Source organism: Salvia splendens, chromosome 1, assembly GCF_004379255.2.
Source record: "Salvia splendens isolate huo1 chromosome 1, SspV2, whole genome shotgun sequence".
Taxonomy (NCBI): Eukaryota; Viridiplantae; Streptophyta; class Magnoliopsida; order Lamiales; family Lamiaceae; genus Salvia; species Salvia splendens.
The window spans coordinates 39,469,010-39,541,098 of record NC_056032.1 but is presented as its reverse complement, the minus strand read 5'-3'; the positions used below and the strand labels follow the sequence as shown (position 1 = coordinate 39,541,098).

General features: G+C 39.1%; 6 protein-coding genes across 8 annotated transcripts in view; 5 read left to right on the top strand and 1 right to left on the bottom strand.

Moving 5' to 3' along the window:
* The window catches only part of LOC121750471 (ultraviolet-B receptor UVR8-like), a 5,539-nt gene extending 497 nt beyond the window's left edge, over window positions 1-5,042 (bottom strand). Inside the window, exons 1-10 of one of the 2 annotated variants that reach the window (XM_042145011.1) lie at window positions 4,616-5,042; window positions 3,732-3,805; window positions 3,557-3,641; window positions 3,295-3,426; window positions 2,946-3,137; window positions 2,493-2,732; window positions 2,375-2,418; window positions 1,513-1,701; window positions 904-994; window positions 60-103 (exon numbers count right to left, since the gene is read on the bottom strand). In XM_042145011.1, coding sequence (XP_042000945.1) covers window positions 60-103; window positions 904-994; window positions 1,513-1,701; window positions 2,375-2,418; window positions 2,493-2,732; window positions 2,946-3,137; window positions 3,295-3,426; window positions 3,557-3,641; window positions 3,732-3,805; window positions 4,616-4,826 — 1,302 coding nt within the window. In that variant the 5' untranslated portion in view covers window positions 4,827-5,042. Of the gene's footprint in view, window positions 1-59; window positions 104-903; window positions 995-1,401; window positions 1,702-2,374; window positions 2,419-2,492; window positions 2,733-2,945; window positions 3,138-3,294; window positions 3,427-3,556; window positions 3,642-3,731; window positions 3,806-4,615 lie in introns of those variants that run through there. The other variant, XR_006039883.1, reaches the window with a different exon arrangement.
* Window positions 5,043-11,972: 6,930 nt separating this feature from the next.
* On the top strand, window positions 11,973-12,799 carry LOC121751104 (transcriptional regulator TAC1-like). The gene has a single exon (XM_042145822.1). It carries the CDS (start codon window positions 11,994-11,996, stop codon window positions 12,396-12,398), a length of 405 nt encoding a protein of 134 aa, XP_042001756.1. The 5' UTR covers window positions 11,973-11,993; the 3' UTR covers window positions 12,399-12,799.
* A 3,009-nt stretch (window positions 12,800-15,808) lies between these two features.
* LOC121787830 lies at window positions 15,809-20,157 on the top strand. Its single transcript, XM_042186704.1, has 4 exons — window positions 15,809-16,720; window positions 17,610-18,152; window positions 19,118-19,223; window positions 19,736-20,157. Exons 1-4 carry the CDS (start codon window positions 15,809-15,811, stop codon window positions 19,795-19,797), a joined length of 1,623 nt encoding a protein of 540 aa, XP_042042638.1. The 3' UTR covers window positions 19,798-20,157.
* A 20,354-nt stretch (window positions 20,158-40,511) lies between these two features.
* LOC121787748 (protein PSK SIMULATOR 3-like) lies at window positions 40,512-41,822 on the top strand. Its single transcript, XM_042186609.1, has one exon. The coding sequence runs from the start codon at window positions 40,512-40,514 to the stop codon at window positions 41,820-41,822; it is 1,311 nt and encodes a 436-aa protein (XP_042042543.1).
* Window positions 41,823-57,932: 16,110 nt separating this feature from the next.
* Window positions 57,933-60,315, top strand: LOC121750367 (laccase-17-like). The gene is made up of 6 exons (XM_042144894.1): window positions 57,933-58,100; window positions 58,179-58,330; window positions 58,405-58,649; window positions 58,738-58,866; window positions 59,007-59,960; window positions 60,031-60,315. The coding sequence occupies exons 1-6, from the start codon at window positions 57,993-57,995 to the stop codon at window positions 60,159-60,161; spliced, it is 1,719 nt and encodes a 572-aa protein (XP_042000828.1). The 5' UTR covers window positions 57,933-57,992; the 3' UTR covers window positions 60,162-60,315.
* A 7,772-nt stretch (window positions 60,316-68,087) lies between these two features.
* LOC121750956 (protein FAR-RED ELONGATED HYPOCOTYL 1-like) lies at window positions 68,088-69,828 on the top strand. 2 transcript variants are annotated; one of them, XM_042145642.1, is made up of 3 exons: window positions 68,088-68,310; window positions 69,052-69,542; window positions 69,629-69,828. In XM_042145642.1, exons 1-3 carry the CDS (start codon window positions 68,291-68,293, stop codon window positions 69,727-69,729), a joined length of 612 nt encoding a protein of 203 aa, XP_042001576.1. In that variant the 5' UTR covers window positions 68,088-68,290; the 3' UTR covers window positions 69,730-69,828. The 2 variants fall into 2 exon arrangements, with proteins under 2 accessions (XP_042001576.1, XP_042001587.1); XM_042145653.1 differs by having other exon boundaries at window positions 68,090-68,310; window positions 69,644-69,828.
* Window positions 69,829-72,089: the final 2,261 nt, after the last annotated feature.

Here is a 72,089-nt window from a genome sequence, read left to right as displayed (position 1 = left end):
TGATATGAGAACTCCATAGCACAAGGAATGAAATCTCATTTGTGATGCATGTGGTGTACCTGACCGTATTTGTTCCACCCCCAGCAGAAGAGTTTACCATCCTCTGTGAAAATTTTTAAATGAGAATTAGTTCTGTCAAATCGGGTCCCACGGATACCCGTACCCGATCCGAAAATGATTTCGGGTACCCAGATACCCGACTCGGGTATCCAGTTCCAATTGTGGATTTTTTATATATTTTTTTAAGAAGATTAACTACAAAATTTTAGAAATACAAACTTGTAGTTCGAATTTGATATAAATTTGAAGTAATTCGAGTTTAAGACAAAAAAAAAACCTACAAATTATTAGAAATAAAAAATTCATATCATTCATCCATAATAAACTTCACAATTCATACCTTAACCCTAAATGTGACTTAAGAGTGAAGGATTTCGGGAGTACATTTGATTTTTTAAATAATAAAATAGATACATAATTTATTAAATTAAAAAAATTGGGTAATTAGGGTATACCCGATACCCAATAATCCAAAAATCCTATACCCGAACCCAATCCCGAAACCCGAAAAATCGGGTATTGGGTATCCAATTACCCGATATTTCGGGTTCGGATATCGGGTATCCAATTCCCGATATCCATTTTGACAGCCCTAATGAGAATTGTCGTGCTGCTTTATGAATATAATTACCACTAGATTATACATGCTCGTAAACTCAGCCACCAACAGCTCTGCTCTAGTTATCATAGGATTCTAGCTTCTTCTATATCACAGCTTACATTGTACATTGATGCTATGGTAATACTTCACACTTGGAAACTACTATGAACTACTGAAATATGAAAAGAAAATGTACTAAAAGTTAGTGACAGGTATCTCAACAAGTAGTAATCATGTTTTACCTGTCAGGATGGCATTGTGACGAGCCCCAGAGGATGCGATTTTGGCTTTCTTACTTTCCAGAACTGAAGCATCTAAAAGGCGAGGCACAACCTGTAACATTTTGGATCTTAAAGTCAAATAATTTGTACAATACTTGGCCTGTTCTAAACACCAAGTTTCAAGCAGCGCAGAGACAGATTTGCAGCAGGAGAGTCATGAACTCATGATACCATGGAGTTGGGAAGTATCTCAGTGGTTAATGTAGTTCATGACCTTTTCAGAGTTTTAACATTTATTAATATGAGGATGTCTATTTGTAGAAACAACTAAACACATATAATCGGGTCCCACAAGAACTTAAGCAGTTTGGGCCAAATGGTTAGCCAATTCAACGAGGCAAGAAATCTTTAAATTGCTTTTTTCTTTTCCCTGCCCCTATCTTGTCAGTTTCCATTCAGCCCTTGTGCAGATCTCATGGTCGATTTCGAATTTAGGCAGTGTATGATATTTTTTAATACCTGCTTATTCTCTTTTGCTTCACACCAGAGTACTTGAGATCAACTCTATAAAAAAGATCAGAGAGCAGCCAGGTTCAGAACACAATAATATACGACTCTGGCTTAACTTACCTCACATTGATCTTGATGTGTTCCCAACCCCAGTTGGCCGAACTGATTCCCACCAAAGACATAAACACGTCCATCAGAAGATATGCATATCGTATGCCAGAGTCCTGCAGCAACAGCTTTGATCTGAGAATCCCTTAGAAAAGGCACAAATGTTGGTCGCAGTATATCCTCGGTATTTCCTTGTCCACACTGCAATAAAAAGCTTTTAGAAAAGAACAATCTTTATAGCTTTACATCAGATAACATTTACGAAGCCTCAACATGCTTGAAAAAGTTTTGGACATGCATGTTGCAGACAAAGCAAGAGAGGAAGTCACAGGGTGTTTCTGGGTTGAAGTGTAGATGACCTCGAAACAATATATTTTGCTAAAACCAGCAGAATATAGTCAAGGAAAACAACTTTGATATGGTTCTTCATATTTCTCATCTGGTTCCTGTCTACTCCCCACATATTTTGGCTTGACTTGTATTTAAGCAGGCTATTTGCACAAGCATAGTCCTTTTCAATGAGAAAAAAAAATACTACTACAATCCTTCATCTCAGTACTAATTCACATCTATAACCGATTAACCGAAGATAATATTGAGCTCTTGGGAAGGTGTATGTATCATGTCTTCATCATCATAAGCATTTATTCATTTCCATAAGTAGAAAGCTTTTTGAGTCGATAACATCAAGAGTAGCACATCTCATATTGAAAGTGTCTGCCCAAAGTTGAAACTTCAGTGAAAGAAATCTTGCAATGAGTATTACAATCCAGTTTATTATACAGCAAAGCTATAATTTGTACCTATATCTGTAATGCTTTGTCACGAGATTCCAAGAAAAGCAAATGTGTATATCACGTAAAAAAAAACTCACCTGCCCATAAAGACCCCAGCCAAAGGCAAGAAGCACACCAGTATCTGATGCAAAAGAAAATAACTCTATCAGCAGGGGAATAAGGTTTCCACATATTAGTGAAGCACTTCCTAGTTACCTGTTATCACTGCACTGTGCCTGCCTCCACATGCAATACCCTTTACGTAATTTCCTATGGATTTTTTTGGTTCAGCTGCTGAGTCAACACTATTTTGATTATTTACTCCAGAGCTCCCTCCTCCATTCAATGATGGGTCAATACAAGGTATAAGATGAGGAGATGCCACCATTTTTATCCTAGATCCTAGACCAAGCTGGCCTTCTCCTCCATAGCCCCAACCCCATACCTGTCCCACATCTAAAATCCGGTAAAAGTATGATGCATCAGCTCTTGTTTATACATAAATATCTTCTTCCTTAACATTAAAGTCTTCTTGCTAAACATTAGATATCTTCCATAGCTTCATACGTCAAAATACCTACAAGACCTCCAAAACTATAATGTAACCACATGGATGTAGAAACTACACCAAAAGTGTAGTTTGCAGGCGGAAGCATAAAAGAACTTTACCTGACAATGCTAAAGTATGGCGCCCGCCTGCTGCAACTGAGGTGATCCTCACCCCAGGATCCAGGCTTACAGGACAAGGCGGCATTGAAAGTGTTTCATCTGCAGGCGTTAATGCCTCAGAGTCTTGCTGAGGAACAACTTTTCTCCGTTTTAGCATCTCATCTCCAGATAATTTGTCATTTGAACCCAAAACTGATCCAGTGGTAGAATTCAAACTATGAGACTGAGGAATCCCTCAAGCATTAACCTTTGTTATCCATTACTTATGTATCTTTGTGCAGTTCATATATCTATTCTAAAACAGTATTGGGAAAAAAGAATTCTTAAAATTAAATTATCACTAAGATACCTTGGTCAGTTATTGTTGAACTTTGTCTTTCGCCAGTTTGATCATCACTAGTTTTTAAAGTGTTCCAAGTACAGGTGATTTTTACAGATGGAACACACTCCTTCCAACCCCATGTGTACACTTCACCCTTGTCTGGAAACATGAAAAATTACTCTTATAAGTAACAATGCGGCGTGAGAATGAAAGGAAAAGAGGAACTCCATTCAGATGGAACTGCCATTCAAGAAAGGAATCAGATAAGAACAAGAATTTTTGGATATACCTGTTACTGAAACACAGTGTGCCCAGCTGGCAGCAGCTTCCATTATCGGATTAGGTGATGGAAGAGGATACACCTCTGGAGTCTCCTATATGAAGTAAAAAATGAAGATGTTGAATCAATTAGACAAATCAGGAAGTGTCTAAGGTTTTAAGTTAAAAAATGATAGCTGGATTACCCCATGTTTCCCTGAGGCAAAATAGCTCTGGCCTTGGTCATCAGAGGAACCCCAAGTAACAAGTTTCCCAGAGGCTGCAAGAAATGCTTAATTGAATATAGCAATGCATTTCATAGAGAATCAGAAAACAGAACCCAAGCGACCTATATCATGTTCTCCTAAAGAACCATGACATGAACACATTTAACTGTTACATCTTCTTACCCTAGGCCACAAGTTTACATCTTTTTCTCATGCAAGAGAAGACAAATCACGGAAAACTCTACATCCAAGACAATAGAAGATGGCCAGGTAAGCATTTTCATAATCCAAAGATCTACAATCTTTTCAAATTGTACAATCAATGAAACCGTTAATAATTTCAACTTCAAACAACCTAAAATCCTGGATATCAGCAGCTTCAATAGTAATCATCTCGTCCTTTCTCAACCTAACGTTTGTCACTCTGGAGTCGCACCTAACAAAATTTCAGTCTTTGCAAGAAACTCATACGATTTTGCGTACACATTCCTATAACTCTGTCCAAGACACAGACTTCAGCTTGGAACCTATTCACGATCAATCCCAACATACCACGGCGTTCAATATGTCTTGATTCAATAAAACTATTAGTTTTATAACGCACAAGTAAACTATTCTCACCAAAAACATCAATTTCTCAGAACTCCTCAATAACCATACGAAGATCATAACACCTAGACTGAAATCAACTATTCAGTGTACATAGCACATAGCTAAATTGCTTAGCCTATTCAACTCATAACTAATAAATTCGATAATTTAAATACTCTAGTTCAACAAAAAAAATCATATACAATTCAAATTATCACAGCCAATAATCCAAACAGACCGCAAATGCATAGGAGATTAAATACGAGAACTACCGGAAATCGCCATGCCAAAGCCGCATCCACCGGCGCAAATATCCTTCCACGAATCTCCGGGAGCCTCCGCCTCCGGAAACCGCACACTCGCCGGCGAATTCAATGGAGATCTTTGCGCAGTCACCCCTGGAAAATACCCGCACATTAACACCTCCAACTGCTGCTCACTCTCATCATTAGATCCATCTTCCTTCCTCTCATCTCCATTCATCACTCAAACAAATATCCAGAAAATAAGTTGAATTTCTACGTCGATCTGAATCTTGAGTCCACATATTTTCACGGTGTTTTTAATAATCAGCTCAAGCGCAGTGACGAGGGCAAAATGGTAAAGTCACGCGACGGGGTTTAATATTTTAAGCTTTGTTCGAATCAATTTCTAGCCCATTGTGGGTGCCACGTTGGACGCTATGATAGTATCGTGCCACGTTTCGACACACGGTTGATCGGAATTCTGCAGTTAGATTTATTAAAGTTCGTCCGGTTCGAATCGAGAAAATACTGGAAGTTTCTGGAAAGTGATGCGTGGGTTGGAATCTTCTTCGCTTCGAGATGGTTCTAGCATTTGAGCGACACGTGGTGGGCCACGCTTTAATCAGCTCGAGGTTTTATATGTATATGTATGTATAGTTTGACACTGTTTCAGTATAGATTCCGAACCTTTTTTACTTTTATTTTTTAGCTTAAAAGTAGAGACAACACATAATCCTTTAAAAAGAGAGCAAGTTCTAGAAATCGAATAATAAGACTTTTTTATTATTTTAATACTCCCTTCATTCCATAAAAATATGGATAATTGATATGACATGGGAATTAAGACAAATTGGTAAAGTAAGAAAGAAGATGAGAAGGGTAGTTAAAGTAGTGTTAGTGGATAGTGGATCTACATTATTAATAGTGTTTAATTGTGGTATAAGTTGTAAATAAGTTGATGTATAAGAGTAATAAATTGGGATAGCTTTCCAAAAATTGAATGCACATATTTTTGTGGGACAGATAAAAATGGAAAGTGCACATATTTTTAAGGGGCGTAGGGAGTATTTTTTACTTTGAAGCCATTGGTGGAATTTTGGAATTTGACAGTTCTGAGAATAACTCCAACCATTTACACTAAAAATTAAAAATTTAGAATTGGTTAATAAAATTTAATTTTCAACATTAAATAAATAATCAAATTACATTCAAAATAAAATTTAACTAAACATTATTTTGATAATTAAACTTATAATTTTAATTTTTATAATAATATATTTAAGAGTTTATAAAAGTTTAAGATAAAGATAGAAAAAAAGGATCTGATATAAAGTAATAGAAAAAATGATCAGACACTTAAACTATAAGAAAATATCATATCCAATACTAGAGAGATAGAAAAAATATCATATTCATTACCTAAATATGAAAGTCCAAAAATGTCCTACATACCTTGGAGCATTTTTGTTAGTATAAAATTGTGATGAATAGTGAAAAAATATCAAGAATGTGATTATACCTTGGTCCAGAGACTACACATGATATTTTTAAAGTTTAGGACCATTGGCATGCAAAACGCATAGTTCATGTAACATTTGCTTAATTCACTCTACTTTCTAAAACTAATCAATTTCTTAATTCTGTGTATCATGGAATTGAGTTTGCGAAAATTGTTATTACTCCTCGGTTAAATACTACACCATCCCCAAACAAGTATTTGTTTCGCAATTTTATGAATAATCAAGTTAATGCATATATTTGCTCAACATTACCCTCGACCTTCTGATCTAAGCTAAATTAAAGGATGAATATAACTTGTTTAGATACTTCATTTTCTCATCCTACAAATATATGCACTGGCCGACGCCAGAAATATGGAGTATTATAGTAAATCCTTTAAAGTTTAACATACACTCACTTCGTCCTTTAAGAATAGAGATTTTGGCGACGGCATGAGTTTGAAAATGAAATTGGTATATTATGAAGTAAAAATTAATAAATTAGTTGAAATAGTAATAGTCGATAATGGAAACCACATCAATAATAGTGTAATATCGGTGAAAAAGTTTTAAAAAATTTAAAATGGACTAATTTTTGGAATAAACTAAAATGATACAAATGGACTCTATATTAACAATGTATCATAAAAAATCACAATCACAACAATTATATAAAACATAAATATCTTATACACAATCACAACAATCAATAAAGTTAATGATGAGTAAAATATCTGTGTTTGTTTTGCTAAATTAATGACAAGTAAAATATAAGGATAAATAACATAAAAAAATATTATAGTACTTACGATAATTGATATGAGTTGACTCAGCTCTAATGATGAGTAAAATATCTGTGTTTGTTTTGCTAAAGTAATGACAAGTAAAATATAAGGATAAATAACATAAAAAAATATTATAGTACTTACGATAATTGATATGAGTTGACTCAGCTCAGATTTTAAAAAATGTGGTGAAAAATAGATGAAAAAGTTAGTAAATGTGAATCATATTTATATAAACTACTTAGTTTTATAATAAAATGTTTATGGAATGAGCTAGTAGAGCGGGAAGAAAGTAATAAAAAGTCAATGAGACAGTTAAAAATTTATACCAATTAATTGTCGATGAAAAGAATACTTTATAGAAAAAAATCTCTACAGTGTAATAATACTTCCTTCGTCCCATTCTAAGTGGAGCATTTCTATTCCGTCACTAGATTTTATTTAGTGTTGTTTTATGAGTTAAGTGAAGAGAATAAAGTAGTAAGAGTGAGGGAAAGAGTTTCTATTTTTATAAATGTACTCCGTCCGTTCCCTCGTAGTTGATGGCAAACTTTTCGGCACGGAGTTTAAGATAGGGATGTTGACTGTATTGAATAAATAGATAAAAAAAAGTACTAAGAGCGATAAAAAAGTAGTGAGAATAAAGTATAAAGTGAATAAAATAGAGAAAATAAAGTAAGAGTGAGTAAAGTAAAAAAGAGAAAAAATTTACTATATATGAAAATGATTCAACTATGAGGGAACAGAGAGAGTATCATTTAGAGCGGGACTTCCCAAGAAGAAAAATGGTTCATTTAGAGTGGGACTAAGGGAGTACTCTATTAAGGACTTAATTCCTTAACGGTGATCGGCGGCGTGTTGCTCGGCGATCAAGACAAACTTCTGGCTTCCTGAGATAGGATCGGCGGTGATTCTAGTTTCGTGCTGTGCGCGGAACTCCTCCGTCGGGCAGCGGCTAAACTAGGCGTCCAATTAGGATCGGCGGAGGGAATCCAAAATTAGGATTGGAAAACACACGTTATCTTTGGGAGAGAAAATATTTCATTAATTGATTGAATGAATAAAAAAGATAACAGTCTATCCTATTTATAATGCTACTGACTTAATGAACAAGAAAACAAAGATATAGAAAAAGATATGCTAAATCCCTATAATATCTAAACTAAATAATAATAATAGAGGTTCGTATCATACTCCCTCCGTCCCAAGTTACTTGAGTCGTATTCTATTTTAAGTTGTCTCAAGTTACTCGAGTCATTTTTTTTTGCTAAAAACAAAACATCTAACATCACCTAGGATGTGGTGATGTGCGGGCCGATGTCGGGGAGCTAGAGGAAGCTCTAACCTCAGCTTCGAAGGTGGTTGAGTCCATTGGTTCTCATATTCAGAGATTTACCCACAAGGCTGAAGGAATGGATATTTTGGTATCTGATGTAGCTAGGATGGTAGGGGGAGAGAAAGCTCTGACAGAGGAGTGTGGATTTCTGCTCTCCAAGATTTACTCATCACACGTGAATGAGTGCAGCCAGAGGGGTGCTCTAATGCATCTGAATTACTGCAACAATCGTCAACCCTTTAAGTCTCAAGAATTAGTTTCTTCATAATTTGTTTTCTTCTTCCAATAATAACTCAATAATATGTCCTGTATCTTTTCCCAAAAAATGTACTACTTTTATTATTTTTTGGAAAAAAAAACATCACCTACTTTATTCTTTCTTTTACTTTACTATCTTTTCTTTCTCTTATTTTATTTCTCTCCTCTATTTTATTTAACTCACTAACACAACTTTCTTAAATCTTATGCCAAAATGAAACGTCTCAAGTAACATGAAATGGAAGGAGTATTATTTTGTGATCCAACTCTATTAAAATAAAAGAAGATAATATTTCTACTAAAACTGAATAAATAAAGGCATCACAGAGCTGAATGACTTTTCCAATACAAATATTTGAACTTATTTAATAAGAGTAGTAAAAATATATATGTACATTTTAAAATTAAATTGCAACAATTACAAAATTTTACACTAAAAGTACTAATAGAAGTAGAACACGTAATATAGATATAGGCAAGCCTATAGGTAGGGGACTTGACAATGACATTAGCCAATTTTACTATTAATAATTAATTTAATTAATTTTTTTTATCTCATCTTCTTCGACAAGAGCAATCGGCAGCTATTAATTTAATTAATTTAACTAACACATTAAATTCTAACTCACTACCAAACGGGCCTAAATGTATAATCTAAGGGCTACTCATTTCTGTATTTCTAGATTTTGGGCCTGAAGCTTCATTATTGCTTGTGGGCCCAGTTAGAAGGCCTATAATCATAGCAGATCTACATGCAGCCCACATATACATGTACTACTACTTTCTCCCTTTGTTTTATTTATATTAATAATTAATTTATATAATCCCCTCCCATCTTACAATCTAAGGAAAAATATACTAATGCATTTCATCAATAATAATACTCCAATATTTTTATTCTCAAGTACATTTTATTTAATATAATAATTTAAAATATAACAATCACATATGGTAACACTTGGTGAATTATTTGTAGTAATGAAAGCGGCAACGCATTCATATTTTTTAAAATTGAAACTTAATCAAATAACATAGACCAATTCATTCAGTCCGGTGATTTCATGTCGGAATACGGCATATATGTTCCCTAACAGAGTTAAACACATTATTTAATTAGTGCATTTGACACTAAACAATTTCGTAATTGATACGATCATGGAAGCCGTGCATCAAAGCTTGTACCTGCAGCTGGCTTCAATCAGTATTATGCCTATTGATATGAATTCCAAAAGCTCTGAAACTACTACCAGTGTCTTCGTCTTCGAAAGAGCTTCGCGTGGGTACCTTGCACACCTCAATCGGAGTCCGGTGGAGGGAGTTATAACCGTTTTACGAAAGCCGCGCAGTGCAGAAAAGTTCCACCCGGCCGGGTGTCATTTTCGGACCCCAATTTGCCCTAGCGTGTCATCCAAGCCTTAAATAGTATTTTTCCTCATTTTTCATAGTTAGTTTTGATGAAATTAGATGCTTGAGTGATTTATTCCTCTTGAAGAATGTTTCCTATCTAATTCCTAGATTTAGGTTGCCTTGAAGATCTAGCCATGAATGCATGTTAGTTATGTTGTAAGTGTCTTAACTTACTTCATCAATGATTTTGTATTCCAATTTTCACCCTATCCAATGTTATTTCCTTTCTTGTTCTTCTTAGATTCCTTAGTTCTTGTTGGGTCTATAATTTTCCTCTTGTTTTTATTGATAAATTAAAAATCAATCTCACAAAAATATCTAGATCAAGCATCACAAATATAGGTAATTCCTTGGGAAATGGATCTTGAATGACATGGATCCACATCAATAATCTACCTCAATTAAAGTATATTTAATTTTCTACCTCATTTATAAAATTTATCATTTGTGCACTTTTCGCGAGCACAGCTAACATTATTATAAGTTCACGTCAATTTTGTTGATACCTCATTAGTTATTATGAAATTGTCAAATATACAAAAAATAAAGTTTTATTTATTGGTTTATTTTTCTTTTAACTATAAATGGAAGAGTTCGATGGATTGATAGTTGAATTTCAGCATTAGATGATGGTGGAGGGTAAATAATTTTATCATTGTTACATGGAAAATGAAGCACGCTTTTGCCTTTTGGTGCCGTCAAGTGCATTGTTATTGGCCATGCGTCTATGCCACCTAATATATATGCATAAACTACCAACCCAAACGACGTCATCTTGTCATGCGACGTGCTTTTATTTATTAAGTACTCCCTCCGTCCTCGAATAAGAGTCGCTAATTTCCTTTTTGGGCCGTCCCCCATTAAGAGTCACTCTTTATTTTTACCATAAATGGTAGTAGGTCTCACATTCCACTAACTCACTCCACTCACATTTTATTATAAAACCAATATGAAAAAAGTGGGTCCCACATTCCACTAACTTTTTCAACCAATTTTTTCTTTACATTTCTTAAAACTCGTGCCCGGTCAAACAACGACTCCTATTAGGGGGCGGAGGGAGTATTTATTTACCTTTCATACATTGCTACGTCAATTTTGACATTGGATTTTTGTTTATTATAATATGCCAAGTGTGATTAAATGAATAATGATGTATGTTGATCAAATAGGGCATAATAATAGAGTGCTTAATATAAGAGGTTCAAGTCTACGCGTGATGCGACTTTTAATTTTTTTTTTCTGTTCACATGTAAAAAAAAAGCTATGATAAGTTGGATATTATTTTGCATAATTTGAGAATTGATCATTTCGTAATGTTTGCTTGCCACTTGTCAAATAACTAAGTAGTATATATACGTTGAAATATACTGTATTAAAATGGTAGTTAAAGGATTTCATCCAAGTTCTTTATGCTCAAGTCTGTGCCGCCTTGTGTGACTTGTGATGCCACATCGGTAGATCAAACAAATTAATTAGAAAGTTATAATTATCAATTTATGTTGGTTTGATCTTGTGCATATATAATGACAAAAATAAAGAAGTAAAATGACCGAATAAAGTGGCACGCGTCGACACGTGTTTCCATTAATGTAATTTAGGTAGTTTAGGGTTTGGTTTGTTGATTGTTACACTTGGAGTAATTTTCAATAATGACAAAAACAAATCTTAGTAAAACACGAATAGAGCTGCAATTGAAAGACGCATTTAAGCTGCCAGTTTTAATGAATCATTCTCGTAGGTTCCAATGAATTTATGACGATAAGATGATGAATTAATTGGAATAAAATTAAAGGAACCAAGTATTCACTTGAATATATAACAATAGTAATAAAGAAATACACAAAATATAGGAACAAGTAAACAGATGTACAAGATAAATTATCCAAATTTATTAGCACGCTTGCTAATTTAATTTATATCAACAACCCTTTGACCATAGATTCTTACGCATTCATCATATAAAACACAAGTGATCAAATACACATATACAGTGCATGCCCATAAGAATAAATTAAAAGACAAAACACAATTCAAAATAAAGAAGACTATAAATTTAAAAACAACCTAATCTCATGTCCTTTATACACTTCCACCAACCTTCCCTCGACCTTGGTCTCCTCATGGCTTCCGGCCATACGATCAAGTCATTCCGATGCAGTTTCTGTGATCGGGGTTTCTCCAACGCGCAAGCCCTAGGTGGGCACATGAACATCCATAGGAAGGATCGAGCTAAGCTCAATGACTTCTTCGACGAGAACTTTCTTTCTTTGGACATCACCAAGGCCAATTATCCGGAGAATCCCTCAGCCAGCGAAGAGACAAAGAAGGCCGCGAATTCTAACGACGAGATTCAAGATTGTGTTCCAACTTCCACGCCCAATTCGGTACGTGGTTTGCCATTATTTTCAGTTAGTGAAGATGAAAAGAATTCAGAGGAGAATAAAGTGGAGTTGATCCATGGTGGGTTAGATCTTGAACTTCGATTAGGGATTGAGCCTTATCATGATGCAAAGATTAATAGCTAATCCTTACAATATCTATAAATACGGAATGCATACGTCCATTTGATTAATATGTATGTGTATAGTTTAAATATATGGAGCTCCAACATACTGAATGGATTAATAGATTTCCACCAAAAATTGGTTAGGATTCGAATATATATACGTTGAGGCCAAATAATTGTACACTCTTTTTTTCTTCAGTTTGCTAATGTAGTCTTTGCAACGGATTATTTGTAATGGAAACTATAGTGCTAAGTTATGGAAATTGATTTAAATGGAGTATTTCTTTATAAATGTGACGGAATATATAAAATTGATTTAAATATGAGACTATGATTAGTAGGGGTGTGATCAATTGCTAACATTCTCAAATAGCTAACTTGCTAACTCATCAACGCAATGTATTAAAAATGTCAACATGATGACATTAAAATGTCAACACATAATTTTGTTGAACTTCAATATAATGGGTTGATATTATGTGTTGACATTTTAATGTCACTGTGTTGACATTTTTAATACACTGCATTGATGAGTTAGCAGAGTTAACAACTTAAATAGTTAGCAATATAACGCACCTTGTGATTAGTAAATATGTGTACTGGATTCTCGCTTTCATGTATCTTTTCAAGTTGCAGAACTTTTTTTTATCTCCAATAGGTGTTGGATGTAATGATATTTCAACTCCACATACTATGTTCTTGAATGAAATGATGAGTTTTTTGTCAAGAAAATAACACTATGAGTGTCACTTTAAAATATGATATTCTTGTTCTTCTTTCCAAATTCATCTAAGAAACTCTGCAACCACACCACCTCCTTACTTCCTTTCATCACAACTACATATTCAATCTAATAGACAATTTCACAATAGTCTGCAGGTTAGAAGTCTATGAAATAGATGTACCACCAGTAAATACATAACCGGTTTATTGGATATCAAGTTTTGCATCCACATAGCTTGCTAGCTCAATTTTCTTGACATTGAAAGCTTAAGACTATATTATGTGGTACCTCTAACATATTGAATAATCCTTACAATTGTTGCTTGCACGTATCAACCATGAATCGACACAGTACTCTCACTATTTGTGCAATATCATGCCTTGTACACACACCATTGCATGCATAATATTGTGAATCTCAGAAATGTAAGGAACTTTGATCATGATACGAATATCACACTGCAACAATCCAAAGACGCACCAGAAGTAACGGAGGAGCCACCGGAGGACAACAGCGAGGAAGAAGGAAGCACAAGGGAGGAACCACGAAGGTCTTCAAGGCAATCAAAGAAGCCAGATTGGTTCAAGGATTATGTTTCCCGTTAGTTATAGCAATTTTTGCCTTTTATTATTATTGTTGGATTATCTATTTTTGGAACTTTTGAGTCGAGCGTATTATAAGCTCCGTTTCGGGTTTTCTTGTTGGTTCTTTCCCGGAATGATCGAGTCGAACCAAACCCAGGGTCCTTAGTATTATAAATAGGGGTTCTGTGCATTGAAACATTAAGAATCAATACATCATAATTTACCTAAATTTCCATACTTTATTTTTCCTCAAGTTTTCTCTCGTCCAAACCCTAGTTGGACGAAAACCTAGGCTACTCAACGAGAAGATCCCGCGAACGAACCTACCTTTTATCCGGCGATCCCTCGTCACCACAAACCGATACGAGTAACATCGTATCAGATCATCTCGACACGTTCCTTTCATGTACTTGATGACTCATGACTGCCCAAATGCAAACTTACTGGCTTCAAATAAACTATGCTGAATCTTTCTAGAACCTTTTGAATATAAGCATGCGAAAAGATACAAATCCTGGCTACCTTGTCACGTTTAATTCTCATGCCCAATCTAATTGACCTCTCTAAGATCATTTATGGAGAATCGTTCAGACAATCGCTTTTCAACTTGTCCATCTGTCTTACATATAATAAGAGGATAAGAAACCTCTTATGATAGCAACAATGACCTGACACATTTTATAGCTAATCTCCATCATGAATCCATCAATTTTTTTGCACTACTTTTTTGGAGCTTGCTTCAGACCATACATGAGTTGTGTCATGTACAACTCATCCTTCAAATTACCATGATGAATGTTTCCTTTTACATCCATTTGATGTACCAATAAATTTTATGCAACCATCAAACTCAATACCAGAATGGTGGTTAGTTTTCAAAACGGGAGTAAAGACATATGTATAACAAATATTGTATCGTTGCTCAAATCTGTCGACAACCAACCATCTGTTTCACCCTTGATTCGATAGATCCACTTGTAGTGCAATGTCTTCTTCCATTTCAAAAGTTTCATGAGCTCACACGTGCCATTCAAAAGAAGAGATGCAAACTCATCATCCATGATAATTTTTACATTCACCTAGCTTCTGTATTGCCCTTAGGCTTAACACGGGCAGTAAGTATCAAATAAAATTTTGGGTATTTTGATATTTTTCTGTTCCTAATATAAGTCCTTTAAGTTTTTACTGATTCACCATTAAGTCTAATTCTCTAACAAAAAACAAAGGTCTAACAAAACAAATTAAAGGGCCAACTTTCATATCTAACTATGAATTAATAAGATTATTGGCAGTGTGAGTGGGATGTTAAAAATCTAGTGTAACATTAAATACTCTGCGAATTCGAATAAGACTGTTCATATTTATTCCAAATATTTAGCGAATACGAAGAGACCGGTCATATTTGTTCCAATTTCAGCTATTTGATTTCAACATTTCTTTATGCCAAACATTGGCATTGTAGTACTGATTAATAGTAAAAGGTGGACGAATAATAGTTTCGGTATTGATTAATTTTCGTACAAATACAGTCACTCTTTTACACCTTTATAAGGAAAAAGAGTGTTCGTATTTACATTTTTTTCTATTTTGCATATCAAAAGTAATAAATGACGTCGAAGACTATTCTGAAAATAGGAAAAATAAAGGAATAAAATCCATTTTGTAAAAGCCAATAGATCATACTAATAAATAAGCAATATATCATATATCAATATTAAATGCTTATCTTCACCAAATCCACCGAATTAAATAATACTATAGATAATATCATCATACTAATAAAATGATAGAGAGAGACTAGCATGCATATCACAATTAATTTCTCATTATTGATTGCCTTGGTATTAATAATTAGTTGTGTGCACATCTCAAATATTTGAAAGAATATTTTCATACGCGTACCAAACAATCTATAATGGCAAAGTGTTGTGCTCCACTCCTAATCAATGAACCTTGCATTCAACCAAAAACTGCATAACTTCACGAAATTCGACCTCTTTAATACTAACACATTAATCATCTGCAAAAAACCTAGATTTTTCCCTAATCCCATTCCGATCTTCAACAATAATTCCACACCCCCATCATTCGAATCAAGATTTTAGCATAAACCAAAAAAAAATGCCGAATTCATCATCACCGGAAGCCTTAATCCACGACCCTTTAAAGCCATGGAAACACCTCCTCTCCCCACCGCCGCACAAAATCCCAATTTTGGCCTCCAATTTCATGAAAGCCCTCTTCGCAATCTGCATCTTCGGGGCATTTTCGTTATTCCTCCTGTCGTGGTCCCCCGCCACCACAACATGGCGGGCTCACGACTGCCCCGAATGCAATCGCGCCATCCGGGGCACATTCCGCCGCATCACCAACAGCGACCTCGGTCTCGTCAACCGAGATCGAGATCGCTCTCCTGACCGCACCAACCTGTCCCACATCCTTTTCGGGATAGGCGGGTCTGCCCAGACGTGGGGCACACGGCGCCGCTACTGCGAGCTGTGGTGGAGGCCGAACGCAACGCGAGGCCACGTCTGGCTAGACCAGCGGCCGGAGAAGGAGTGGCCGGCGACGTCGCCGCCGTACCGGGTGTCGGCGGACACGGAGAGGTTCAAGTACACGAACTGGTACGGGTCGCGGTCGGCGGTGCGGATCGCGAGGATCGTGAAGGAGAGCTTCGAGGCGGAGGCGGCGGGGGAGGGGGAGGGAGCGGAGGTGCGGTGGTTTGTGATGGGGGATGATGATACGGTGTTTTTTACGGAGAATTTGGTGGAGGTGTTGAATAGGTATGATCATAGGGAGATGTATTACATCGGGGGGAACTCGGAGAGCGTGGAGCAGAACGTGGTGCACTCTTACGCGATGGCCTACGGCGGGGGAGGGTTCGCTGTGAGCTACCCGCTGGCGGCGGAGCTGGTGCGGATATTGGATGGGTGCATTGATCGGTACGCCTCATTTTACGGATCGGATACGAAGGTGGCTGCCTGTGTTAACGAGATTGGGGTGCCTCTCACCAAAGAGCTTGGTTTCCATCAGGTTTTTTTCTTTCCATTTTACCGTTACGCCACTATTTTAATATTTACATAAAAATAGACATTAAAAAATAACACGTATAATTAATAAATTATAAAATAGATCAAAAGAAAATATAATTGAAGTTGTTAGTAAAGAATGTGTCCATTTTATTAGGAAGAAAAATGATGGGACAGTCAAAATTGAAAAAAATATCTATTTTTATGAGACCGCTGAAATATAAAAGTTGCAAATTTGCTATAGGGCACAAGCACATTGCCAAATTAATCACAATGGAGGGTCAAATTATGGTTGATACCACATTTTTTTAAATGTGAAAAATAAATCATGAACGATGAAAATTTCCCAACTATCCTATTCACTCCAATTCTGGTGAAATATGTGATAGTGTGGCAGTTATTTTAAAGACGTGGAAGTTAATTAACTCACTTCTTTACGGATACATATTTATACTGTGGGTGGTGTGTTTAAAATCGGCTAGTACATCATCGCATATTTCGCTGGCAAATGAGATAATTGTGAAATTATCATCTTTTGTGATTTAGTTTTTAGATTTGGATAAGGGTCGTGATTTAATTTTCATGTGGGTGAGAGTAATCAGAATTAGATTGTCTTTCATGGTATATTAAAAGTTAATACATGTTGTAAAAAAAACATATAATGTTTGACGTATATAGGTTTATATAGCAGTATATAGGATGTGTTTATTACTTACACTGTTTCAATTTATCTATAGAGAAAATCCTGGGAAACAATCTTTTAATGCAAAAATGTCACCTTTATAAAGATTTTGTCTTGCAAAAAAATTTGAAAATAAAAATGAAGCAAAATTAAAATAGTGTGTTAGTGAACAAAAATTGGAAATAATATTTGAGATTATTGTCTCGTACAGATGGACATACGGGGAAGCCCATTCGGCCTACTGTCGGCCCATCCCATTGCACCCCTCATCTCACTCCACCATCTAGACTACGTGCAGCCCCTTTATCCGGGCAAAAATCGGGTCGAGTCTATAAAAAGGCTAATCCAAGCCTACAATATGGACCCGGGTCGGGCGCTGCAGCAGAGCTTCTGCTACCACCCGACCCGGAATTGGTCCGTGTCTGTTGCGTGGGGCTACAACGTGCAACTCTACCCGTTTGCGGTGACGTCCAAGGATCTGAGCACCCCGTTACAAACATTCTTAACGTGGGGGACGTGGAGCCAGTCGCCATTCACAATCAATACCCGATCCCTGAGCTTCAACCCGTGTGAAAGACCCATTATCCATTACTTGGACCAAGTTAACGGGTCCGGGTTGGGTACCACCACCACGTATAGACGGCCACATCCGGCACGTGCGAGGCGGTGCAAAAATGAGAGCTATGCAAAGGCGTATTCGGTGAAGGCGTTTAGTGTTACGGCTGCTCCGCTTGATCCTGAAGTATGGAAGAAGGTATGTACAAAATCTGTTCCATGTTTTTATTTCAGAATAATTAAGCAAAAATTACTACTAGATACTCCATCCGTCCGCCATTAGGAGTGGAATGAGTTGGTGGAAAGTGATTTGTACCTATCATTTATAGTAAAAGTGATTCGGGACTCCTAATAGCAGACGGACTAAAATGGTAAACTGAGACTTCTAATGGCGGGCGGAGGGAGTATTATGGCAATGCAGTTTACACATTAGTTCATTATTCATTAGATTTTTTTTTAAAAAGATAAAAGATGATTATTTGAAAGTATGTTACAATTTACAAATTCATAATCATGATTTATTGTGTTTAAATATATTAAATCCATAGAGACTTCCTCAAACGTATATGCAATGGATCAAAGTTCTTTCATTGGCATTCTAAATATTTTGTTAAATGGATTATAGTTTTTAGTAAATCTAAACATTAGACATTGCGTAGTCCAAATGGGCTAAGATTGGGCTTAATACCATACTAGCATCTTGGATTGAGCTAAAACTGTCATTTATATATAGTATATTTTGTTTATTTTTGGAAATCCATAGACAAAAAGTTTTTAATATATGTATATATAACACTTTTTTCACATATATTTTAATAAAATTAAGTACTACTAGTACATTAATAAATGGGAAAATAACTTTATTTTATTGTTTAATTATGTTAATAAATATAGAAAACAGCATGTCATGTTTGATTTTTCATAAATCAATTTACAAATTTAGGATGATAGAAGAATTGTGTCCAAAAATAGAAAATTAAATTATACTACTGTATTTAGTGAAAACGAATTTGGTATTAATTAAATTTGAGTATATATTATTTTAATACTCACTTTTACTTCGTTATACTATTTAGTAGCTAGTGCTACTGTGCGATGCAAAAGTTTAACTACTGTATTGGGGTTATATAACTAATTATTTTTAATTGCTAATAAAAATTTTAGGGGCTACGTAGGCAATGCTGCGAGATAATCGACGGCTCAGATAAAGTGGACGGCGTCTTGCAGGTTAGAATCAGACGCTGCAATCAATGGGAATCAGTAACGCCACGTAAGACGTTTAGCCCTACAGAGAAGAAACAAGAACATTGACCTTTGTTTTAACTTTTTTTGATGTACAACTTACATTGCTATGGGTACAGTAGGTCACGGTTAACTTTTGCCTTCAAATTTGCAACCATATGTATAGTCTAGAGGTGTTGTTTTTTTGTTTTTAGACTAAACTACATAAAATGTCTCTGACGTTTCCATTTGTTTCACTCCAGACTCCTTACAAAAAAAAAAAATTTCGCCACAAGTCTCTGGAACATAATCACATATCATATATTTGTAGTCATTTTTCGGACCAAAATGCCCAAATGCCTTGAAAGGCATTTCAGTCATATTACCAACACTTGCAGGCCTACTACTCTGCACTTTTGCAGACATTAGCTCTGCACTTTTGTCAAATCAGTACATGCAGCAGTGTAGCTTGCAGATTCACAAATAAATGAAATAAATAACTATTGCAACATATATAGTTATAAAAACTCGCTGCATAATTTGTGCTGCTTCATTCACCAGATCTGAAATCTCGATATGTCGGCGGGTGCGGCCGGCGACGGTTTCCACCGCGGAATATTTGAGGGATGCATCTCCGGCAGAGACATGAACATCGAGCAGCGGTCGTACCATAAGAATTGCAAGTGCGCCCTTCACAAAGAGCGCGGCCACTGCAGCCACGCCTCTCGCCACAACTCGATCTCCTATCCGATCCGAAGGACGTGGAGCGAGGGCTGCTTGGCGCTGATGAATCTCTCTTCTCCAATCACCGGCGCCGCCTCTCCGTGCCACAATTCGCCCTCCTTCGTTGCCGCCGCGGCGCAGGGAGATATGGCGAGGACGCAGACGCATTTGGTCATGTACAAGGAGGAGGACGAAGAGGAAGAGGTCGATTAGTTTTTTTTTTAAAAAAAATTCTCTCTTTTTGTTCTTATTAACATTGATTCGTGGCATATTTTGGGGAAATTCTTTCAATTGTCATAGACAAGAAATTATATATTTTCATATTTTTAGAAAAAAACCTTCTGCATAATTTATTGAACTCGCAAATTATGGTCTTCTAATTTTGAATTAGGCAAATTTTATTGTCTGAAATTCAGTAAATTATTACTAATAAATTTAATATTTCGTTGAATAATAAGGAATAAATTTCACGGCTCGTCATATTCTATTTGTTCACTACCCATAATTTTGAATCTTATGATAGTTGATAAAAAAACAACATTAAATACTAAACATTAACAATATCAAAGAATTAATTTAATAGAATAATATAACTACTCCATTAATTATGAACGGATTAAGAATAAAATATATTACCTTAGAAAAACACTATTTCACTATTTTAAATTTTACGTGTAGATTTTTTTTCAGTCGGGTAAACACTAATTAATTAAACAGTTACGACTTACGAATCCAAATCATATGGACTATTGTTTTATTTTAATATTCGTTGCTATTATTAAGTGATATGTCAAGAATCATGACTAATAAGAAAATAGTGAAATTTTAAGAAATAATATTTGAATAATTATGCACTCCATAAAGGAGGCTGCCTTTATTTCGACAAGTGTAACATATATTTTGAATTATACAGATATTATTAACTAATTAATAAAAATTAGCACCATATATTGTGAAATTTTCGAAATGTATTTGTTAAATCACGAATGGAGTATGGTATACGTGGTGTGTATATGTGGTGTCTCTGTACACAGACCGCCGCTGACGCACAACCATCATAACTGACTGCTGGCGCACAGACGTCAAATCACGTCAGGTTGCAGGCCGCCACTGCAGAACTCCATGTGATATGCCCATAATGCCCTTTTAGGGCTGAAGGGCCTTTTAGTTCGAAAAAACATGATATGTGATTATGTTAAAGGCCAGAGACTTGTGGCGATATTTTTTTTAGTTAGGGATCTGGAGTGAAACAAATGGAAACGTTTCAGACATTTTATGTAGTTCACTCTTGTTTTTATATGCTCTTCTACATTCTTGGAAAAAATTATAAGTACTATACAATTTCACTTCGCTTAAAATTTGTTGTTGTTCATTTCTAAAATAGATTGTTATGACTTAATTGATCGATCTTTCTATTGCTGCTCATAAAAATGTTAAGATCAAGATTAAATAGACCTCATCAACATATAGCAACTATATATAAATATTTCACAAACAATCCAATGAAAATTATAATCTATTACAACAAATGATATATATTCATAAACATAGTTTTAAAATCTACATAAAATTTAGAAAATTTTAGTATGTATACTGAATGTATCTACTCGTTGGTGAATGCATCACCATAGTTTGAATCTAAGAGCATCCACATCCGTGCTCTTGCCATCCGTGCTCTTTGACAAGAGCACGGATGTGGGCCCGGACCCACTTTTATTACTTTTTTACTCCCTGCTCTTTCCCAAGAGCACAACACCCACATTCATGCTCTTCCACAAGAACATGATCAAGGGTCCCACCATTCCATTATTTAATTAAAATACTTCAATTACTAAAAATACATTAAAATATAAAAATTACATAATTAAATCATAAAAAATTAAAATTACAAAATTAAAATCCTAAAAATTAAAAATTACATAATTAAAATCCTAAAAAATAAAAATACATAATTAAAATCCTAAAAAATAAAAAAAATACATAATTAAAGGCTAAAAAATACCCCGTTGAAGACTAGTCCTCCGACTCTATCCCCAATGTTCTTCGGAGACCCCGTATCATTGCCAAATGTGAATCAAGTTACTCGGGGGTCATATTTGACCTATCGACCAAATTGAGTTGGGCTAAAAGGGTCCACAACGATTTGGTGGGGGGTTGAGGTGGCACAAATGAAGCGGGGGCGGATGGAGTCACGGCGCGACGGCGGTTGGTCGTCGCCTTCTTCCTTCCTTGTGGTCGGCGTTGGGAACTGCTCGGGCCGGCGTCGGGGCTACCCAAGCTAGCTCCAGCGAGCTGGCTAGCCATATCATCCTCGCCGGCGTCGGATAGGGATACCGACCTCGACCGTTTGCTGGAGGAGCTGGAGGAGGATGATACGCCCCCCCTATACTTCGGATGCACACGCACCTCCTGCCAAGCGCTGTGGTACTTGAATGGTTTGTAATTTAGGGATTGGTAGGTCGCCAAGGCGGCACTAATGATGTCGAGTTCGCTCCTGCCGCTCCCCGCCGACCGCTCGTACTGGAGGTAATACCCCTTGAACTTTTGGATTTCTTCATTGGCTCTGAATATGGCATTGCGCATCACACTCTCATTGCGCTCGTTGGTTCCAGTCGGGCGGTTTTCATTGTGCCGGTGAGAGACGCGCCACCAAAACCTATCCCCGCTTTGGTTCGTGCCAACCTCCGGATATTCGGAGATAATCGAATAGGCTTTGAATAATTGATCCATCTCCGCCAGAGTGTGCGGGGTGCGGACACCACGAAGAGTAGGAGTAGGAGTAGGAAGATGAGGAGTTTGAGAGTCGTCGCTCCCTCCCGATCTGGGTTCCGGTGCCCACTCTTATCGCCCATCGGGGGCATCTTGGTCGTCCACCGGGTAAGGCCGGTAGCCATCCGGAACTTGAGACCCTTGGGTTTGAGGAGGGGCCGAGAATTGCGTTTCTGGACTAGGGAATGGTTGTGAGCCTAACCATTCGTGGTTCCAACCGCGGAAGTCGGAGGAGTGATCGCCGGAGCCGGACATTTTTTTTGTAAGAGTGAAAGATTGAGAATTGATAAGAGAAGGTAGAGAATTTAGATGAGAATTGTGTAGTGTGGTGTGAAATTTTTCGTGTGGAAGTGGGGGTATTTATAGATGAAAATGTGAATTTTGGAGAAAAAATTTGAAAAATAAATTAAAAGTGGGGAGAAAACGGATATAATTTATTGGGAAGTGGGAAATATTTTTTTATTTAATTTGTATTTTTTAAATTAAATCTGATTTTTTTTAAAAAAAGAAAAAACGAAAATGCCAACGTCTTTGCCGTTGGCCAATCCAGTGCCGCCACGTCAGCTGCTCAGCAGCACGGACGTGCTCGATGCATCGAGCAGCGCACGGCAAGAGCACAACGGCGGACAACACTCTGCCGCGTCAGCAGCACGGACGCCATCTGTCCCTAAGAGCAGCGGTGCGGATGCTCTAATGATTGACAAAATGTCAACTTTCTAATGTAATTAGTTAAACGACCATCTTGGTATTTTAATTGTTCAAAGCATATTCTCACATTCTCACCAACACTAGATAACCACCCATGTTAATATTGCACAATCATTTTAAGAGTATATTATACATACATTGTATATGTATATGTAGGTATATAATTGTTAATTTGGCCATCCCTTCTGTGAGTAACTAGGATTCACAGCCTGTTATTGCAGAATTATTTTGGAATCCATGTATTGAAAATGGAGGCGGTGTTCTAAGGAAAAGAAAATATGGTGTTGTTGAAACTAGGCCTGCTTATCCTGCCGGTTCCGATTTTACCTGGTCCGGTTGAACGGGTACCCGGTTACAAATTTTCATGAATCCTTGAATCGGAACCGGATCCGGTTTCGAACCGGTCGGTTCCGGTTCCGAACCGAAACCGATTTATAGTTTTAATTTTACTTTATTTAAATAATTCAACATCTAGAAATATAACAATTAATGCAAAAAAATAAACACACAAAAATACAAATCAAAATATTGAAAATCTAAAATAATACAGTAACTTTTAACATGGAGTAAAAATATAGTTCTTGACCACTAATCATGTGATTTATGTCCAACTACGTCTCAAAAGTGCTATACAAATTAAGCCTAGTCCACAGATTATGGAATTTCAATTATTTAATATCTTTATTACATTATTATTCGTATTCACTCAGCAAAATACCTTCCAACGAATAAAACAATAAGAAGGAAAAATGAGTCATGAAATTGACTACTTCAATGATTGAGATATTCACAAAACTCGTAGTTTTGTTATTTTTAATTTTCTATATGCTAGCCTATTTTCACCCACATATATGTATATAGTCTATCTGTATATAAGCAGTGGCGGACGCATAATTTTTTTTCAGCAGGGGCTGCACTATATATAAATTTTATACTAATATATACTCCTTTCGTTCCCTCATAATTGAGGCGAAACTTTTTAGCACGGAGTTTAAGAAAAAAATGTTAAGTGTGTCAAATAAATAGATAAAAAAAAGTAAAAGAAAGAAAAAAGTAGAGGGAATAAAATAGAAAGTGAATAAAGTAAGAGATAGATAGTAAAGTAAGAGTGGGGAAAAAGTTATAATATATAAAAATAACTCAACTATAAAGGAACTTTCTGAAATGGAAAAATGACTCAATTATAAAGCAACGGAGGGAGTAGATATGAAACATAATAATCATGCCAAAAAAATCACAAACACAATAGTTATAGAAGCAGATATGACTTAAATGCATAAATATTTTATTCGTAAAACTAAACCTATACATAAATGAAAATGTTGCCATGCAATAGTTATAGAAGCGGATATGACTTAAATCAAATTTAAAATTTCGAGCAAACTCTAAATTCAAAAAAAAACTCTAATCCAATCATCTTAAACTCAAATTAAACAGGTTAAACTCAACCATTTTAGTAAAATATCATAAAATCCTATATAAATTTTACCAATGCAGAGTATATTTTTGTTTTGCATATTTTCAATTTCTTAATGAGTCCTAAAAAATTAGTTTTTAAATCGTTAAATTAAAAAGACATGAAAAAAAGTAGAGAAAAACTGATGTTATACGGTAATAATGTAATTAGAAGACATACATAAGCATTTGCTTTTAAATTATTAAAATAAAGAACTTGACACGCTTCTTTGGGCATAACAACTCGGCACATTTTGAAAGAGTGATGCTAAATGGCCATAATGTGGCCGGCCATAAAAAGTTAATTTAGTCCATTTACATGTATAAAAAAATTAGAATTACCGATATAAACTTATATGTGTGTGAATGGACTTGTGAGTTGATACTTATATTTGAATTCCATTACGTAAAACACATTAATATCACGAATTACTGTATACGTTGAGCAACAATCAAGAAATGACAGTAGTAATAAGTTGAGCAAAAACTACGAAAGAGCAACATTAACATGTTGAGCAACATATAATGAAGATGATATAAAAGTAAAATCAAGTAGTATTAAACCAAAAATTTGAAAAAAATCAAATTTTTGTTATTTAATTAATTTATGGCTGGCCATAATGTGGCCGCATAGCATTATTCATTTTAAAAATAGTTTTTCTAATATAATAATATTATTCTACTTTATTAGTCATGTTTTATGAGTTAGTCTTCTTCATCCTATAGCCGCCGTCTCCTATAATTCTTTAGTTTTCCTCTACAAATTTCTATTTTCAGGTAAGTTCAGCCCCTTAAATCGATCAATTTTCAATAATTTAGTCCCCAACAACATTCATACAGTAGGGGCTTAAAACATTTTTTCAAAAATTTCAAAGAGTTAGAAGTATAAAAAATCAAAAAAAATATTTTGGGTAGGGGCTTAAGCCCTCCCCTCTTCTTTACTGGGTCCACCCATGTATATAAGAGCATCCACAATGGAGAGCATGTGCTCGTCCGTCTGTCCGTGCCAACAGCGCGGAGGAGCTGTCCGCCGCTGCGCTCTTGCCGCTGGCGTGTGATTGGGCAACGGCAAATATCCATTGGAAAATCTTTTTTTAAATTGAAAATAATACCAAAAAATTAAAAAATATATATTTTCCCAATCCCAAAAAAAATGACCGTTTTTTGCCCATTTTTCTGTATTTTTTTAATTATTTTTTTATTTTCCCCCCCAAAATCATCTATAAATACACACATTCATCATCCATTTTTCACGTCAAATCATCTCTCGTTCATATTTTTCATACAACTTAATATCTACACCTTCATCTCTCACTCAAAACCTCAAATAGATTTCACCCATCTCAATGCGGAAGCGGAGCGCGAAGAACAAGAATACTACGAACAACATCGTGCCGCTTATGAAGCATATGTCGCAGCGAATACCCCCGCCCATCCTCCTCAACCAACTAGATCAACTCGCCGCTACATCCATCGTGACCGGGAGGGAGCCCACGAAAGGCTCGTTGCCGACTATTTTTTCGACCCGCCGCGGTTTCCGGAAGATTACTTTAGGCGCCGTTTTCGCATGTCAAAGCGCTTGTTTATGAGTATTGTCAACACATTATCCGCCCGTGTTGAATTCTTCCAAACATGTCCAGATGCAGCCGGTCGGCAAAATCTCTCGGCATTGCAGAAGTGTACGTGTGACATCCGACAACTCGCTACAGGGCAAACGGCCGACCTCTTCGACTAGTATTTGCATGTCGGTGAGTCCACTGGAATCCTTTGTCTTAAAAATTTTTGCGAGGGCGTTCGTACAGCTTTCGGTGATGAATTCCTTCGGGCACCCACCACCGATGATTGCCAACGGTTGCTTCGTCTTCACGAAACAGTCCATGGATTTCCCGGTATGCTTAGCAGCATTGACTGCATGCATTGGAGGTGGAAGAATTGCCCGACTGCTTGGAGGGGGAAACACTTAAGCGGCCACAAAGGCGGCGGCCCAACACTTATCCTTGAAGCGATCGCCGACTACCGCCTATGGATTTGACATGCATATTTCGTTGTTGCCGAATCCAACAACGACTTGAACGTGCTCTATTCTTCACCCATCTTCAATAATGTGTTGAATGGTGTAGCACCGACGATTGACTTCACCGTCAACGGAAATGTATACCACATGGGTTACTATCTCGCCGATGGTATCTACCCAAGGTGGTCGACTTTCGTGAAGACGCTCAGCAACCCGCAAGACCCGAGACGGGTTCTTTTTGCGCAGCCTCAAGAGTCCGCGTGGAAAGACGTCGAAAGAGCCTTTGGGGTCCTTCAAGCCCGATTCAACATTGTGAAGGCTCCGTCTCGGCTGTGGTACGTGAAAAATATCGCCGACATCATGTACACGTGTATTATCTTACACAACATGATTATAGCCGACGAAGGACCGAGGGCGGCTAGCTTTTACAACAAGGATGAAGCCGGAAGCTCAAGCGCGAGGTCTCCCCCACGCCGAGGTGTGCATACGACGGTGGGTGAAAGGATCGAAACAAGGCACACAATGCGCGATACCCGAACCCACGTTGAGCTACAAGAAGACCTAATCAAACACATTTGGGCGAAATTCGGCCACGAGTAGTGGTTTTTTTGATTTTAGAAGTTGAATTATGTATTTTTTATTTTTTAGGATTTTAATTATGTAATTTTTAATTTTTAATGTATTTTGTAATATTATTCCCGGTATTTTTAATGTATTTTAATTTTGTGGAAATGTTTTTATTTTAATTGAATAATGGAATGGTGGAGCCCTTGTGCTCGTCCTTGCGAAAGGGCACGGATGTGGGTGTTGTGCTCTTGCCTAAGAGCAGACAGAAAAAGTGGGGTCGGACCCACATCTGTGCTCGTTGGCAAGAACACGGTTGTGGATGCTCTAAGGCTTATAAATCAATATAATTTCAAAGTAGTAGTATTTGATTTTGTCGTATATTTCTTAACGATATAGATGTGTATCAAAATATACACTACATATGTTAATCGAAAAAATTTGGATAAACTATAAAATATGTTAGTAATTGAACGCATATGAAACGAATTTATATTTGAAGCACATTCTTTTGATGTATTTCTAACTCAATTGAATACAAAAAATGAGGAGATATCAAATTTAAAATATGTACTCCATAGTTGCTGGCTCCTTAGGAAGTTATGATTAATTTTAATTTAAGTAAAAAAAATTAAATTTTTATTAAAACTAAAAATCTGAAATTCATATATTATCTGGTTTCAGGTAAGAACCGGTCGGTTATGGGTAGAACCGGAACCGAAAATTTTGAAAAATATTAGAACCGGTACCGGAACCGAAACCGATTCTCCGGTTCCCGGTTTCTCAATTACCCAGCCGGTTCCAGTTCCGGGTACCCGAGAACCGGTTAAAAGGCCTACTTGAAACTGAAACACACAGTCGTATTATACTACTAATTAATAATGAAATAGTTGTAACATCTCTCGTTATATGCAAAAAGCAATAATTAATTATATCTCCGTCAGATGACTCAATAAATACTCCCTCCATCCAAAATAATGACTCATTGTCATTTTAAATTTTTGGAACGTATAAAACTTATTTATTTATTTTCAAATTTCGATAATTGGACTTCAATCATTCATTAAATTATTAAAGTTGTATTCCATTATAAAATTAATTCCATTATTACAAACCTTTTCATTCACTTCTTACGCAATCAAATACTTTTTACAACTCGCACAAAGTCTCAAAACATGTTTTTTCTAAATTGTGGATAGGAGGCGTAATAATCTTATCTCTTCAAGTTGAAATCATTCCACATTATTCGTTTCCAAATATGAATATATTTTATTACTATTATCAAAATAAAATTTATCAAATATTACTACTATGCGGAAACTAATTAACCATTGACGAAAACCTCTATATAGTACTACATCCTTTGCATACGCATGGATCTTTCGTCTCATACATCGACTTAGATCTGGTCAACATTTAACCCGATATACAAAAATAGTTGGATTATTACCGAAGATCATGGAACATTACCGAAGATCATTCCTATGATTTGTGATGATTTGTAAATGATTTACTTCCTAAGATAGATTAGAATCCCTATAATCTAGACTTACCATATAGATACACTCTTATGGCTATAAAGAATGTATCAACCGTGTATTCTCATTATCAAAAAAATAAACACAATTCTCCTTCCTATAATTCTACATGGCATCAGAGCAGAGTAAGATCTGGCTCAGAAAAGCTTCATCATAGCAAAAAACCATACCAATCCCGGCCAAGAGGCTGAAGTCGATCCCTAGCCAACTGAAACCATACCAATCCCGGTCAAGAGGCTGGAAAGCAGTCCCTACACATAAATATGTCCGATTCAGATTCAGAAGGAGACAATAAACCCAAAATCAAAACATCAAGGATGAAAACAAGCAAACATGTCACTGTTGCATTCAAATTGAAAGGGAAAAACTATCCTTTGTGGGCTCGGCTGATGAAAGTCGCGATAGGAAGCCGAGGAGGATATTCTCACATCAAAGACCTGCCACCAGAACCGGAGAGTCCCGGATATGCCTAGTGGGAGGAAATTGGTCTCGTGGTGTTTTCGTGGATCATCGACAACATCGAAAACGACATAATCGCCGACTTTGCCCACCACCAAACCGCGAAGGCGATATGAGACAATCTCGCCGTGACATTTGAAGGCAAGAAAGGCCTGTATCTCATATACGATCTGGAAGATAAAGCCATCGCACTCCACCAAGGAAATTTGGATCTCGAAACCTACTACCGACGAATCCACGGATTGTGGATCAATGTGGATCGATGTCGAAAACAGCCGGTCGATTGCTGCGACAAGGGGGTCAAGCGATTCCGGGAATTCTCGAACACCGTAAGGCTGTTCAAATTTCTCACTGGACTCAACCCGGAGTATGATACGATTCGCAGGGACATCCTCAAAGAAGAGCCCTATCCCTCAGTCGAAGAGGCTTACGGAAGGGTCCAGAGGGAGGCGACTCGATTGAAAATCATGCCACCGGCGTCCTCCAAGACCACCGAAGACCCCGACGTTGGTAGCGCCGATGCATCATCGGGAGAAATCGGCTACGGGTTCGAAGCACAAAGAGACCGTCCAACCAACCGAGTACCACCGCGACAGCCACCTACCGGAACCAATCACCAAACGGGAGGAAGAATCGACACATGATAGATACCGGCTTCCTCCGCGTGGGATTCCCAGACTGGTGGGACGAAAAACAGAAGGCACGAGTGCAGATGAAACTCGCGGCTGTCGAAATTAGCGAATCGGGGCAGAGGCAGGGGAATCCCCAAATTCAACCCAGAGACGGATCGATGGGAGGGTCGAATCAGGTTACCCACCCAGAACACCCCAGCGATAATGGTGGTGGCGGCGGAGTTCGGGTCGGGAATTTCGTGGAGAGAACAGGAGCCCAAACCGAATCGCAAAAATGGAATGGAGGCGCGATCGGAGGTATTGGGTTTGATCCTGGATCAAACCCTAGACTATTTTCTTTTTACAATTTAAACCCCCAGAATCCCAATTTAGTCCCACATTTTTAAAAAAATCCCAAATGCAACCCCCAGACATGGATATTTATGAACATCCCCCCATAAGTTCAAAAAAATCCGAATTATACCCACCTGTTAACCATATTCCCACACATAATCGATTTGCACCATTGATGAATATTTCCGCTGCTTTATCTGTGCAAAATGCTGATAATGTTGATAGGAAGGGTTGTATTTTCGACTGTGGTGCCACAGACACTATGACTCCGGAAAGATCTGATTTTAGTAATTTTAAAGAAGTTGCTAAAACCTATATTAGGGCAGCCAATGGGGAATTAATTAAGGTAGCTGGGGCGGGGACCATAAAAATTTCCCCCACTCTTCGACTTTCAAACTGTTTGTTTGTCCCTGGCTTGTCACATCGGCTAATGTCAGTAAGCCATGTGACGAGAGAATTGAATTGTACACTCCTAATGCATACAAATTTCTGCATCTTACAGGATATTCGGACGAGGAGGATCATTGGGCGTGGCACTGAGGATCAAGGACTCTACTACATGGATGGGGTAGCTCAACATGGCAGTGCGATGCTGGCTCACGGGTCCATGAAAAAGGAGGCTTGGCTGTGGCACAGAAGACTAGGACATCCGTCTCCTGGTTACTTTAAACTTTTGTTCCCAAACTTTTCTTTACCTAGGGATTTTTCTTGTGAAACTTGTGTTTTGGCCAAGAGCCACAGACAGCTTTTTAAACCTTCAGATACTCACATGAAATTCATGTTTGATTTAGTGTATGCTGATGTGTGGGGGCCGGCACCTGTTATTGGGGGTAGTGGATTTAGATATTTTGTGACATTCATTGATGATTGCACGAGAATGACTTGGATCTATTTCTTGAAACATAAATCAGAAGTGGTTAACAAATTCATCCTATTTTTTCATATGATACACACCCAGTTCCACAAAACCATAAAAATCCTTCGATCAGATAATGGGAGGGAATTTGTTAACACTGCTATGTCCAATTTCTTTCAAAAATAGGGTCTCCTTCACCAAACATCATGTGCTTATACACCCGAACAAAATGGGGTCGCTGAGAGAAAAAACTGAACCATTCTAGAAATGACTCGTGCCCTTATGCTTGAGTCCAACGTCCCAAAATTTCTTTGGCCAGAAGCCGTTGCAACCTCTATCTACCTCATAATGCCCACCAAAATCCTAAAAACCAAAACCCCCCTCGACACCATTTCCCAACAAGCCCAGATACCGGAATCCCTTAGCATGACACCAAAAGTCTTTGGATGCACTGTCTATGTTCATATCCCCAAACATGAAAGAACCAAACTTTCCCCATGCGCAACCAAATGTGTCTTCGTGGGATATGGGTTCAACCAAAAAGGATATAGGTGCTACGATCCAAGTACTAGAAAAATCATCACCACCATAAACTTTGACTTCCTAGAAACCGAGCTCTTCTATAAACACCACCTTAGCAGTCAGGGGGAGACATCCGAAAGTAACCCTAAAAGTAATTATGAGGACTGTCTAAGTTGGTTTGTGCCACTTCCAAGCCACTCGATTGAGGATCCACCCGAGACAGTTTTCTCTATCGCCGAGCAAGCCTCTCCAGAGTCTCCTCAACCGCGCTCACCTAACCCTCCTCCACCAATATCCGAGGTATGTCCGGAACCAGTCTTTGAGGAAAGTTCTACAGTTGATACTAACAATGCAGAAACCGAGGAGAATGCTATAGACGGTGATACCGGGAGGTATGTTCTTCCTCCACGAAGTACTCGAGGTGTTCCCCCGAAGAGATATTCTCCGGAGAGGATTGGAAAGAAAAACAGATATGGAGTGGAAAACTTTATTCAAGGCAATCTAACGAAAATGGCCCGAGCTTTTGAGGCTGCATTGTATGAAGAACATGAGATTCCACAGACGGTCGAAGAAGCAATGAAGTACAAACACTGAAGAGAAGCTATGCTTACCGAGATGAAAGCCTTGATGAGAAATGATACGTGGGTGAAAGAAAAACTGCCGGAAGGAGTGAAGGTCGTAGGTGTAGATGGGTGTTCACTGTCAAAAGAAGGCCAAACGGGTCGATCGATCGATATAAGGCCCGACTAGTGGCAAAGGGATATACCCAAACATATAGAGTCGATTATGCCGAGACTTTCTCCCCAGTGGCAAAGATCAACATCGTATGGGTATTATTCTCGGTTGCAGCAAACAGAGACTGACCTCTCCATCAGTTCGATGTCACGAACGCATTTCTACACGGCGAACTACCGAAGCCCGTGTTTATGGTTCCTCCTCAAGGGTTCACTGACGAGTTTAGGACTGGAGAAGTGTGCAAGCTGAAAAGAACGCTATATGGACTGAAACAGTCCCCTAAAGCATGGTTCGGCAGGTTCACTGAAGTGATGAAGAAATATGGATATCAGTAGAGTAATTCAGATCATACATTATTTCTCAAAAAAAGGGTGGAAAGATCACGTGTCTCATCATCTATGTGGACGGCATGATTATCACATGAGACGATGAAGAGGAGATATGTGAATTGAAAAAGAACTTGTTCACAGAGTTCGAGATGAAAGACCTAGGCATCCTCAAGTACTTCTTGGGCATTGAAGTCTTAAGATCAAACCGAGGAATCTTCATAAACCAAAAAAAGTATGTGCTCGATTTGCTCGCAGAAGTAGGAATGATAGATTGCAGACCTGCAGACACTCCAATGGTACAGAACCATGGATTACAGATACGTGAAGGAGGAAAGCTCATCGACAGGGGGAGATATCAGAGATTGGTAGGAAAACTTATCTACCTTTCACACACTCGTCCAGATATAGCATATGCGGTGGGTGTCGTCAGTCAGTTTATGCACTCACCGCAGGAAGATCATTGGGAAGCAGCCATAAGGATCGTTTGATACTTGAAATGAACGGCAGACCATGGGGTGTTGTTTGAAAAACATGGTCACTTAGAAGTACATGGGTTCACTGATGTGGATTGGGCAGGGAACCTCAATGATAGAAAGTCAACCGCCGGGTACTTCACTTTTGTAGGAGGAAACCTTGTCACTTGGAGAAGCAAGCAACAGAAGGTGGTTGCGTTATCAAGTGCAGAAGCAGAGTTTCGAGGTATAAAGAGTGGCCTCACCAAAATATTATGGTTGAAAAGACTCATGACTGAACTTGGTCTTCATCCATCAATGATAATAAAGCTGCAATTAGCATCTCAGAGAACCCGGTTCAACATGATAGGACTAAACATGTGGAGGTGGATCGGCATTTTATAAAGGAGAACATTGAGGCCAAAATTGTCGAACTACCGTTTGTCAGGTCTGAAGATCAATTGGCTGACATATTGACTAAAGCAGTGAACTCAAAGTCGTTCCGAGAGGCACTAGACAAGTTAAGTGTCAGAAATCTCATCACATAACTTGAGGGGGAGTGTTGGAAGATTACCGAAGATCATGGAAGATTACCGAAGATCATTCATATGATTTGTGATGATTTGTAAATGATTTACTTCCTAAGATAGATTAGAATCCCTATAATCTAGACTTACCATTTAGATACACCCTTATGGCTATAAAGAATGTATCAACCGTGTATTCTCATTATCAAAAAAAATAAACACAATTCTCCTTCCTATAATTCTACAATAATATTCCCCCCAAAAAAGACGATCCTTATTATCTTCCTCTCATTGCCACCACTTGGAAATCAGAGAACCTAACACTCTTCTCGCCTCCTCCACTGCTATTACTAGTACTAGTACTATTTACTGACTCACGACATGTCCTTCCCATTGCCTCTACTGATATTCTAGACTCTTCCGTGAGGATTTGAACCTCATACAACATTATCTCTCGTGATCCAGTTCAGTATCATACCGTATAATTTACTCTAGTGTCATCCATTGTCTAAAATAATACTAGCAAGTGATTCCAAATAATACTAGCAATCGTTCACGGTTGATTGTCCACGTCTATCTAAGTTGTGAACATTGTTTACTTATTCTACACAGTACTACCAATTTAACGATTTTTTGAAACCATGAACAGTGCACTTGCGCACTCCGAAGAGTGCCTCTGAACCATTAATATGTTTATACGCAAAATGATTGGAGATTGGTAGATGCTCAATTGTGCCCATTCAAAATTTCTACATAATTCATTAATATGTCTATACGCAAAATGATTGGAGATTCGTAGATGCTCAATTGTGACCATTCAAAATTTCTACATAATTCTTCATTTTCACATTCACTACTGTATATAATATGTTAAACACGTAAATGATTAGTAGATGACCGTGAGTTTAATCTGTGATCATTCCTTACTAAAAGAACCTCTAATAATGGCTCATATATTCACATTACTCATTGAATTCTGTTGTCCAGTCCTTACTCCATATATTGGGTTATCTAATCAATAGTTTTTTGAATTGACTACTACTAGTAGTCTAGTACCATTATAGACTAGCTAATTAATAAACCACTCCGTTTTTACACTATAAATTTTATGCTTAGAAATGCTTAATTAACGTGTTAAAAAACAACAAATGCAGATTAATTACTGCTTCATGATGCATAGAAATTCGTGTACGTGTTCCAAGCTTTACAACTTGAATTGTGTATAATTCGAACTTCTTTAGTCATAATCAATTACTAGTACAGTTATTTTACAAGTTTTAATTGGAATTGTTTCACTTTCTCATAGAATTGTTGAAGAAAAATGTAGTACCAGTATGTTAGAAAGGAAATCTCTACAAAGCATGCACGCGCAAATTCAATCAAAATTTCAACTGGAGCATGTAAATTTCATAGTCCAAACTACAAAATTAGTAAAAAAAAATTTGATTTTGTCCAGTGCGCCAGAACTTGAAATAATGTCTGTGGTGCTACATATATATGAGACGGAGTCATTTTATCTTCAAAGACACGGACTTGTCTGAACTAAGAGCACTATATATCGGACTGTATCTCATCTTGTGGAAAGAAGTCTTCTTCAACTTTACTGTAGTATTTGATATCTGTGTATTTTCAATTTTGAAGTTTTAGCCCGACAAATTAATTTATAACCAATTTACAATTTTAATTAATTATACAGTTCTCGTTATATTAAATAATTGATCTCGATCAATCATTTTTTTAATTAATATACTCTTTATGTATAAGTAATTATTGGAAGATGTTTCATAAAAATTGTAAGATTGGAGATTTCAGGAATTAAAAAAATGTAAATATTTATGATACGCGTTGGTAATGTGGTCGCCGGGAAAATATGCATGTATTTTTTATTCTTAATTTCTAAGTTAAATGAAGGCGACAATAAATATCTCTAATATATGAATTAAGTTTAAAAAAAAATCATATCCATTACGACAATACTTATATGAAATCATAAAAATATTGGCAAGTTGTATTAATTGATAACAATGTAACTAAATTATACTTAGCTGGTTGAGGCGATGCGTATAAAGAGGATTCTTGTTAGCTTCCTAGTTCTTACGCTATAAATTGATTTTTTATTTGGTACTATAAGAGGTCGATCAATGTGAAAGTACAATTTTCAAATAAATTGATTTCACGGATCTTATTAGAGTGTCCACTATGGACACGCCGCGGCGGTCGCTGCGATTGGGGGCGGAGGGGGGAGAAAGGCGCGGCTATCATAGTGAGGGGGGTGTCCGCCTCGGAGGTGGACGCGGCGAGGGGGGAGGGAGGCGGCGGATGCGGGATAGCCGCGTGCGGGGCGAGGACGCGGCGTGCGTCCCTATAGCCGCGCCTATAGGCGCGCCTCCTATAGCGGAGGACAACCGCCGCGGCCGGCGATTTTCCGATTTTTTTTTTTTTTTTTACACTTCAATTCACCTATAAATACACCCCACTTCATTCATTATTTTCACACCATTCCAATACAACATCTATACAAATTTTAATGTAGTGTGTACTTTTAATTTTAATTTTAAATTAGTGTGTTTAATTTTAATTTATATTTTAATTTATATTTTAATTTAAAGTTAAATTTTATTTTTATTCTTAATTCGTATAGTCGACTTCGTCTACGTACGTATATCCCGATAAATTTTTTCGTAATTACTTGAAACATTAATAAAATGAAAGTTGATTATAAAATTTGGGGGCTATTGGAGGTGTCCACTATAGTGGCGGAAATAGAATTTTGGGGCTATGGACAAAAATCCGGGGCTATGGACACAAAACTGGGGCGGGGCTATTGGGCGTGTCCACCTTATAGTGGACACCCTTATGTGGAAATCGGTTAATGGTCTTAACATAAAGTCAACCAGGTTAATAAAGAAGTTGATACATTTTTCTAAAAATAAATCAATTCCTAAGAGTGACAGCCTTAAATAAATGTTAACGTTTGCGATACGTGTTGGTAAGTTGTTGGTTAGGAAAATATGTCTTAATTTCTAAGTTAATGAAGTCGGCAATATTGCGAAGTTAGATTTTTTGGGTAATTTGACCAAGTTCATTTGATTGTGGGGTGTGAAATCAGGAAAGCTCTAATTTCATCTGCGATACTTTAAATTTTCCATATCAACTTTTTTTAAAAACAATTCTGTTAAGTTCAATGGTATCCGAAAATATGAAAATACTTCAAACGACATGGCATACTACTTATTTTAATCATATTTTAAATAATTTAAAAATAAAAATTAACTCTGATGGCATTATTCTTAAGCGATGGAGATGGGCCAAGTTGCTGGCAACCCATCGATCATCCGAACTGTTTATTATTATTATTATTATTATTATTATTATTATTATTATTATTATTATTATTAATGACTTTCATAGTTCACCCTCATCATATATATACATCATTAACTAGGGAAGAGGAATGTGACAGAGATTCTTGTTGCCACATGACTCTCAAATCTTGTTCAAAAACTAGTTGTTTATTACTAATGCGTCTATAAATTAATGGGGGTGCATGTTCGTCTATTGCGATGTTGAGGCTAACTTTGAGCCATGTGGCCTTCTTTCTTTGCGAAACTATATTGTATGCATTAAATTAAATTACATTTATATGGTACACACATGCAGTACTTTTATACTCCCCCGTCTCACAAAGATGATCTCATTTTTCCATTTCCGTCCGTCCTATAAAATTTGTCCGATTTCACTTTTTACCATTTTTAGTAGTGGACTCCATATTTCACTATCTCATTCCTAGTCACATTTTATTACTATAAAAACTAATACTTGTATATAAGAGTAGGTATGCCTGCAAATTTAGTCCGCGGGTTTCGGGTATACCCGATCCCGACCCAATACCCGACGGGTTTTGGGTACCCGAAACCCGAAATTATGAGTTCGGGGTACGGGTTTGGGTAGTTAATGTTAGGATTTTTCGGGTTCAGGGTACCCGAAACCTGTATTAGGGTACCCGCCTAATACTCGATTAAACCTTATTAATTATGTATTTGTGATAAATATTTTTATTTAGTATAGGGCCTATGGCCCGTAGGGTAAATTTATTTAATCACATGTAGATTTATGCAAAAAAAATCTTTACTTTAAAATTAAGTAATGTCTATTTGTCTAATGTCTATTATATACTTCCCTTGTCTCATAGAAATATGCAATATTTCATTTTTTCGTCTATCCCATTCAAATATTTGTATGTCCATATCCAATTATGTCAACATTTTTCTCCTTCTCTTTAATTTATCTTTTTATGGGTCCCACCATTCACTACATAATTTCAACTATTTTTTTTCCTTCTCTCTTAATTACCAATTATGCATTAAAACTCGTGTCAATCCCAAATGACCTATTTCTATGGATGGAGGGAGTATATATATATATATATATATATATATATATATATATAGGAAAATGATCAATACAAAACTTGATCTCAATACAAAAATCCAGACTAAATCCTGACCATGAGATTTGACAATCCAATGGTCAATAATTAAACAAAAACACGGAGGGTCATTGTAAAGCAGTTTTAGGTCATATTATAAACTTTGGGTTTGAGGTCATGTTAAGATCATTTCATGTCATCCTTACTATAATGACGTAAAAATAAGCTTACAATGACCTAAAAATGACTTTTGTATGCTTGGTTCTGCATTTTTGTATTAAGAATGGTTTTGCATGGATCAAAACCCTATATATATATATATATATATATATATATATATATATATATATATATATATATATATATATATAATCATAATCTAGAGAAAGCTAAGGCATTAGAATTGAAGTTCAAACTTTTAATAATAGTCAACAAATAGTATTATTGTGTTATTTTTAATAATTTATATTCTCATCACAATATAATTTATATAAAAGAATAAATTTGAAATATACTAATTTCGGGGTTATGGGTACCCGATTAATTAGGTTCGGGTACCCGCACCGGGTATTAGGGTACCCGAATTCACATACGGGTCGGGTATTGGGTATGATATTTTTGAGATTTCGGGTTCGGGTACCCGAATTTTCGAGTTTGGGTACCCGAATTTACAGGCCTAAGAGTAGGCCCCACATTCCACCAATTTTTTCAACTCACATTTTCATTACAATTTTTAAAATCCGTGTCCGATCAAAGTGAGACAATCTTTGTGGGATGGGGGGAGTATAATTTTGACCGTATATAATATCGATAAAATGTTAATAAGTCGTAGTACCATATAAATATATAATGTATGATTATTTAGAGCTTTGTTGTAAAAATTATGGATTTATTAAATGAGTAAATGTTATTCAGGCTTCTTTGTTTTGGAGTTATTGTGTTTACAATAAGTACTCAAGAGTGTGAGACAAAAAAATTAATATTAAGGGTGGTCAATTGATGTTTTCGTCATAGTTGATATGAAACATTTGTAATCTTTTGATGTACTACTATCTTCGTAATATAGTTAAGACAAATATTTTATGACAAAACACTTTATAAGGTGTAGTATAGATATATACAACAATAATCCATTGCTTAATTCATATATATAATGAAAAATACTGAATCCCCAATCCGTACTCGTACTGTTCAATATTTTGTTCGTCCGATAGCATAGGAAAATAGCTTCATTTTTTTTATCTGTTCATAAAAATTAATCTTATTGTTATTTTTGATAATTTTGTCATCGTTTGTTTTCTTTTTTTTACCTCTATCTTATAGTCTTATTTTAACAATGCAAATAAAACTATTTATCGTGAGTAACTATTTTTTTTTTTCTCACTGAAGACAGTCTAGTAAGGAATATGAAAGAGCCATATACCCATCTTGCTTTCAAATCGTTTTATTTAACTATATCACTAACTTTTACTAGTATTAAAAACAACAATCACGTTTATATAGAGAAGTCAAATTTATTTGCAACACACTATATTCATAAAAACTTTTATTTATAACGATAATTATTTTAATTATAAAAATAATAACTTAATAAAATTATTTTAATATACCAAGAACATTATTAGATATAGTTAAAGCTTTTGGCGAGATAAAGCTAACCCAAGTTTTTGTCATTATTAAAATCTAGCCCGTCTGAAAAACAGAAAATTTACTTTGATGCCAATATATTTAAAGTGGAAAACAATAGTAACTTAAGACGTGACACCTACGTACCAGCTTATTTAAAAACAATGGTAAGACTAATGCTGAAGATATATTTAATTAATCACCTTAATCAGAATAGATTTTTAAATATGATTATAATAATAACAATAAAATAAGCAAACAGATCGATAAAAGTAACCACCCCAATTAAAAAATAGAAATCCGGCAGAAAAAAATGAGCCACGAAGAATTCGTCAAAACACTCCATCGATTTCTCCATCACTTATCAATCATCAACATTTGAATTCCCAGTAATTCCTCTAATGATGTGACGGTCAACACTCTAGATCTCCTCTACACCTCGAAACCACTCTGTCAAATTCCCTCCATCTGTAACTCATTTCCTACTACCACCTCCAAACTTATTTGCCAACGCGTTTTCAATTCCCTCCATCAAAATTCTTTTAGCTACTCATATAAATAAATACCTTAAATCTCAACCTCTGTTAATTCCAATTTTCTAAAACGCTTTGGTTTATTGTTTTTCTACTATAACAGAATTACTTGGATAACACTTGAAAACGGGTGATGGTAGGCTTCAAGGGCATGGGGTGGCTGCCGGAGCCGAAGAAAGAGGGGAAGAATCTCGGAATTCTCGCATTCGAGACGGCAAAAACGATGTCCAGATTGATCTCTCTCTACAAATCCGTATCCGACGAAGAGATCTCGCGCCTGAGAAACGACGTGATCCGATCTAAGGGAGTTGCGTTTCTGAACTCCGGCGATGAGAAGTTCCTCCTAAGCCTAGCCAGCGCGGAGCGCCTCGAGGATCTGGATCACGCCGCTGCGGCGGTAGCGCGGCTGGGGAAGAAATGCACCGATTTCGGCCTGGAGCGGTTCGATCTGGTTTATAAGGAGTTGAAGGGCGGGGTTTTGAACTCCGGGAAGATGAGGTACGGATCGGCGACGGCGGAGCGGAAGATCCGGAAGATGGAGAGGCTGGTGGCGGCGACGTCGGGATTGCATGCGGCGGTGGAGTCGCTGGCGGAGATGGAGGTTTCGGAGAGGAAGATGAAGCAGTGGAAGAGTAAGGATAACGAATTGCACAAGGCGAATTACGATAATTTGATTCATAAATTGGAGATTCAGCGCAGAGAGATACGCAATTTTAAGGAGATTTCTCTGTGGAATAAATCGTTTGATAAATGCGTTGATTTGATGGCGAGAGTCGTCTTCGTCGTGCACAGGCGCATCTGCGCTCTGTTCGGGCCGAGAAAGCGGTTCCCGATGAAAGAGAAAGTGTTCCCGCATTCGGGCCCGCTTTTAACCGCGTCGAAGCCCGTTATGGTCCGGTTCTACAGCCGGAAATCGGGCATTTTTGAAGAGGAAGAAGCCGGTCCGCAGACGAACCGGGTTTTCCATTCGGCCAAACCGGAAACAGTGGGCGGTTCGGGTCTGGCACTGAGGTACGCTAACGTGATACTAACGGCGGAGAAGTATTTGGACTCTGACGTGGCAATCAGCCACATGGAGAGGGAATCTTTCTACGAGATGCTGCCGGAGAATCTGAAGTTTCAGGTGAGGGCGAAGCTGAGCAAGAACATGCGGTGCGCGGGGGTGGAGGAGGGTGATGCGCTGCTGGCGGAGGGGTGGCGGGATGCGGTGGCGGAGATACTGCGGTGGCTGGCGCCGGTGGCGGACGACACGGTGCGGTGGCAGATGGAGCGGAGCTTTGAAAAGACGAGGTTCGACGCGAGGCCGACGGCGCTGCTGCTGCAGACGCTGCATTTTGCCGATAGGGAGAAGACGGAGGCGGCTATCGCGGAGATCTTGGTCGGGCTGAGCTGCGTTTTCCGGTTTGAGAACCGGCGATTTGTTCATTGCGATGAGTTTTATTGAAATGTTTGAGTCGTCCACATATATGATATATCTAATTTTATCAATATGTATGATTCATAGATATTGATACATACAGGATGAAGTGTGTACAGTGAATGCTTAAGACTTGAGAGTATTAATTTGTTGAGTGATATCAATTCTTAACTTTATCAACATTTACAAGATTGTTGGGATGCTATATTTTTAAAATTAGAAAGTGATCATCTTGATTGAGACAAATAAAAAAGAAAAGATGATTATTTTGAATGAGGCAGACTATTGTGGTTAGGTTATCATCAAATCATGAAAACAACAAAAATATCAAATGAGCCGACTAAAAGATTTGTGAGGAATTGAAGAATTTGCTAATGTTTATTTCCACTTTTTAGTATTCAACGGAGCCGACTATCGTGGTTAGGTTATCATCAAATCATGAGACATGTACTCTAGTATCCTGACTCTTAAGATAAAATTGAAATGAATATCTAGCTTCGCTCCTTACGTAAGCGTGTGTTATAAATAGTACTATTTGAAATGAATATATTACTTCGATATTGAAGTGTGTTAGGTCATCCACTAAGCTGTCTCTATACCGTCCCTTAAACCGTCTCTTAACTACTATTTGAGCACTATTTGAGGGCCCCACTGTCCTTTTTTCCTCCATCCCTTAACTAAGGGACGGAACCTGCAACGCTCCGTCTCTTAACCGTCTCAATACCGTCCCTTAATTACTATTCATTCAATTTCATTTAGAATTTTTTTTCTACCCAATTCAATTTAAATAAACACACTTTATTAAAAACCACACTTTATTAAAAAACACACAAACTAAATAAACACACAAAATAAAAAAGACACAAAATAAAAAAACACACAAAATAAAAAAAAAACTCCTCCGCCGGCGAATCATCCTCTGGAGGCGGTCGAGGTTTAGGGGGTGTCGGAAGGTCAAGTTGTGCTGCCATAGCAACAATTCCGTTCCACCAGGCCGTGAATTGGGCGTACGAGAAGTGGGAAGTGTCCGCCATTGTGGCGGTCATGTACGCCACCATAAGTGTGTCCGAGCCTCCCCGCGAGCCCGAGGCAGGCTGGCTTGATTCGCCTCGGCCCTTCCTTGCTCTAGCCGCTTTCGCCCCCTTCGTCCCTTGCGGCCGACGGCGCCCACGCGCGGATCCTCCATCATCGCCGACCGTACCCGCAAACTCCCGGGATTCAGCCTCAGGTTGGCTGATGCCATCGGTGTTACCACCAGACGCACCACCAGACGAGTATTGGCCACTCGCCGTATGCTTCGTGCGCTTCGAGGTTGAGCCCGAGCTGGAGCGGAAACCTCCGGCCCACCGTTCCTCGTCCTTGACGGCCTGCCAAACATCAACAAATCTGAATTGATGACCCTCGTCCTGGTAGTAGGCGCGCAAAGCGGATGTCAAAATGTCGGTGGCCGTGGCGCCGCTTTGGTAGCGCGTAGGGCTGGCAATTTTTGACACGACACGATAACACGACACGAACCGGCACGAAAATAATGGGTTTGGGTCAGAGCTTATTGGGTTCGTGTCCTTATCGGGTCGACCCGTTAAGGACACGAAAATTTCGTGTCGTGTTCGTGTCGGGTTCGTGTTAACCGTTAACAATACGTGTCCGTGTCGTGTTCGTGTTATCCGTTAACAAATAATATTTTAATATTATTAATTCTTATTATTTTCATTTTTAATAGATTTAACCGTTATCAGGTCGTGTTGTTATCGAGTCGTTATCGTGTCATCTCGTGTACGTGTTGTTATCGTGTCGTGTTGACCCGAATTGGTTCGTGTCGTTAATGGGTTCGTGTCGTGTTCGTGTCTGAGGGTTTCGTGTCGTGTTCGTGTTCGTGTTTGAGGTTTACTTAACGGGTCGTGTTCGTGTTTGTTGTTATCGTGTTCGTGTCGTTATCGTGTCGACACGATAACGACCCGACACGCACGATTTGCCACCCCTAGTAGCACGCCTCTTCAGTCGAGTAGATGCCGCAGAATTTTTTGATCTGTCGGTCGACTCGGTCAAAGTGAGAGCGGAGCATTTTAACTTTGCGCTTGCGGGAGCCTTTCGGCTTTATCTGGTGGTAGACCTCGCAGACCTTTTCCCAGAAACACTTCCGGGTTTGTTGATTCCCGACGATGGGATCGTACGAGACCGTGATCCAGGCGTTGTACACCGCCATCGTTTCGAAGTTGCTGTACGGATGCCGGCATCCAGACGAACCGGAACCGCCCAATGTGTTGATCATGGTCTCCCAATCACCGAACGCGTTGAGATCCCACCCGCCGGAGCCGGAACCGCGGTAGTTGCCGTCGCAGTCGCCGGACATCTTGAGTTGGTTTATGAAAATTTGAGAGAAAATTTGAGAGAAAATTTAGATGATAGGAAGAATAGATGTGTAGTTATGTGTGACATGAGGATGAGTTTATGAGTATTTATAGAGTAAAAAAATTAATAAAAAATCAAAAAAATTATAAAAAAAAAACAAAAAAACGGAATTATTACCGTTACAAATTTTTTTTTTATTTAAATTCGAATTTTTTTTTAAAAAAATATTTATTGCATCAGCACGTGACGACGCCCACTCGCGGGCCGGCGAGTGGGCGTCACGCACGACGCCGGGTTGCTCCACGTCGCCTCGGCGCGTGGCGAGACAGCCCGTCTCGTGGCTCGCCGGGACGTGACGCGGGACGAGACGCGGGACGAGACGCGGGACGAGATGGAGGCTGCAACGCGTCGCGCCGGCGTCCCGTCTCGCCGGGACGAGACGCGAGACGCCGGCGAGACCCGTAGTGGATGGTCTTATACTACATTCGTCTATTTTTTTTATTTTAGTCCTTCCACAAATTTAAGTTCTTTTTTTATTTTATTTTTGACATGTCTTCTTTCTCTTATAAGATGAGGTATATTATCCACTAATAGTATTTTAATCACTTTATATTTCTTTATATCTCATATTTTTATCAATTTTTACATTAAAACTCGTGTCATATCTAAAGTTCCTATTTTTATGAATCTGAGGGAGTATTGAATTAGAGCATGCACAGTGGTGCTCGTTGGAACGAGCACCCGCCGTGCTACTGGCGCGGCGCAAGCCCTGTTCGCCGCTGCGCTCTTGCCAGCGGCACGGCCCTGCTCGATGCATTGAGCACCGCTGTGCCGCAGAGCAGACTGACGTGGCGCTCCAAGATTGGCCAACGGCATAGCCGTTGGCATTTTCCCTTTTTTTAAAAAAAATTCGGATTCCCAAATATATAGCTTTTTTTACCGTTTTTTTTAATTTTTATAATCCCAAAATCATCTATAAATACACGCATTCATCATCCATTTTAGCATCAAATTATCTCTCTATTCATCACCTACATCTTCCTCTTTCCCTCAAACACTCTCTAAATTCAAAAATGGATATGAATGATATCATTGCGGAAGCGGAACGCGAAGAACAAGAATACTATCTACAATATTGTGCCACCTATGAAGCCTATCTCGCCGCCGCTGCCCCCACCCCTCCTCCTCGACCAACGAGATCAAATCGCCGCTACATCCCTCGTGACCGGGAGGGAGCCCACAAAAGGCTCGTTGCCGACTATTTTTCCGACGAACCGCGGTTTCCGGCAGATTACTTCTTGCGCTGTTTCCGCATGTCAAAACGGTTTTTTATGCGTATTGTCAACATATTGTCCACCCATGTTAAATACTTCCAATCACGTAGAGACGCAACCGATCGGCAAAGTCTCTCGGCGTTGCAGAAGTGTACTTGTGTCCTCCCACAACTTGCTACCGGGCAAACGACTGACCTCTTCGATGAGTATCTGCATGTTGGTGAGTCAACTGGAATCCTATGCCTCAAAATTTTTTACACCGACGTTCGTTCTGCTTTCGGTGAGGAATTCCTTCGGGCACCCACCACCGAAGATTGTCAACGGTTGCTTCATCTTCACGAAACAGTCCACGGATTTCCCGGTAGGCTTGGCAGCATTGGCTGCATGCATTGGAAGTGGAAGAATTGCCCGAATGCTTGGAGGGGGCAACACTTAAGCGGCCACAAAGGCGGCGGCCCCCGCTTATCCTTGAAGCGGTCGCCGACTACCGCCTATGAATTTGACATGCATATTTCGGTGTTGCCAGATCCAACAACGACTTAAACGTGCTCTATTCTTCACCACTCTTCAATGATGTTTTGAATGGTGTAGCACCGGTGATCGACTTCACCATCAATGGAAATCCATACCACATGGGGTACTATCTTGGCGATGATATCTACCTAATGTGACTGACTTTCGTGAAGACGCTAAACAATCCGCAAGACTCGAAACGGGTTCTTTAATCGCGGCGTCAAGAGGCTGCTCGGAAAGACGTCGAAAGAGCTTTTGGGGTCCTTCAAACCCGATTCAACATTGTGAAGTCCCCGTCTCGGCTCTGGTACACAAAGAATATTGCCGATATTATGTATATGTGTATTATCTTGCACAACATGATTATAGCTTACGAAGGACCGAGGGCGGCTAACTTTTACGACGAGGATGAAGCCGGAAGCTCAACCGCAAGGTCTCCCCCACGCCGAGGTGGGCATACGACGTTGCGCGAAATGATCGAAACAAGGCACACAATGCGCGAGACCAAAATCCACATTGAGCTACAAGAAGACCTAATCCAACACATTTAGACGAAATTCGGCCACGAGCAGTGGGTTTTTTTAATTTTATAAATTTAATTATCTAATTTTTAATTTTTAGGATTTTAATTATGTAATTTCTATTTTTTTTAGTAATTTGTAATATTATTTTGGATATTTTTAATGCATTTTAATATTGTGGAAATGTTTTTATTCAAATTGAATAATAGAATGGTGGGACCATTGAGCATGCTCTTGCGGAAGAACATGAATATGAGTGTTGTGCTTTTGCCAAAGAATAGGGAGTAAAAGTGGGTCCGAGCCCACTTCCATGCTATTGCCAAAGAGCATGGATGTGGATAGAGATGCCCACCTGTTCCGGTTCCGGTTCCGAACCGGAACCGTGTCAATTTTTTCGAACCGGAACCGTCGCATTTGGAACCGCGGTCCGGTTCCGGTTCAAGATTTTTCGAACCGGAACCGTCACCGAACCGCCGGCTCCGGACGGTTCGGAACCGCCGGTTAACCGGCGGTTTCACAGTTCCGGTGAGAAAACCGAGGCGGCATCGGGGGCAGCTTTTTCAGCCAGTTTTGTCGGCCGAAACCGGCAGTTTTTGGACCGGAAACCGGCGGTTAACCCCGAAACCGGCCGTTTTCGGTTCCGGTGCGGAACACGAGGCAGACGGTTTGTTGACCGAACTGGCGGTTTTGGCGGTGAAACCGGCGGTTCCGACGGTTTTCCGTCAAAATCGCCGGTTTTCCGAAATTCATTTTTTTTTAATTTTGATTTTGAATTAAAATTCATCCATTATCCCCCCATTTCATGTTTTTTTTATTTACGTTCCAACGACACTTGTAAATTATATTACATTGTTGTATGTTGTATACTTGTATATGTATTGTAAATTGTAATGTATAGTTGTCCGTTACAACTCAAATTCAATATAATTGATATCATTTTCACCTTATTCGTCTTATTTCAATTTAAATTATCTGTTGTCTTGTTCCAATTTATTGTATAAGTCCAAATTTCAAATTACATAGAAAAAAAAAACCGAACCGTGAAATCGCCGATTTTCAAACCGGACCGTGTAAACCGTCTGAAAACCGGCGGTTCCGAACCGGAACCGGAACCGTAAAATAGCCTCACGGTCCGATTCCGGTTCCAAATTCCTATAAACCGGAACCGGCGATTCTGAACCGGAAATGCCGGTTTTGGAACCGTGGGCAACACTAGATGTGGATGATCTTAGACTTATTTTTTATGATTCCAAGCAAGAGCATGAACGTGGATGATCTTAAACTTGTTTTTTATGGCCCAACTTGGGATCTTTTATAAGTCTCACACGTCAGCTTAGTAGGAAAAAAATGGGGCTCTAACCAAAGTAGAGGGAGTGGGAAAAAAATGGGGCTCCAACCAAAGTAGAGGGAGTGGGAAAAATTAAAGGGTAAATTTTTTAGGTAAAGATGTAAGCGGAAGGGATTACCTTATGGTATACTACATTTTATAATACACTGAAATAGACAAATAGATCCCATTTTATGAAATTAAAAGTTATTGCATTCCATATGGATATTATCAATAAAAAATAGGACTTCAATTCTAACTTTCCTAATACTTCTACTACTACACTAAGCTAAAATAAAATTCCAATTTTTCCAAATTTTATTATTTTTTATATTAAAAATAAAGAATTAAACATATTTTATTAATATAAGAATATTGAAATTTTAGCCCTTTTATATTTTTATAGAAACTGCTCATATGTCTATTTTGTACTCCCTCCGTCCGCGAATAGGAGTCTATTTTTTTCATTTTCTTCTGTCCGCAAATAGAAGTCCCGATTCACTTTTGCCATAAATTGTAATAGGGTCTCACCTTACACTAACTCATTTCACTCACATTTCTTTTAAAACTAATATATACGCGTGAGACCCCTAATCTACTAATTTTTTTCCACCTACTTTTCTTAATAACATTTCTTAAAACTCATTCCACCAAGAAATGAGACTCCTAATGGCGGACGGAGGGAGTACTATTGTAGTAATAAAAAAAAGATTCAATTACCATCTTTAAAAAAATTATTTTAAAAGTATAAATAAATTAACTGAAATAATAATATTCGTTGAATAGAATGAATACTAATAAATAATTTATACTTATGAGCTATACAGAAAATGGAAAAACAAATATTATATTATATTATATTATATTTAAAATAATATAGTAATAAAAAGAAAAAACAGTAGAAAACCCCAAATAGCCGGCCATTTTGGTATGACAAATAGATAGCAGCAGCAGCAGCAACACCAAGCATTTCCATTTGAGATATGGCGACTTCAGCACCACCATTGTCATCCCCCTTTCTCTGTGCCAGATCCTCCACCCTCTCAAACGGGTCGGGTTCAATATCCGGGCCGCCAAGCTCCCCGACTCTCTCTTCTCTTTAATTCTACGTTTATATTTTTAAAAATCCAGCTGATATTGCCAAAATTTCAAGCACCATTTCTGGGGAAATTCACGACAACAGCTGAGGTTTGGAATTCTAGAGCTTGTATGATTGGCCTAATTGGGACTCTCATCCTTGAATTGCTAAATTATTACTCAAATAACTTCACCAATTATTCTTATTTTTTAAAACAACTTTTTCCTATGAACTTCTGATTGGGGGGGGGGGGGGGGGGGGGGGGGGGGGCTACTACATATTATTGGGGTGGAGGTTCGAAAATGGCTTGATCTTCCTCTTTGAACATTTTCAGCCATCATGGGATTGACGCTTTATTTGCTTTTGCTGTTGTAAAAATTTAGTTATCAATTCATTTTGTTGTAAGCACAAATACTTATTTCAAGTCTATTACTGGAGTACTATCTACTGAATATAATTAATATTACTACTTCTATTTAGAATATATTATGGTTTCTTTCTGAATCTAAATCAATTGGGAAATTACGGATCTGACTAGATTTATTAATTATTTGAATTAATAGTGAGTTTCAACCTATATTGATACAATGATATTGATGGGGTACGTACTAAACAAGCCCAATAGCAGTGACGGCCCATCAGCCCAAAGCCCAAGGAAGAGTATCAGTTCGGCATTACCAAAGAGTTCGGCCCTAGCCTACAGCTCGGTAAAAGCCGACCAATCAGTTCGGCATTACCAAAGAGTTCGGCCCCAGCCTACGGCTCGGTAAAAGCCGACCAATCAAGCTCTACTCTCAGATCGGCAAAAGCTGCTCGGCAATAGTTCAGCAGTTCGGTCTCAGTATTCGACCGAACTGGGAGATAGTGGACCCATGCAGAACCTCCACGACCTCCACTACACGATCTATTTAGTGGTGGACCCATGCAGGATCTCATGACCTCCACGACATCCACGACATACTTAGTGGTGATGTAAGCCACGACCTAGTTAGTGGTGATGTAAGCCACGACCTAGTTAGTGGTGATGTAAGCCACGACCTAGTTATAGGTGATGCAAGCCACGATCTTAGTTCAATGTATAAATAGAACTTAGATCAGAAGGAAAAGGGGCTCTCTAGACATAAAAGATCATATAGCAAGTCTGTATTTGTAAGCTGTAAACCAGATCAAGCAATACAATCTTGCCCCCCTTTCTCCCCGTGGACGTAGATTTACCTCAGTAAATCGAACCACGTAATTCTTTGTGTCGTGATCTATATTCCTTACCTGCATTTACTACCATCAAAAATTCGCCCAACCATCACTGGCGCCGTCTGTGGGAAACAGAGAACCAAATTTGTGATAAAGCGAATTTTTGACCCTTTTTCCACCCCAAAAAAATGCATACCAGATCACATACTACCCGTAATACCGTTCGTGAAAACCATGAGGAAGCTAGTCCAGCCCGCAGGTCCGGAAAACAGCCTCGGGAGACATCTACTTCCAGTTTTCACGATGAAGGAACAAGCCGCTCAAAAGGTCCACACACCGAGTCTTCCCAGCAGCCTGATTTGAATGAGGCTGTCAAGCTGTTCTTGGCTGAGAAGCAGGATGAGTTCTTAGCCTTCCTGCAAAAGAGCCAAGAGCCGAAGACGAAAACGGTGGATTCTCCTTCCTCATCCAGACATGAAAGTCACTACCGCAGTAGTGCCGTGTCTTCCAGGAAGAAGAATCCTCAACCCCGACATGTTCCTGTTCCTCCCCGGTACCGGAATCACAGGAGATCTCCATCTCCTCCATACCGAAGAGATGTCGGGTTCGCCATGTACGGAGCATTGAAGACTCCGTTCTCGGACGATATCACCCGAACTTCCTTGCCACAGAACTACCGAACTCCGTCGATGACTTATGACGGGTTAGTGAATCCTCATGACTTCCTGGGACGCTATCAGTATAATATGGTGAACCAGGGTCTCAATGAGGTCCATATGTGCAAGCTGTTTCCCGAGCTACTTATCGGGAACGCAAGAAGGTGGTTCGATAGCCTCCCCCAAGGAAGCATTAGATCTTACCGAGATCTAATGGATGCTTTCCACAGGAGGTTCTTTCAGAAAGCGGAAGCCCGAATCACTTCGGCTCAGCTGCTTTCTATACGTCAAGGTCGTGACGAAAATATCAGCGACTTTATGACGAGGTTCCACAAGGAATGCCTACAAGTAGACGATCTCAATGATCTACTTGTCATTTCGGCATTCCAAAATGGAATCCTGCCCGGAGCTCTCTACAGAAAGCTCGTGGAATGCAGTCCGCAAACAGCTCAAGAGATGTGGGACATTGCGGACCAGTTCTCCCGTGCCGATGAGGCAGACCGTCGCAAACGGTCTTTAGACAGCTCATCCCGAGGAGACAGGAGGAAGCCCGATCATAGCGATCAGGGACATCCTCGCCGAACTCCTTTTGGCGATCAGGGACATCCTCGCCGAACTCCTTTTGGCGATCAGGGACATCCTCGCAGAACTCCTTTTGGCGATCAGAGGCTTCCTCGCCGAACTCCTTCCCCACTAAAGGAGGGATAGCGGTCATCCGAGGTGATCAAAAAAGAGCAAGTGTTTGCAGATTGCGCTTAAAAGTGCCGAGCAATCAGATCGGCACCATCAAGCATAGCAATCACAGCAGCCGGAGTCAGAGGCAGGCGAAATGACCGAAGTCACACCGGAGCCGAACTCGATGGTGTACGGCACTGAAGCCGTGATTCCGGTTGAGTTCGGCATACCCAGTCCCTGAACTCTTAATTTCTCAGCAGAACTGAATGAGGACGGACTGAGAGCCGAACTAGATCTGGCCGAAGAAAGAGGAGAATTGGCCTGCATAAAAGCAGCCAAATACAAGGAGCAAGTAGCCCGGTATTATAACCAAAGGGTGAAAAAGCTGCAATTTCAAGTGGGAGATCTCGTCTTGAGAAACAACGAAGTAAGCCGAGCAGAAAAGCTGGGCAAACTCGAACCCACATGGGAAGGTCCATATCGGGTGTCAGAAGTCCTCGGCAAAGGGTCTTACAAATTGACTCACATGTCAGGAGAACAAGCACCCCGAACATGGTACATTTCCAACCTCAACAAGTTCCATTTGTAAGAGACAGTCCGGTCAGTCAGTCTTGTGTCTAGTTCGGTCCTAGGGGTATGTGCTTGCTTTGTTTGTCTATGTGCGTTTTGTCTGTCTATGTGCGTTTTGTCTGTCTATGTGCGTGTCGTCTCTTTCAAATGTTACTGAGGTATCTTGTTCTTCGAAGGTTGATCCCCTTTTTAGAACATGTATAAGCCAACGATTGTGAGTCCAAGCTTCTAAGGAGGATACAAGACCACAATTCAGCTTAAGAAACAAGCAGTTCGTCTGAAACGAACTGCAACAAAGGGAAAGTCGGATCCACGCGATAAAACTCGCCGAATTAGGACAAGGGAAAGTCCGATCCACGCGATAAAACTCGCCAAATTAGGACACAAACTTAGTCCGGTCAAAGAAATTTACTTCATAAGACCAAAGACGAGTCCGGTCAAAGAAGTTTACTTCATAAGACCAAAGACGAGTCCGGTCAAAGAAGTTTATTTCATAAGACCGAGGACCAAGTCCGGTCAAAGAAGTTTACTTCATAAGGCCAAAGACGAGTCCGGTCAAAGAAGCTTACTTCATAAGACCGAGGACGAGTCCGGTCAAAGAAGTTTACTTCATAAGACCGAGGACGAGCACGATGAAATTTTTTCGCTAAGCTGTAAATACGCAGTGATAGAAGCGAAATGAAGATTTCATTTATTAAATCTTGTTCGACATACAACTCCGCTGCCCTACGAGAAGGCGTTATGCTATTACAAAGGACTATTCTACTGTCCCTGGTTGCTAAAGTTGAGCCATCTATTCACAAAATCCTCGTGAAGCCGAGTTCGGGCGTTCCGGGCAGCTGAAGAATAAGCAGGTTGACGAGATGCTCTGATCGACCTGCCGCCTCTTCCCTGAGCCCGAGAAGCTCTAGCACCTCGGCGGCGAAGAGTCTCTTCACGAATCATTTGCCGATCTTGCTCACTCATAGTCACCGCTCCTCTGCGAACTTCAGTCCGTCCTCGACTTGACGTATCCGGTTGTTCCTGAGTTCGTTGCTGACTTGGAGTAGGATTTTGAGCAAGTGAATCAGAAGTTTGAGCTGGAGTGCGAGCATCTGTTGGCGGGAAATGCCTAAGGAATCTCTCGATTGAAGGACGCCGGCAAAGAATGATGTCGTACCGAGAAGCATAGCGCCGCAATGAATTCACGACTTGTTGGCAAACCGAGCTCTCCAGCGCATTGTTCCTCCGGAGTACATGATATTCCTCCCACAGTTCGTCAACTCGTTCCTGAACTTCAGAGATGGTCATTCCCCCGCGCCTGCAGATGAAATCCTCATACGCAGTCCTCTCAGCGACGGCGGTATTCAGCTCGGCCTCCAGATCTTTCTTTTCGGACTCTAAGTCCTTATTGTCGGCCTCCAGCTTCACTGAACGAGCCAAGAGTTCGTCATTCTTCACCTGGTCAGCTATGGCTCTTTTCTCAGCTTCGTCTAAAGCCGAAGAGTACAGCCGCTTCCAGTGAAGTACCTCCAGCTCCTTAAGAGTTCAGAATATAGAGCAGCTATGTCAGTTCGGCATTTCAGATTACTGAGCAGGTAGTAAACCACAACAGGAGTAAAAGAGAGTACGAAAGGCTATACGAAGACACAAGAGCAGAAAGAAGAATTTTTTCATTCATAAGAAAAATTTTTTTCTACACAAGGGCTTCAAGGCCGTTTTACAAGAAGGAAGAAACTAAACTAAGAGAAGGGAGACGAAATCATACTCCGCCAGCTTCGTCTCCGCCTTCTCGGTGAGGTTCAGCTTCCTTCTCCTTGTCTGCTTCAGCTTCAGCCTCGGCCTCCCTGCTCTCCCCAGCCTGCTCGGCGCCACCGTAGCCGATCTGCTGCGCCTCCTGCTCGGCCTGCTCATCGCCGGTCTGCCGCTCATGCTGCTCGGTCTCACCCTCTCCATGGAAAATTGGAGCGGGTGAAACTGACCCTATGGAGGCAAAGATAGCCTCCATGTTCTCATCGCGGTCAGCTCGGCAACTACGAACTTGGTCTGCAGAAAGCAGGACCGAGGACGAAGCAAGCTCCTCAAGCACCGGCAGACTCTGAAGCCGAGCTGCTATCTCTCGGCCGTACAGCGGCAGGATGACTTCGGGACCCTGCTCGGCTTTATCGGTCATCAGTTTCAGCAGATCACCGACAAAGGCCGAAAATTGGTTGCTCAGAAAGAGTTTCTCCGCGAAAGCACGGAGAGCCTCTCCTTGGGCAACCACGGCGGCAGCATCCCTCCGTTTCGTCTGCTCTCGCTGGATGACGAGCTGGTTTTTGGCAAACTGAGCTTCATCCTGGGCCGAAATCCTAGCAGCTCTGGCTTTCTCAAAGTTTGCCTCAGCCTGCTCGGCCCGGTGACAAGCAGCCGCCAACTTCCTCTGCATCTCAACATAGTCGTTGGACGCTTTGGAGAGTTCGACGGCGACGAGCTTGGAGAGCATATCGTTCCTCTGAAAATGGAAAAAGCAAAAAGTCAACAGAGGGGCTACAAAAAATACAGGAAAAAAAGCAAGGCCAGAAAATCAAGAAGAGAATTCACCTCGGCGAAGTCCGTGGGCCATAAAAAGGGCTCACAGATATGTTCCGAAGGAGGCGCCAAGACCACGTCTTTCTCCGGCGCTCTTGGGGGCTTCTGGGTCTTCCCCTTCCTACTTGCCGAAGTCGACTCCGGCTTCTTTGGATCCGAAGAGGTCTTTTGCCTCTTCGGATTCTTCTCGGCATCAGGCGCCGAGCTGGTTGCCTTCTCTTTCTCCGGCTCCTTAAGCTCGGAGGATTTGCGGCTAATCTTATTCAGCATGTACACTGCCAAAAAGCAAGAAAGCAAAGTTAGTTTTCACCACAAAAGCAGTAAGGCACAAAAAAGAATTCCTCACCCTCGGTCTCTTCATCCGAAGACGAGGAGTCGAACACGAAGTCGCCCTTGACGAGCTCAGACTCCAGGTACTGCTTCCTAACCATAGGAATCTTATTGAGCTCGCCCTCGAGCTCGTCCAACGGTTCTAACCGAGGATGAGGAATCACGTACTTCGGCCCTCTCCAAGGAAAGCCCGGAGCCGCTGTCCTATTATAAAAAAAGAAGCGATGTTGCCACTTTGGCCACTTGGTTTTGCAGAAGGCCCTAAAAGGCTGTAAAGGGATCAAGTAAAACCAAGATCCCTTCCTCTTAAACTGGAAAAAATTAAGGATTGCCCTCAGAGACAGATCCTTATCTAGCCTACGCAGTTCGGCAGCAAAGGCCGATAAGTGCCTCCAAGAATTCGGAGTCACCTGACCTAAAGGGAGTTGAAAAAAATCTAGCAGCTCTACAAAGGCAGGGGGAAGAGGGAAACGAAGCCCGCATTCCAAGCCGGCTTCATAAACGGTGGCGTAACCCTCCGGCGGCGAGTCAGCCCTATGAAGGTCGTCGGGAATCGCAACCTTCCCCCCAGGAAAAAAATATTTTTCGTGTAAGGATATCACAGTATCCTTACTCAAGATGCTGTGAAAATACTCTACGGTCTTCTCCCCGGATTCTTTCCGGCTAGAAGACCCCTTATCCCCTTTCCTACCGCTACCTGACTCAGAAGAAGAAGAAGAAGACATAGTTCTTACTCTTTGAAAGTCTGAAGAAATTCTGAAGAAATTCTTGAAAGCGGAAGGAAATTTTTACGCAAAACAGAGAGAATGCAGAAGAAGCAATAGCAAAAGTGTTCAACTGATGAAGAAAGGACGTATTTATCAGATTCGGAGAAGATTTCAAAATCATCGCACCGTTTCGAATCCCACCTTTTCAGGATTCAACGGCCGGATTTTACTGTCGCATTTAATGCAGTCACGCGCAAGGCACGTCCCCTGACGTCAGCCTCCCCCGTACCTTTATCCAGAATGCCGAAGTGACTCGCTTCGCCGAAGTGATTCACTTCGCTTTTCGGGGGGGGGTAGTGATGGGGTACGTACTAAACAAGCCCAATAGCAGTGACGGCCCATCAGCCCAAAGCCCAAGGAAGAGTATCAGTTCGGCATTACCAAAGAGTTCGGCCCTAGCCTACAGCTCGGTAAAAGCCGACCAATCAGTTCGGCATTACCAAAGAGTTCGGCCCCAGCCTACGGCTCGGTAAAAGCCGACCAATCAAGCTCTACTCTCAGATCGGCAAAAGCTGCTCGGCAATAGTTCAGCAGTTCGGTCTCAGTATTCGACCGAACTGGGAGATAGTGGACCCATGCAGAACCTCCACGACCTCCACTACACGATCTATTTAGTGGTGGACCCATGCAGGATCTCATGACCTCCACGACATCCACGACATACTTAGTGGTGATGTAAGCCACGACCTAGTTAGTGGTGATGTAAGCCACGACCTAGTTAGTGGTGATGTAAGCCACGACCTAGTTATAGGTGATGCAAGCCACGATCTTAGTTCAATGTATAAATAGAACTTAGATCAGAAGGAAAAGGGGCTCTCTAGACATAAAAGATCATATAGCAAGTCTGTATTTGTAAGCTGTAAACCAGATCAAGCAATACAATCTTGCCCTCCTTTCTCCCCGTGGACGTAGATTTACCTCAGTAAATCGAACCACGTAATTCTTTGTGTCGTGATCTATATTCCTTACCTGCATTTACTACCATCAAAAATTCGCCCAACCATCAGATATCCTACTTTTTTAGTTAAATTAACATAAATATAAGAGACTCGAACGATGTCTGACATATGGCCTTCAACATTAACCACTACACCACTATATGAACCCATTAGTAATTAACAATGACATCCTATTATGATAGACTGCCCAGGCATTTGGAAAAATAGAACCATATTTTGCTTGTCACCGAATTACGTTACGGACAAGCGTTCTTACTTTGACTCAGGTTTTCTTTTTCCAAATATTGGAGTATTTAAAAATTATACCAAGGAAATCAATATGCTAGTATGATTTCCCCCTTTTCGTGCGACTTCATCATCACCAAAAAAGTATGCTCCAAAAGATACTAGTAGTAGGTTACAATTTTAGAAAGGCTTCTGCACACAATCCTATCTACTACTTCTACATGGATAACTAAGTAAATCTATCATGGAAGCCAAAGTGAAACGTTATATTTGGGGAAATTAATATATAATCAATTACAATGGAAAATACAAAATAAATGGTGGGTTTATTCAAATTGACAAAACTAACTATCACACCAAAATAAAATAAAATAAGGGAACATTAAAAAAAAATTAACATTGCGTAAGAAGAAATTGCTTGAAACTTAAAATACTATATGTATATACTGTTCTGATTAATTACTTTTGTGTTTGTGAACCTACATGATTGACAACTCCTCAGCCACCAAACCGAGCTTCTCAATCATTCCTCCAATAAACTACTACGAGTTCTCCATGAATATCATAATCCACTTACTCTCTCTCCCTCTCCCTCTCTCAATCAATACAACAAATATTTCTTCATGCCTACAACTTTGCATTTGCATGCTTTAATATGAAGCATACATTCATATAAGTGATATAACCTCATCACAAGCTTCACGCTTATCTATATTACGGTTATTTATGTATAAATACAACTTACACAAAAATATTTCATCATTAGTCACATGAAGTATAATTATAGTATGTAAGATCTACATAAGAATATTATTTGGTTTAGCGTATAATAAAGTAGCATCGCTATTGGAGCATTATTTAGTAGGTAAAATGCAACATTTAGCATGCATTGAATTAAATATTACATAAAGATAATACATTGGTGATAACATCGTTTGACAGTGGTTTAAAACAGAACTAGGCTGTCTTTGACACCACTCTAATGTTGTTTTCCAACTACTATTGGTCCGAGTGATCAAACAACATATAGTATATTTTACCTTATTAATGTTTCTATTCTAAAACTTTCCAATTTCAACCATTTAAATAATCCAATTATTCATCACCTAACAAACCAAACACATCTCCTATATAATCTGATTAGCATTGTTCTAGCATTACCACCAAACAAACAACATCATCTTTTATTGCAAGAAGAGCCAAGAAACAAAAATGGGTGCCTCTAATTTGCAAATCTCAATAGCATTGTTTGCAGCATTATTGGCACTGCTCCACCTTCCTCTCCGAGTAGAAGCTGCCACGAGACACTACGAGTTCAACGTATGCTCCATACACTCAAATGTTTTTCTTTCATTATTTATGATTATGCCAGTCTTCATAATTATCAATGTTTTCCAGATCAAGATGCAAAATGTGACGCGATTATGCCACAAGAGGAGCATAGTCACAGTGAATGGGAAATTTCCAGGGCCTCAGGTCGTGGTGAGGGAGGGCGACCGTGTCCTTATAAATGTCACCAACCTTGTTCCCAACAATATCACCCTCCATTGGTATGTGTATAAAAGGAGTTTAAATGATTATTGCTTAGATATTAATATTCACTAAGCCGATAATGATATGACAGGCACGGAATCAGGCAACTTAGGAGTGGTTGGGCGGATGGGCCGGCATATGTAACCCAATGCCCGATTCAAACCGGGCAAAGCTATGTCTACAACTTCACAGTGGTAGGACAAAGGGGGACTCTCTGGTGGCATGCACATGTCTCTTGGCTTAGATCTACTCTCTATGGCCCTATCATCATCCTTCCTAAGAAGGATGTGCCATATCCTTTCCCCAAGCCATACAAACAAGTTCCTATCATCTTTGGTAACACATGACTCAATCATATTTATACACTAGTCCTATTTTAATGTTACAATATAACATACTAATGTAAAATATATACCATGTGTAGGAGAATGGTTCAATACCGATACCGAAGCCATAATAAACCAAGCTATGCAAACCGGAGGTGGCCCCAACGTCTCTGACGCCTATACCATCAATGGGCTCCCCGGGCCTTTGTACAACTGCTCCGCCAAAGGTACATACTTAATTCATCTCAACTTTCTCTACTTTCACATTCACTTAAGACCAAAGGCCTTAAGTTCGAGACCTTTGAAAATTCTCTTTATTTACTAATAAAAAAATTAGAGGTGAGTAATTACTACATTTATTTGATAGATACATTCAAGCTGAAAGTAAAAGCGGGAAAAACCTACCTCCTCCGCGTAATCAACGCTGCGCTCAACGACGAGCTCTTCTTCAGCATCGCCAATCACACTCTCACCGTGGCCGACGTGGACGCAGTCTACGTCAAACCCTTCAAAACCGACACCATCCTCATCGCGCCCGGCCAGACCACCAACCTCCTCCTCCACACCAAAACAACACCTCCTGCCGCCACATTCCTCATGATGGCCCGGCCCTACGCCACTGGTGCCGGCACCTTCGACAACACCACCGTCGCCGGAATCCTAGAATACGAATCCACCCCTTCCACCAAGGACCTCCCCCTCTTCAAACCATCCCTCCCACCCCTCAACGACACCTCCTTCGCCACCAACTTCACCAACCGCCTCCGCAGCCTCGCCACCCCCAATTTCCCGGCCAACGTACCTCAAACAGTCGACAAACACTTCCTCTTCACCGTCGGACTAGGCACGAAGCCGTGCGATCAGAACAACGCCACGTGTCAGGGCCCCAACGGCACTAAATTCGCAGCATCCGTAAGCAACATATCGTTCATACAGCCCACCACAGCCCTCCTTCAAGCCCACTTCACCGGGAAGTCAGGCGGCGTTTACGAGCCGGACTTCCCCTACAGCCCCCTACGGTGGTTCAACTTCACCGGAAGCCCACCCAACAACACCATGGTCGGAAACGGAACAAAACTGATGGTTCTTCCGTTCAATGCGAGTGTGGAAGTGGTGATGCAAGGCACAGGCATTATGGGGGCGGAGAGCCACCCCCTCCATCTGCATGGATTCAATTTCTTCATCGTCGGCCAAGGCTTCGGCAACTACGACCCCGTTAACGACCCTAAGCGGTTCAATTTGGTGGACCCGGTCGAGCGGAACACGGTTGGCGTGCCGCCCGGAGGATGGGTTGCTATCCGGTTTTTTGCCGATAATCCGGGTAAGTAATTATCTCAATATTAATGATGAGAATTAATTAATTGATTTTGGATTGTTTGTGGAAATTGCAGGGGTTTGGTTTATGCATTGTCACTTGGAAGTTCACACGAGCTGGGGATTGAAGATGGCATGGCTTGTTTTGGATGGAAAGCTTCCCAATCACAAGCTGCTTCCTCCACCCTCTGATCTTCCTAAATGTTGATTTTTTAAATTTAAAACTGAGGTATCGTCTGTCCCAGTTTTGTAATATTGACTTGGTTTGTTGCATTTGTACAAGTGAGACTGCTAGGCATGCATTTTGGCGGTCTTTTGTAACATTAGTTGATTTTAATAAAGTGATTTTTTTACAAACTTAATTTCTTTACATTGGGAGACTACTGATTTAATTGTCTTCTTTCTAGAGTTCAAGATTTTAATTTGTTAGAAAAAAAAACTATAAATTTACATAAAATTAATGGTGCTGTATTGTTCTCTAACATAATCAATTTTGCAACAAAGCCTCTCGAAACAATGTATAGAATTATTCAACAACCTAATTAGGAAAAAAATACGAGCCCATCTCAGAGGAGCAAAGAAGATTGATAGCATCAATACTTGGTTGGATACATCACATATATACTCTAGTATTAAAAAAAACTTTTTATTGCTCATAGATATCTACATGGAAAAATCTTTTTACACAGCGCACAAGTCACGGTTCACCAAAGTGACCAATAACGAAGCCATAAATTTTATATTGGAGGCCCAAGTCTTATGTATTTTTTAATGTTGGCATCTTGAAAATTGCTGCAACAATGGGCAATTGCAAGAGATGTAAATGAATAATGAGAGGAAAAAATTAGAGAATGTGTAATAGAAATTAGAAATATATATGCTGGTTATCGTTAGAAAATAAAATGCAAAACTAAGACTAAAAGTAAATAAAATAGTTGTGGGAGTGAAACTCTTGAACATAAAAGTTTAAGAAAATAAAACATGGAAAAAAATTGATTTGAAGACTTAGATCATGTTTGGTTGACGGGAAAGTGAAGTTGACAAGGAAAATGATTCCTGGGAAAATGAATCCCGTTAATATGATTCCTAATAACTTTACTTTCCTATGTTTGGAAAATATCAAGATTTGAAATTTTATACTATTTGATTTAAACACCAAACTAAAAATATACTCCTACTTATTACTATTTTTACTTATAAAAAAGAATAATAACATAAAATTTTTAATAAATTATTAATTACAAATGATAATAATTATATTGTTATATTTATTATTAGTATAAATATGCACTATTCATCTTAATATATAATAATATAATTGTAATTATAGTTACGTGGAGTATTATAATCATAAATGATTATAATAATAAATATGATTATTATAATTATAATATTTACGGATAATATAATTGAATAAATTTTATAAGTTAAAATTTCACTACGACTTTATTGATTAATTATTAATTTATAAAATAATTATTATTAATTATTATCATATAATTTGTACTATTTTATAGTTATATTTTAATTATTTATTAAATTATTAATTATTATTATGATAATTACAAATATATATAAATATTATAATAATATAGTTATGATTAGGATAATATTAATTATAGTTATTTATATACCGAAATTAAGTATGATTTATAATTTTATGTCATTTTTAATACATTGTAGTAATAATAATAATAATAATAATAATAATAATAATAATAATAATAATAATAATAATAATAATAAACAATTGTAATAATAAAACTATACTTATATTGCATTAAATGTGTAAGAATCCTAAAACATGGATAAAGAATACATAAGAAAAGATAGGATTCAGAATCCTGGAAAGTTGTACTAACTTTTCATATTTTTGGATTCTGATTACTTTATCAGTTTGATTAAAAACCGAAACAAACACAAGAATTTAAAATTTAAGGAATCAGATAACTTTCCCAGACAGAATTCTGGCAACCAAACATGGCCTTAAAGCTTTAAACTTGGGAACCTAATAGTGTAAGAAAATAAAACAAGATTGATTTGTAGGCTAAGGGATTCGACTCGGGGAACATAAAAGTGTAAGAGCATCCGCAACGGGAGGACGATGGCACGCCCGATGGCGAGCATCGTCCGCGCCATCCATCGTCCGCACCCATTGCGGGTGCGCGCCATAGGGCGCGGACGATAGTCGCGCCCTATACTTCGGTCGCGGAGGATAGCGCGGACGATGGCCATCGTCCGCCCCATTGTGGAGGTCGCGGACAATCGACCGCGGACGATGGCACGCGGTTTCGTTTTTTTATAAATACCGTTCATTTGTAACATTTCATTTCACGCGATTTCATTTTCGAAACTTATATTTACATAATTACTACGAAATGGATTCAAGCCCCAATAGTCCTACGTTTAGCGCAGGGGCGCATTGGCCGGGTACAGAACCCGACGATTATCGTTCGTTCGACACCAACACCCATTACGATCCCGATTTCAGTACGGAATCGTATGGGTTGTCTGACATGGAGCCGTCTCCGCACCGCCCAACCGCAGCGGCCGATTCCGACCCCGCCGCGACCGCTTCCGCCCCAGCCAGAAATAAGCGGAACCGGCAGCGGGCGGAGAAGTTGCCGCCTCCCGGTGATTGCGATGAGTACGCCCCCGGCCGTACGAACTACAACGACGACGAAACTCTCACTTTGGCCCGGTGTTGGGTACATATATCGGAAGATCCGATATTCGCGAACAACCAGCGACAGATCGCGTACTGGGAACGCATCGCGGACCTCTAAAATTCGGTCAAGCCGCCGACCGCGTACAAGCGCAAGAGTGAGCAACTCCGCAAGCACTGGGATCAAGTCAAGAAGCAAGTGAACTTGTACGCGGCGGAGTTCGAGAAGTTCACGCGGTCACTGGTGAGCGGCGAGAGCGCGAGCGACGTGCGCACTAAAGCGATGTTGTCGTACCGGTCGATGTTCGGCGATTTCAAGCACGAGGCCATCTGGGCGCTCTTGAGGGAGAAGCAGAAGTTCCAAGGTGGAATTCTGCACACTGGTGCGCCAAAGAGGACGAAGGTCACCGAAGTTGGTGACTACACGAGCAGCGGCAGCGGCAGTCACCCGGTTGACCTCAACCAGACGTACGTGGATGAAGGGAGTTACGGCACACCGGTGTCCTTCCGGCGTCAAGGCTGCGAAGGCCAAGGGGAAGGTGACCGCGACCTCATCGTCGACCGCTGCAACCCAAGCTCCGGTCTCGGTAGAGCTCCCGACCCAGACGGCCACCGCGTTTGAGTCGTTAGCAACAGCGTCGATGGCAAGGACGATGTTGCAGACGCACAGGGACCTCAAGAAGTGTACCGACCCCGACGAAGCTGAATATCTCCGGGCGTTACTCGATGAGCTGCGTCGGAAGTTGGGAATTGGTCCGACTTAGTTTTTTTTTTATTATTAGTTCAATGATGTAACTTTTTTTTATTAAAACTTCGCCGTTTGTTATTTAGACCGTTTTTTATTTACTCGTTACTTGTTATTTGAAAACAGTTAAATTAATTAAACAAAACAATAAAATGATAATGTGGCGCACCATAGGGCGCACCTTAGGGCGCCCCATTGCTAATGCTCTAAAAGAATAAAATAAGGAATTAAAGGGAAAAATGGGAATTGTAGGTGAAAAATAAATAAGGATAAATAAAATAAGAAAAAAGAATAGGATTTGTAGCTTAAGGATAAGTAAAACAAGGAAAGGGAAAAACAATTGTAGGCGAAGGATAAATAAGGTTAAATAAAACAAGTAAAAAAAACGAGATTTGTAAGCTGAAGGATAAATAAAGCAAGGAAGACATGAGATTTGTAGCCTCAAAAATACGAACTCGTGGCAATATATAAATATAATACTTAATAACTTCATTGGCCGGGGGCCACTGGCCCCCCCTGCCTCTTCGTCCCTGCATCCAGAAAATGAAACTCATGGATCAAGCATAACGATTAATTAATGATAAATTTTTTAAAAATATTTATTAATTAGCACTATCTTTTTTTGTGCGCAATAATTGATCATTACGAGTATCTATACCTTGAAAACAACTCATAATTCTTTCACATTAAAACTATCAATAGGTTTTCGTAATCAAGTATCAACAACAATCTTATTTTCATCCATTTCAACCTTGTCCAAATTCCTATCAATTACAAAATTATTTTCAAATTGTTGTGCTTCTTTGTTCAACACTCGCTTCTTTTCCAAAAATCTTATCCGTTAACCTTAAATTCGCAAGTATTTATTACTCCCTCCGTCCACCATTAGGAGTCTCATTTGAGTTTGGCACGGGTTTTAAGAAATATAAAGAAAAGTAGGTGAGAAAAGATAGTGGAATGTGAGACTCATTTTTATATATTAGTTTTATAATAGAATGTGAGTGGAATGAGTTAGTGGAAAGTGATGTGTACCTACCATTTATAGTAAAAGTGAACCGACACTTCTAATGGCAGACAGACTAAAATGGTAAACCGAGACTCCTAATGGCGGACGGAGGGAGTATTAGTAGAATATTAGAGATTTTGACATTATATTCAAGATTAACTAATGTTGATAAAATTTTAATATAACTATTCAACATAAAATATTAAAAATTATAATCTTTTAAATTTGTTATTAGTAGAAAATTTGACTTCAAATATTCATTATAGTCAACGTGATATAATATATACTACTAGCACTTATTAGAATTTAATATTAAAATCAAAGAATAACTAAGCAATAAAAAAAATGTAACGTATATGAACTAATAGAAAGAAAAAGTAAATGCATGAGTTAGAGAATTTTGGCCGGCAATTTTATTCAATTCAAGGTATAATACCATGCAAAATTAGTGACAAGTGTCAATAAAATTAAGACAACCTTGTAAATTAAAAAGAGGAGGTTCGCAGTCAATTTTTCTTAAGAAAGTAAGAGTTCATGAAACAGAGAAAGCAAATAGTACTTCCTCCTTTCATAATTAAGGTCTCATTTTAATTTTATGTGTTTTAAGAAATGTAAACTTATAAATTAAAAAGTCAATGAAATAGGAATTTCATTTTTGTACTATTATCAATTTTATAATGAAATATGAGTGAAATGATTGTGTGGAATATGAAATTCATTTACAAAAACTAAAAATAAAACTTTAAATTGTGAGTGTACTATAAAGAAAAATTGAAACATTTTTTTGTAAAAGAATGAAATATTAATGAATCGACAACTTAATACTAATGGACTTTTTGCCAATAAATTTTGTTATGCATTTCAGACTTTCAGTCTAATAGCTAACAACATCAGCTTTTGCAATTCTTGTTAAGTGAACGTCTTAGAGCATCGATAACGCTACGGGCCGGGCATCAAATCGCGAGTCCCGGCCCGCCCTGCGTGTTAGACGGGAGAGAGTTGCGGCCTGGGCCGGTCTCGGAGCCGCATTTGCGGCCTAGTGACGGTCCCGGGGTCCGGCCCGGCTGCGCGTTAATGGGTAGGGGACGGGACGCAACGCGGCCCTGCCCAGGGTTATTTCGTGTTCGGGCCGGGTCGCAACGGAATTTTTTTTTTATTTCAATTTTTTTTATAAATACTACTCCGTTCATTTTCATACACATTCAACTTCATATCTCTTCCTAAAAATCGAAAAAATGCCTCCTCGTCAAAGATTGTTCGAAGCTCAAATGTCCGGATTGTTAGCAGAGGCGGTACCGGCAATCCAAGAAGAAATCAACAACGAAGTGGAACGCTACCAAGCTGCTATCCAAGCTTCGAACGAACAACAAGTCCGGGTACCGCGTACTCGGATGTATATTCACCGAGACCGTGAACAAGCTGCCTTGCGGCTTTTCACGGATTATTTCTCTAACATCCGCGATGGAGTGATCAGATGTTCCGTCGCCGGTTCCGGATGCGGAGGCCTTTGTTCCTACGCATTGTCAACGCAGTTGTAGCTCGTGACACGTATTTCTGCCAAACCACCGATGTTGTGGGCCGACAAAGTATATCGACGTTGCAGAAATGCACGTCTGCCATTCGCCAACTCGCTTACGGAACTACATCAGATATGTTCGATGAGTATCTCCATGTAAGCGAGCCTATTGGACGGGAGTTCCTAGCCAGATTCTGTCAGGCAGTCGTCGAAGCATTTAAGGATACATACTTGAGAAAGCCAACGACCGACGACGTTAGGAAGTTGGTGAACTTGCACGAGCGGACCCACGGCTTCCCCGGGATGCTTGGCAGCATCAACTGTATGCACTGGTAGTGGAAGAATTGTCCAACGGCTTGGCGAGGACAATACACTAGCGGGCACAAGGGCACACATCCCACGATTGTGTTGGAGGCCGTTGCCGACCAACGATTGTGGATCTGGCATACCTACTTTGGTGTCGCGGGGTCCAACAATGACCTCAATGTGTTGAACGAGTCTCCATTGTTCAACGACTTGTGTGCCGGGCGAGCGCCGAACGTAGAGTTCATAGCCAACCACCGTCGGTATAGTATGGGGTACTATCTAGCAGACGGGATCTACCCTCGATGGCCCGTGTTCGTGAAGACTATCACATCTCCCACAACCGATCGGAGGGCATTGTTTGCCCAAAGGCAAGAGGCGGCTCGGAAAGATGTCGAGCGTGCATCGGAGTCCTCCAAGCAAGGTGGGCTATCGTGAAGGGAAGGCCCGTGGTTGGCAGCGGTCACTAGTTGCCGACATCATGTATGCATGTATCATAATGCATAACATGATCGTTGAGGACGAGGAAGAACAGCTCCGCAAAAAGTGGAACAGCTCCGCAAAAAGCGTGACGGGGAACAGCTCCGCAAAAAGTGGTCTAGGATTTTGACGGCCACCAAGCGGTTCGTGGGCATATACGAGAACAACCTGCTCAATGCTGAGAGTGGCCGAAGCGAAGCCGACGTGAAGGCACTGTCTATGAGCCAATTCAACACGGAAAACTGACCGAAGTTCACAATGTGGGAGGAGTATCTTGTTCTCGAGCACTGTCCGAAATTCAAGGCCATTTGTGCGCAAGAGCGGGCAGGAGCTCCCAGGGCGAAGCATACTAGACACAACATAGTCGGGGACTACTGCAACGGCAGCGGCTCGCAATCAATCGACCTCAACGACGAGCAAACCGAAGAGCCCTCTGCTACACACTCTAGGCGCCCACGCCCTCCGGAACAACAGGCCTCTATCCGAAGCGCTAGAGTGGCTGGAAGTTCCTCCCGCCTATCGTTGGCCGCGTCTGGATCGCACATCTCGCAGCCCGCCCCTATACCGCAGCCCATGGCCCCTGGTCCCCACGAGGTCTTGAGGGAGAACCTAGATGTGCAGTTGATGCAACATCTGCATGATAATTGCCTCCGCTACGAGACCGCAACCGACCTGGTCATCAAGGGTATATACTGAAAACTCATAGGTCGGATCCAGCGCCGTCTAGGCTTGTCTGATGAGGATTTGGCAGGGGCGGCCGGCGGAAGCGGGGGAGACGACGGAGAAGAGGGGGAGAAATCTGACTCCGCCACCGAGTAGACGGTGGTAGCGTTTTTATTTGTATTATTTTTAAATGTTCGTTGTAAAATTTTCCCGGTTCTATAATACAACGAATATTCGGTCTCAATTACCTCGTTTTTTAATTATTTACATTCTGATAATTTTTTATTATAATTGATTTAAAATAAACGAAAATAAAATTAAATGAAAAGTGGATACAAAATTTTGGGACTATTGGAAGTGTCAACCTTATAGCTACGAATAATTTTTTTTGTGGGCGCGGACAAATAAACTGAGGTTGTGGACAAAAAAGGGAGCGGGGCTATTGGGGTTGTCCGCCTAGTGGATACTCTTATGCATTTCAGCTTAATGGGTAACAACAACGCCTTCTTCGTCTAACATAAATTTTGTTTTTAAATCAATTTTGTTCATAACATGGATGTTGTTTTAAATAAATTTAGTTCATAATATGGATGTCATTTTTAGAACATTTTAGTCATATGAGACTTTTATATTTTTAATCAGGTCCTTCTATTTCTAATAATTGAGATTTGCTTTCTAATTGTGAATCAAAGATTAATTACTTTTATTCTACTCCTAAGCTATAGATATATACTCTATAAAATATATCCTCCATTCAGACAAATTCATTCACCTTACGAGAGAAACAAACCCTTTAAAAAAACGGCGTTGAAATTTTCGAGACAGAGTCGTAATCAAACCGGCACCATCACGTTCCCACTCCGATGTCAGAATCGCAGTTTTCTTGTCATTCATCTTCTCGTAATTTCTAGTTCAAGAGACAGAGAACCTAGTTAGTTACTCTGCATCTGCGCATCACCATGGAGGCTCAACCAACTAGGTACTCCTTATTTTCTTCTTCTCTCTGTTTCTTGATTTTCACTCTTCTTACTCACAATTTGCTTCTTTATGACCTTTGATTGCTCCTTATTTTTCTTGATCTTGTTTCTGTTGTTGTTTTCTGTGATGCAAATGGTATGTATCTACTCAACATTTGATTATGTAATTCAATTAGGGTTTGAAACTGTGAAAGAAACAAATCATGGATATTTGATTTTGTTGAATGCAAAACAGAGAGTTTGATTCTGTTTGAGAAGAATCTGATCCATGGGTGGGATCAAAAGACTTGCCCTAATTTGTCTTCATTCAATCAATGTAGTAGGGATCAGAAGACTTGCTCTGATCTGATCACGAGTGTTTAGGGTTTACGTTGCTCTTCAATGTATCGTAGTATTATTATATACTAGTATGCAAGAAGAAGTTTTTCAAGACAAATACTTTGGAAATTAATAAAGCCCTTTTACAATTGAGAACATAAATCAGGTTAAAGATGGTGTCTTTAGGCTTTAGGTCTATATATGCATACATTCTTGATGGGGGCAGCATGTTTCTTGTATGTTGTCAATGTAAAAGAGCCATCTTTGTGCAACCAATCTTGCTGATGCTGCTGTTGCTATTGCTTGAATATGGTGTGTTATATCTGCTTATGCTTCTTACTAGCCGCGGGAGCTGTTTTCGTATTCTAGTCCAATGGTTTGGTGTGTTTAGTCAAGTTTAAGATTGATTGTTTTCTATACACCAGCATTGCTTCCTTGAAGAAGAAAAGAAAACAGCAAGATTCACAGCCGGAGAAGCATCTAGCAAAGCATGTTTGTCGAGAGAAGGTAGAAGGCGATGAACCTGCTAAAGGTTGCGAATCAGAGCCAGAATCCACAAACAGCAACAGCTTCCATAGCAACTGTGAAGACTCGTTCATGTGCAGCGATGATGAAACTGATGGAGGGTTTCAAGAAACTTGCACGTCTGATGAGCCCACTACCTCATCTGCTAGTTGGGCTGGTACCTCTTCCGGTGACAGCCCCTATTCCTCGGAGAATATAAGCACCAGTGAGCCAGAGTCCTTGTCCATGAACGAGGATCAACATGATCAGCACGATGTGGGATTCAGATGGGAAGGCCACGCTGAGATCGAGCTGTACACGGATAAGGAGCTAGAGGATCTGCTCTACTCGAACGGGGCAGCCCCCGGTGGTACCTTTATTCTTTCATCCGGAAGGTGGTCTGTCGATCAAGGTGAAAATTTTGATTCATCAATAAAACTTAATAAATTTTCTCTTCTTTTATTTAGATTTTGTTGATTCTTCATTTTAGTTTTTTAGTATGTTGTTGTTCAGGTGCAAGAGCTATGCAAGAGGAGGGTAAGAAAAAGCTGACAATTGATAATGAGTTTGAACAATTTTTTTCTATGCTTATGCTTTAGCAAAAAATTTAGTTAGGATCTTTCAATCATGAATTAGGAATAGTATTTGAATAATTTCTGTATACATTTGAGATTATCAACTAAGATTGTTTATATGTATAATGTTGGTGGCTACTTATGTTTAAGAAGTAGTGGGACTTGGCATGGGATCGTTGACGGTTACTGATTGAGAAAATGGGAAATGAATTTTAATTTAGAGTTTCGTGGGTTTTATTTAAGTGGGAGAAGTGGGAATTTTTAATTGAAAATGGGTCACTATTTCATTTATAGTAATATGATTTTCAAATTCACTTTTTATCTTTAATTTTGACGTACTACTATTTCTTGTGCTGGGGATTAGGAGTTGAGATTTGATACCACAAGCTTCATAGATGGGTCGCAAATTGGAGATACAAAATCTCAATATTTTTTGGTTTATTTATATTTTGATGGTCAAGATTCAAAGCCTCAGAGGACCAAGTCAACAATGGCACCTATATCCACTGATCCACATACAAGTCAAAAATGGCAACTTTATTCTGTTGGGCTTTGAATTTAGTAGTACTACATTTTCAATTAAAAAAAGCCCAATTTCATGCCCAAACGTGAGGAGGTTCAGTTAAGCGTCTGACAAATTTAAGGTAGAATATCCATGTTATAATAATGTACTATTAATATGCAGTTTATTGAGCCCAAATGTGTGGGTAGTTCACTCATAATTACAATATTCCTTATTCAATAATTTGAGAAAATAATCAATCATCTTGACCACTGAATATTTTGTATGTCAATGACTATTATGCTAAGTACTTATCCTAATTGAAAATAGTGTTATCTCCACTGGGACAGTTGGAAATCGTGCTGAGGATGAAGGTTGATGTGCTAGATTCTTCTAGAATGTACAACCATTTGAAAGAAATCAAATTAATTTCAATGTTTTTTCTCTAGATCCTAGAATCAGTCACACAAGAAACGAGATACTCCATAAAATAGACTATTAAAAAATTTTACGAAAATGCTCTTACAATAATGGTAAATATTGATGAGAAATAAGAATCATTTTAGCATTTTAATTTTGTTCTACTGTAAAATGCAAGGCATAAATGTGTTCGAACATCATTATTTAGAAGCATAAGCTTGATACTTATCAATTTACCACTTGTTTATCAAATTTGTGTTTTTTTTCCGTTATTCTAATTTTTTACGAACAAACCAATTCTCATTGGATCGATACAGCACATATCATTTCTCAGCAATTATACCAAACATCCTCGCATGTAATCATATGCAGTATATTTTATTAATGTTACATTTTTTTCCGAATCATCAAATTTATAAATTTTATAAAAATCAAAATCACATTTCAATAAAAAGAAAATTGGTGACGCGGAGACTACACACCAGCAATGGAGACAATATGAACACACACACAACACAACGTCAAATTTTGATGGGTCACCATTCTTTTGTTAGTACTATACCCCATTTATTAAAATTGTAGTATTCCTCAACCATATCTTCAAATTGTGATTGTGAAAGCTGGCAAAGTTATTTATTGGCTTTGATTCACGCATTGAATTTCAACACGTAGCAGTACATATCTATCAATGATCTAATATTGTAATGAATTGATTTTAGATCTCATCTCATAAGTAGTGTAATTTAGTTTTTTTTTCTAAAACAATCGTAATATAAATGGTATAGAGACACTGAGACACCACGCACTACCTAACCAAAAAATGCTAAAAAAATTGAAAATTGTGGCCGAGTTTTAGGGGATAGTATGATTGTATCCTATGATTTAGGCCAGTAATAAAAATAACTGAGTTCAATTGATAAATTTATCATACTATATAAATTAATTTGTGTGTGATAGTATTTAGTGTTCATGTTGCTCAAACTTAGCTTAGTTAAAACTCGTTTATACTCATCGAATAGGTGTTAAATCAGTCGAAACATAATTATCAAAGCTCTATGTTAAGGAATCCTTAATATTACTATGAAGATGTTGATTGAAATTGTATATTCTACTATATCAATTCATGCCATTTGTAAAACGTGGCTAATTTATTTTCAAGGCCGTGAACTCTTTTACAGATTTTATTTCAGTATTTTTTATTTGATCCCATAACTATTTTAGAAATTAAATACTCAGAATGTAAGAAAAGAAAGAAAATAAAATAAAAAGACTAAAATGAAAGGAGATTTTGTACTGTATAAAAGCTTGTGTGTGGGCGTCCACATATTTAGCATATTATAGATTTAATTAATTACTTTGACTTAGTATTTTAATTAGTAATTAAATTGATTAAATCATAATTAGTGTTTAATTAACTCCTAATTATCTGGCAGCATTTTGGGCCAGTGGCCACCACAAAACG

Excerpts from the sequence above, each read along its gene's own strand:
- LOC121751104 (XM_042145822.1), top strand. The coding sequence starts at position 11,994 with ATGGCTTCCGGCCATACGATCAAGTCATTCCGATGCAGTTTCTGTGAT.
- LOC121787830 (XM_042186704.1), top strand. The coding sequence starts at position 15,809 with ATGCCGAATTCATCATCACCGGAAGCCTTAATCCACGACCCTTTAAAG. Across the intron at positions 18,153-19,117 it reads ATCCTGAAGTATGGAAGAAG|GGGCTACGTAGGCAATGCTG; the intron begins GTATGTACAAAA and ends TAAAAATTTTAG. Across the intron at positions 19,224-19,735 it reads ATGGGAATCAGTAACGCCAC|ATCTGAAATCTCGATATGTC; the intron begins GTAAGACGTTTA and ends TTCATTCACCAG.
- LOC121787748 (XM_042186609.1), top strand. The coding sequence starts at position 40,512 with ATGGTAGGCTTCAAGGGCATGGGGTGGCTGCCGGAGCCGAAGAAAGAG.
- LOC121750367 (XM_042144894.1), top strand. The coding sequence starts at position 57,993 with ATGGGTGCCTCTAATTTGCAAATCTCAATAGCATTGTTTGCAGCATTA. Across the intron at positions 58,101-58,178 it reads CGAGACACTACGAGTTCAAC|ATCAAGATGCAAAATGTGAC; the intron begins GTATGCTCCATA and ends AATGTTTTCCAG. Across the intron at positions 59,961-60,030 it reads GTTTTTTGCCGATAATCCGG|GGGTTTGGTTTATGCATTGT; the intron begins GTAAGTAATTAT and ends TGGAAATTGCAG.
- LOC121750956 (XM_042145642.1), top strand. The coding sequence starts at position 68,291 with ATGGAGGCTCAACCAACTAG. Across the intron at positions 68,311-69,051 it reads ATGGAGGCTCAACCAACTAG|CATTGCTTCCTTGAAGAAGA; the intron begins GTACTCCTTATT and ends TCTATACACCAG. Across the intron at positions 69,543-69,628 it reads AAGGTGGTCTGTCGATCAAG|TATGTTGTTGTTCAGGTGCA; the intron begins GTGAAAATTTTG and ends TTAGTTTTTTAG.